General features: G+C 39.7%; 1 protein-coding gene, 1 long non-coding RNA gene and 1 pseudogene across 2 annotated transcripts; 1 reads left to right on the plus strand and 2 right to left on the minus strand.

Moving 5' to 3' along the window:
* Positions 1–2666: 2666 nt before the first annotated feature.
* LOC141495981 (uncharacterized) lies at positions 2667–5012 on the minus strand. The gene is made up of 3 exons (XR_012470919.1): positions 4838–5012; positions 3969–4056; positions 2667–3271 (listed from the first exon to the last, which is right to left on the minus strand). It is a non-coding gene; the product is annotated as an uncharacterized LOC141495981 (long non-coding RNA).
* Positions 5013–18953: 13941 nt separating this feature from the next.
* On the minus strand, positions 18954–40091 carry LOC141495916 (uncharacterized). The gene is made up of 2 exons (XM_074197822.1): positions 37007–40091; positions 18954–19169 (listed from the first exon to the last, which is right to left on the minus strand). Exons 1-2 carry the CDS (start codon positions 39821–39823, stop codon positions 19152–19154), a joined length of 2835 nt encoding a protein of 944 aa, XP_074053923.1. The 5' UTR covers positions 39824–40091; the 3' UTR covers positions 18954–19151.
* A 5222-nt stretch (positions 40092–45313) lies between these two features.
* On the plus strand, positions 45314–48003 carry LOC141504686 (heterogeneous nuclear ribonucleoprotein H-like; annotated as a pseudogene).
* The last annotated feature ends 24086 nt before the right edge of the window (positions 48004–72089 follow it).

A 72089-nucleotide genomic window follows, 5' to 3' on the forward strand; every position in this document is an offset into this window, starting at 1 on the left:
CTGGCCAATATGACCAGAAAGGATAATGAGCAATGTTGGAAGGGATGTGGGAAATCTCAGATACTAATGCATTGCTGGTGGAACTGTGAACTCATCCAAACTTTCTGGAGAGCGTTTTGAAATTATGTCCCAAGGGCAACAAAAATGTGCATACCCTTTGATCCAGCAACACTGGGTCTATATCCTGAAGAGATGATGAAAAAGGGTAAAAACTACACATGTACAAAAATATTCATAGCAGCCCTGTTTGTGGTGGCAAAGAATTGGAAATTGAGTGAATGTCCATCAATTGGGGAATGGGTTAATAAACTGTGGTATATGTATGTGATGGAACACTATTGTTCTATTAGAAACCAGGAGGGATGGGAATTCAGAGAAGCCTGGAAGGATTTGCATGAACTGATGCTGAGAGAGATGAGCAGAACTAGAAGAACACTGTACACCCTAACAGCAACATGGGGGTGATGATCAACATTAATGGACTTGCTCATTCTTTCAGTGCAACGATCAGTAGCATTTTGGGATATCTGTGATGGAGAATACCATCTGTATCCAGAGAAAGAATTGTGGAGTTTGAACAAAGACCAAAGACTATTACCTTTAATTTTAAAATAAAAACCTGGTATCTTATTATGTAATCTTGTTATCTCATACTTTTTTTTCCCTTAAGGTTATGATTTCTCTCTCATCACATTCAACTTAGATCAATGTATACCATGGAAACAATGTAAAGACTAGCAGACTGCCTTCTGTGGGGGGTGGGGGAGGGACGTGAGATTAGAGGAAAAACCATAAACTTCATAATAAATAAATAAAATTAATAAAAAAAGAAAGAAAATCCTCCTATAAGCAAATCACTGGATATTCAAACAGCAGATCCTTTAGTACCCAGATCTCTGTGTCCCTTATCCTTCCCAGTTTCCTTTTATACTTTTCAATTTGGCACTTGCCTTTCATCTCTTTTACACACATCCTGGTTCCTTCAACTCTTTCCAGCTCTACTACATTTCTTATTTCTCCCCTTCTGCCTTTCTTCTAAGGCTGACCCATCTCTGTCTGTTCTCTCAGAGAAAGCACAGCAATTTGTCTATTTCTGCTTTCTCAAAACTCACTTTTGGGCCTCAGCACAGCTCCCAGCTCAATACTGATGAACAAAAATGGTAGAATGGTGGGCATCACAGGCTAGTCAATGGGAAAAGCATAATTTCCATATTTCATTGTAGCAAATTAAAAGTAGCAGAGGCCAAGTTTATGGGTTTGGGAGAATAAAGAATCAGAACTGTTCAAAGCTTCTGAAATATTAAATAGGGTTCAAATGGGAGAGCATGTTTACTGCTCAGATAACAAAAGACCTCAAAAATCCCATCCTGTTGTTTGAGAAGGTTGGCTATCTAAGACACCAAGATGTTCTAGAATGTTAGAATTCAGAGACCTCAGTGTTCCTCTATCCCAACCAATAACTGAAAATTTAGTCCTTCTCTATTATAAAAAACAAAATTGGCTTAAAATTTTCTAGTGCAGAAGAATCAACTATATATCCTGAAACAGTTCATCTAACTATAGGAAAGGAAAAATTATTGAGTTTTTCTTTTTATTTTAATTCATAACCTTGACTCTTGTAGGCTGCCCTTTTTTACTGTCCCTGTTTTGTCCATTGGGTCCAAATGCTTTTAAACCTTTTCCACATTCCATCCTTTCAAACCACATAAAAATGGTTATCATTTGTGCTCCTGGTTAATCCATTCTAAACATAGGCTCTTTCAACTGACCCTAAAATGGTACATCCTCTTGGACCTCTTTTGCTCTTTCAGTTTCCCTCCACCAGTCAATATTCAGGCTTTCAGTCTCCTTCACATATATTCTTCTAAAACTATATAGAATGGGCACAAAAAAGAGGGAACAAAGGAAGATGTTAAGGAATATGCATATAGATAAGCTCCTGTATGACAGCTGATTATTCTAAAAATTATGCTCCTTAATGCAGTCCTCATAGATACCATTAACTTTTGAAACTGCCACATCTCAACTCATACTGAGCTTGTAGACGCCTAAACCATTGACATCTTCATTAGAATGAGGGCTATCCACTCTGGATAGGCTTCTAGGATGAACTAGCCCTGAACTAGCTTCTTGAGTTTCTTCCCCACTCAGAGAGAGGTAGACCCCTGTTTCCAGCCCAGTTTATCACTTTCTTGCTATGTTGGATGATACCAGGATGATACCTCTCCTGCTGAGATAAAGGTACCTGAGTTGTTTTAAAGTTACCCATAAAAGCTAGCTCAAACTCGATATCATTCCTGATCTTCAGTGGTTAGCCAACACATTACTGTCTTTTTGCAAAATTTTAAATAAACTTTTAATTCCCCTTGTCCTGTGTTTTTACCTCATTAATTATAATAAAAGCTGAAATGAAAATTTTTTCTTTGAATACAGAGGATCCCTTAACCTATTTTTGGAAAAATTGGCCTGAGGCTACAAAGGGTATTTAGGGAAAGAGAGTCAGGCTTGAACTTTGGTTGGCCAATTAATTGCCAGCTTTATTAATTAATCTTATGATTTTGATCAGATCATTAATCTTCTATGACTTGGCAAAATGATTTTTTAAAAATCCATGGAGAATCAAGAGATCTCTGAGTTGCAAGGACATTGAAAATATCTAACCTTCTTCAAACTTAGGACTGAACTCATTGGATTTACATATGGATGTGAAGAATTAAAATACGGAAATTCCTTGTTATCAAAAGGCAGCAGATCAGCAGAAAGTATAGTCATTTTTCCTCTTCCAGTCAGGAGGGGCTTAATTGAGATTCATGATCTTGTCACTGATGTCACTGTCCCTCTCAAAAGTCTCCACCAGTTTCCCATTGATTTTATGATAAAACACCAAAACCTCAACTACACCATGGCCCCTCTGATCTTCCCAGGCTGATGGCACAGTAACTAGTTCTGGGTTGTCTCTGGTGCAGTAGAGCCAGTATGCTAGCTCTTCCTGCACACAGCCTTCCAGCATTGACTACCCTGCCTTTGTCCAAGAGGTTTCTTTAGAGGTCAGGTCCCTCCTCCCCAAGAAGAATCTCCAGCTTCCTTGAAAGCACAATTCAAGTTTCATTTCATCCTCTGTTCCTCCTCCCATATATGTCTTCTTTCACTATGGAAATGATTTTCACAAATCTTTCATGCCCATACTCCAGCTTCCTGAATCTGCTGGCCACTCCTCATCTGACTGCTTTCTTGGACTGAAGATTTTGTCTTTGAATTCTGAAGCTAGAGTCTTCCCAAGGGTATATGAGCAGAAGTAAAATAAGTTAGAAGTTAGAAGTACTTTGAAGCCCCTCCAATCAGGTCACTGTGCTCATCAGTGGTTGTGATAATTTGGACACTCTTTCAAGGTCCCATACTGGGAATCTGAGGCAATCCCTGGGTACAGGGTCTCCCAGAACTTGCCGAAGTCATTGCCACTCATGATGGAATTCCTCAAATTCAGTTAAATTTGGTCAATTTGATAAAATGTGCTTTCAAGATACCTACTCTAATTCCCAGTTCATAACAACTGTTCAGTAAAGATTTTTGAATTGAATTAATTTGAATCATGCCTCAATCATCTCCCTTTCAATGGATTATCTAGTAAAATAACATAATGTCTAACTTTCTGCCATCATCACCCTTATTCCAAGCATACCAAAGCTCCACTGCAACAAAAGACAGTGAACTTTTCATGGAGCTTTGACTTATAGGATTCCCATTTAGGTAAGGCAGTACAAGGAGGCCTCTGTGGGTTCACTGAGTCTATCCATCCACCAGAGGCTACAGGTAGTCCAGCTAAGGTTCCAAGGAGCTGACTCGTGACTGACTAAGAAAAGAGCAACGGTGCCATCTACTGGTCAGAGGGAGGTGGGACTGGACACATCCTTTTTCCAAGGTCCAGGAACAGAGATTGTAAGATTTAGAATAGGGACTTGAAAAATTACCTGGGAAGGATTATCCTCATGGTGGATAGTTTTATTAGGAGCTGGATATCAGAACTGTCTCAACTTCCTTCCAAGTCTCACGGACATCCTAAGGCAGAAAGATAGAAAATGTATCCAGAAAGAGTTCAATGTCATTTGTATTGGACAACAAACTGGCAATTTTGGTTAAACATAAAATTACTTTTGCTGTTATTTAGTTATTTGCAGCTATGCCCATGAACCCATGTATAGTTTTCTTGATAAAGACACTGGAGTGAAGTGTCTTTTACAGATGAAAAAACTGGGTTAAGTGACCTGCCTAAAGTCACACAGCTAGGCAGTGTCCGAGGCCACATTTGAACTCAGGAACATGAGTCTTTCTGATTCTGGGTCCAGCACTCTATCACCCTGCCACTTAGATGCTCCATAAAATTTCTAAATGGAGAATAAACGGTAACGTCTTGTAGGATAAGATGGGACCAAAAGATATAAGATATGAAATGCTAAACTGAGCAGTTTGTATTTTATCCTGAAAATGAGACGAAAACACGAGCTTGAATAGAAGTAGAGTGATGTGGTTATGACTGTGATCCATGAATCTCACTGTAATAGCTGTATTGATAACAGAAGAAGAACAAGATGGAAGTAGAGATGCCAACATAAGTTTGGAAAGGGGTTGTAACAGTCCAGGAATGGGCTGATGAAGCCAGAAATAGGGAATTGTTTTGTAAACTCCCTGGTTTTGCTTCTATGAGACAAGATCACGCTCAGCAGCAAATCCAACAAAGTGGGCACAAGGATTTACCCAAACCCAGAAATGGAACCATACTCTTGATTTCTAGGGATATTTTCTTGTTAATTTGATATTCAGAAGTTTGTCACTAATTTACCTGGCTCTCCACTGGAAGTGATAGTAGGTCAGGTTCATTCTCAGAGTCAGATGCAGGAGCATGGAAATTCTCCATCTTCTTGTCTTCTCTGCAGCATCCCAGAGCTGCTTCTGATTGTGGCAAAAGGTCTAGTCCTACCCAGGAGGCAGAGAGAAGCCATTCCTGCTTATTTGCAGTCAGTTGCAGATTTTCTGTATCAGACAGAAAACATAGATTTCTCTGAGCTCATGAAGATCATAACTTTAAACATGTGATCAATGAATCATGCAAGAAACACATACCAATCACTTATGTCTCTGATGTCTTAAACTAGATTGAAAATACAAGGGGCCCTTTGCACATTGAGAGACAAGGGACTTTTTAGAAGCCTACTAAAGAAATAAAAATATCATCCTTCCAATCTATCTAATTCAGGGCTCAGAGTCCTGTGTCTACTGGTCTTCAAGGGCCAGGATGTTCTCTCTATTGAAGCTCATCTTGTTATTGAAGCTCTGGCCTCAAAAGAAGCAACAGAAAGTTGGATGGGCTCAGTGTTAAGGGTTAAATTCCTATGATTTCATCCATTCAGTAAAGGGGAAAAGCTTAGGCACAGACACAGGCTGGCAGATATTGGTATGCCATGGCTATTGAACTGGACAAGGTTGTGCTGGATTAAGTAAATCTGTGAAATCTGTGTGAAAAATGAATGCTGTTCCCTCTTACCAGCAAATATAAATGGATGACACTTCTTTGGGATTACACTGGCCTCCCAAAATGTGATTTGTTCAGGTTTTTACATGACCTAGTTCTGTCTTCTTTTGATGCTGTTTATTTCATAGATTATGAGGTAGCCATTGAACTGATCAAATCTCCAGCCTCCTTGTCCAAATCTTCAAGATCCAGAGAAAGACAGCGAGAGAGAAAGAGAGGTAGAAAGATAGAGGCTGACACAGAGAGAGACAGGGGGAAAAGAGAGGCAGAAAGACAGAGGGAGTCACCATTAAGGCCTCTTATGCTGACAGCAGAAACCAAATCTAGCCCCCAAGTATCTGATATACTGGACTTCCACATTGTAGTTTGGAGTCTCTGCCCAGTTTAGTTGCCATAGGTCTAGAACTGATTACACTCTTACAATCAGGAGCATGGAACTGGATGATGAGAGATTTTCACTGTCTATTAAGACACTGCTGGCCTCCCTTGATATTCCATCTTCTTACAAAAGTTTCCCCAGAAACTTTAACTGCTTCAGTTCAAGGGAGAAGCTACTTACTCAAGAATCCCCAAATAAGATCAGTCTCTACTTTTTGGTCAGGCACAAGTCTCTAAGAGATTCTTCTATCCTATGGGTCCCACTTTTTTTTTTATCAAAGTCCACCTTACCATGATATTCATAAACCTCAATCCCGAAGGCAAGGCAGAATCAAGGTAGTATAGACACTGGGAAAATATGGGAAAAGCAATAACAGAATCTGTTGATATGCTTAGTCCAATTCTGAGCTTAAGTTTCTTTAGGGGAAGCTCTTCTCAAGTTCTGCATAATGATGACAAAGATCAAGTTTCTTTCCATCCAGCCCTGGTAGAGTCCACAAATCGATGTTTGCCCATAAGTGATTTTCCTATTAACCAAGATTTCATCTTTCCTTGGAACCCAAGAAAATGAAGTCCTCATCAGACTGTGGGTGTTGGTTTGTCTATATGCACCTCTCACCAGCCCTATGAGATGGTCTTTGTTCAAAAAGTGTCAGGGTCCTTCTCATATATGGGATATTTTTCCCTTGTGACTTTGACACTGTCCTCTACTCCAGGTAGTCTTTTTTCTGTATAGCGTCACAGGGGCTGTGAGGAAAATGTGGGTGTTTGGGTTCCACAAGAATGTGACTTGATGATTGTAAGTTTACATTACAAAGACTGGGCTCTGCCTATTGTTGCCTTAAGGGCAGGTGACCTCAAATCTGATCAAAAACTGATGGGATTGTCCCACCTGCTTTTAACTTAATCTAGTCTTGACCTTCTCCTTTGAGCATGTTCAAGGAGATCTGGCTGTTCTTGCTCATTAGTATAATAAGCAGGGTGGGCAAATGAATAGGGACCAATATACCAATTAGATTTGTGACCCCAGCCTATAGTTGGCATGAAGGGGCAGGAACAAAGCCTTTCAAACTGCATAAAAGAGCTTGTATTTGGGGGTTTACCCACCCCTTTCTCCCACCACGAGAGAGGGGTGCCATTTTGTTAAGATATATTAATAAAAGACATTTTAATCACTCTGGACTAAGTATTCCTGTGCCATTTATAACAGTGGCCTATCTCTCTCAATGAGGAGCAAAAGTGTAGATGTTTTCACTTCTATACTCAGAGCCCTGAGGGCAACCTTTATCATTGGAAAAGAGAGTAGACTCAATACCTAAGCTTAGTCATTGGCTTCCTTGGCTCTTTGAGATGTTAGTCATAGTTCTAAACAATGATTCATCCTAAAGAGAAAATTGGCTTGACTGGGAGGTTCTGTACCATTGAATGTATTGTATTATGGAGTAAGTAATATGTATTACAAAGAGGGGCTTTTGATGGAGAGGGACTTTTCATATAGTGTAGGGGCAGCCAATAAGTCTGGACACACACACACACACACACACACACACACACACACACAAACAGAGGAAAATCCACTGGGATCCTGAATGGAATTATGTGACCAACACAGGAAAAGTGGGATTGATTTTTAGATATTTATTATCAGAGTCAAACAGAGCCACGTCTTTGGAGGCCAGGAACAGAAAGCGCAGATCTGGGTTTAAGACAATATTCAGAAAGGGGGAAGAGTGGAGAAAAACTGACTGCTAATTAATATTCACATTTCCTACCTAAGTTGTTAATGCTGGTGTTATTATTCAGTCAGGACTTTTTAGATTCCTTTAATCTCCTAAACATCTTGTGTATTCCTTCTCTGAGTCCTTTGAAATCTGTTCTTCCCATATCTAGACAGCAGATCAAATTATAGTTGGTTTACTCCCCTTTTCTAGCACAAGTTTTAAGATAGAATGATCACTTCATCAAGCTGCTTGGTTATTGGGGACAATCAAGTCTAAAATTGCAGTTACCTAGTTGGGTCCTCCCCTGTTTAAAGAATGGGAATTATAATATGGAAATCCATGATATGTCTACTTTTGGAAGGGTGAGATGACTGCATTACTTGACTATTGAAAGATCCCATTCATTCTATTGTCAAGCTTCCACATCTTCTTTCTAGAACTACTCATCTATTTTCTCCTATTTTTGATGAACTTCAATTCCATGACAAGGGTTTATTTTACCCTTCTTGGATATTTACTCAAATTCTATGTACCAGCAGGCTTCTCTCTCCAATTCCTGATATTTCTCTTATATTTTTGTCTTAATATATTGCTACCACACACACAAAATGCAACTTATTTTGAATAAATTATTGAAGAATCATTCTTGAACGAGATAAGTAATACACATGACATAAAATTTGCATCCTCGCCTAAGATATCTAGTTTACCTCATTGTTATTCAAGCTTTATGCATTCATAGGAGGGCATCTGAAGTCAGTATTTTAATTGCAGGATCCTTTCCTAGAATGGGTGACATGTGAATTGCTGAGTCTCTACTCTTCTAATTAAAATGCTGTAACCATGGTTATTCACAGTATCCTGTACTTCAGAGAGGTCAAGGTCAAGGAGGACAGAAAAAGGGCTGAGGTCATTGGTGACTTTGGAGATATTTCATTAATGCAGAAGAAAACAGAAGATAGAGGTATATTGAACATTCATAAAAAGTGACTGTTGGAGTAAAGTCGTGGAGATACCCAGAAAACCCAGAAAATTCATGTAAATGAAGGGCATTATCCCTATTTTACATTTGAAGAAACTGAGGCTAAGTGACTTGCCCAGGGTCTCATTGCTAGTAAAGGTCATAGGTGAGATTTGAATTCAGGACTTCATGATTCCAAATTCAGCACCTATCCACTCTATCAACTAATTACCTAGCAATAGGAGGAACTAGAATAAAGAGACTGAGACTTAAAGAGACTAAGTCTCATCAGTCTCAATACAGAATAAAATCCCTCTTAACTTTCTTCACCTGTGCTTTTCACATCCGTGACCTTCCAGGGGAAACCACAGAAAGTCGTTCCTCTTATTCTTTAACTTTCTGAGGGCTAAATCTCTAGGAACTGAACTGCCCCTCTAGTAATTCTCATCTCTGTTTCTAATCATTCTTGCCCCTCATTATGTATTTTACAAACTTTTCATCTTTAAATCATTTCTGGTAGCTTGTAACAGTTTCCAAAGATTTTGATTCTCTTTTCACTGCCTGAATCAACTTAAGCAATAAATAAGTTAAAAGTGCCACCTAAAGGCATGAGTGGAAATCTGAGACACCTAGCTTGCAGAACAAGATGGAAATTAGCAAAGCTGAATGGAGACTTGGGACAGTTGTTCACAGTGCCCCAGTAATGTTGGTTCAACTTTCCAAACCCCTTTTTCAGGCAGCCCAGGATTCTTTTTCTGCTTCCCCAGGTGATTGTATCTTCCCTTATCTACTCTGAACCTTTTCCATCAACTATCTTTAAATTCTATCTTTTGTCTCTTCTGGAACTAAATCTTAGTTCAGCTCATTTCTCTTTTCTAATGACCTTTTATTTGTTACCTCCAACCATGCATCTGTCACTCCAAAACCAACAGTGATCTAGACTCCCCAAATAAGAGAAGCTTCTCTTGTTTATAAGCACAAAGACCAACTTATTACAGACTTACCAAGGGGACTTTCCAGGGAGTCTTGGTAGAGATGAATAGACCTCAGACCACAAATAGACAATTTAGCTAGTCTGTTCCACCTGTAATATTCAGCACTGTCTTTTGGAGGAGGGACCTCCCACCTTGAATGATTTTGCAAATCATTGTCTGAGATATAAATAAATCCCCTCACCATCTGTCTCATTTTGTACTCAGAGGTGTCAAGCTTGAAGATCTACAAGGGAAACCATGATCTCCCCATCCCTGTTCCTCTGGCTCCTGATGCTCTGGGCCCAAGGTAAGATCAGTCTTGAGTGTTTCCAAGTTAACAAATGTTACCTTGAAGAGTTGTACCAGATTTCAAAACTTGGAAACTGAAGATGGATTGGAGCAGGGGAAGCTGATGAGGAGTTGGTTCCCATAGCCAAAGGGGAAGACACGTCAGGTCAGTCACTTGATTTCAATCTATTTTAAACTATTACTTCTCACTTTTTCCCCCCCTAAGGGTCCTGTGCAGCCATTGTGATGACCCAGGCTCCAGTTTCTCTGTCACTCCTGGAGAAAGAGTCACCATCAGCTGCAAAGCCAGTCAGAGTACTTACAGTAATTTAGTCTGGTACCAACAATCTCCAGGACAGTCTTTCAAGCTATTGATCTATGGTGCTTCCAACCTGCTCGGTTCAGTGGCAGTGTGTCTGGGACAGATTTCACTCTCACAATCAGCAATGTGGAGGCTGAAGATGTTGGACATTAATACTGTCAACGGCATTCTCAGTTTCCTCTTCCCACAGTGGTTCAGGCCCAAACAAAAACCTCCCTCAGCTGATGAGCTCTTTACTGAAGAGAGCAGTTTCTTCCTCCAGAGGGTCTGGGTTTGAACCACCATAGAGCCCAGAGGAGGGATGGGCCTGACAGTTCAGGTGTAGTAGTGACATCTTAGTAAGGGGTAGGGAGTGAAAAGAAAGAAGAGGAGGGAGAACTTTCTCCCCTTTCCTCTCAAGTTATTCTCCTGACCCTCTCCTGGACATTGCAGTGAATCTGGTCCCCTTCTTTACTCCCTTCTTGCCTTCCCCCTGCCCCCTGACTATGAAGGTTGCTCCGACAAAGATTATCCGGATCCATTTAGGGGGAAAGATTCCTGGGAAGGGTTCCTGAGAAAGGGCAGGCCTGACACATCAGACACTCTTCTACCCTTTTCTGACAGGCAACACAGGACAGTGCTTTGAAGATGACTTTAAGCCTCTCTCTTTGTCCTCTTCCCAACATTGGTTGTGTTTGAGGCTATGTGATCCCCATGCTGGTTATTTGTATCCTGAAAGGTTTCCCCACAAGTGGCTCAGTGGATGATGTGAATAGATATCTCTAGAATCTCTTCCCTCCGCCCTTTTCCAAGGGAGGTTTTCATTCCTACCAGGAGGGGAACCCAAGACTTAGATATTGAGGATGACCGCTTGCTTCCAGGCTAGAATTTGATCTCTCTTGTTAGTCTAGAGGGAATAATATTTGTATATCTTCATTTTATATAATAATATCTGTACTATGGCATTACAATGGAATGTAAATTCTTCTTAAACATCAAAATTCCGCAAGTGTACAAAGTAATACTCTGTCATCATTTATCTAAGGAGAAAGCTCAGACTTTAACCTGCTCATAATGTGATAGACCATCAGCTCAAAAGGAGAATCATTTTTTTTTTCAGTTGGACATGACTCCTTATAGAAACAGTACAATTACTGTAAAAGCTTTAAAAGTTCTCTGTCTTTGCAGATGAATGAGCACTTCAAAAATATATTAGCAGATGGCATTTAAAAACAATTTTAATAGAGTTGCAGTAAAAATGTAACTCTTAAGTCATGTCAGCTGAATCTTTTACTAACTGTATAAGAAATACAACTATAAAGTAGACTGAATAACAACTGCTCAAGCCTCATCTTCAATACAAACAAATTGTTTAGGGAGAAGATAGGGAGGAAAAGTCTTGCTACAATATTATGTTTTAGGGTTTTCTAACAGATGATCTTTTGGCCCTAGTCAAAGCCAGGCAGCCCCTAGACACAGCAGTTTCCATCATGCTCCAAGATTTGTTTAAATACAGTCTTAGCTCCTGATTTCAATCCCTTATCCAGGATGTAGATCCTGAATTATCTATCCAAGGCTTGTTTTCCTCATCACAAAATTCCAGTTAGACAAATAATCTGCTACTCTGTTATGGTACCAATTATCTTTCCACTGTTTATCCAGTAGCCCAGAGGTGTCAAACACCAGATTTACTATTTGAATCAAATGAAAATATAAGAGAAATATTGAATAAAATATATACCAATAAAGTTATAACCAAACTACTGATAATTTTTAGTTTTCCAAGTCAGTAACAGCAGAGATCCTTATGAGTGACTTGGTGGTCCTTTTTCTAGTTGAGTTTATAAGCCTTGCACCTTTCTATGACTTTTACCTAGGGAAATTCCAATTCATTCTCAAAAAAAAGGGGGGGAACTACTCCATAACAAATTTTGATCATTCTTTTCTAACCATGGGAAATTAATCAGTGGTGCCAGTGATACAAAAACAGAAACTGAGGTAAGAACCTAGAGACAAGAATCTATGAAGTCCATTCTCTTCTCAAGGACAGAGATTTATTGATCAGACTTCTCTTTTCTAAGCTACCTAATTTCCAATCCTTCACACTCCTTGCCAGGGGCCCAGAGTCCAAAAAGGCTACCAGATAGGACCCAGGGCTCTAGAGAACACTATATTAGGATGAGAGCAGGGGCCATTGTCCTGGGGATCTTCAATAAGAGAATGTATTTGCAAGGAAAAGGGATGGGAGTGGGAGAAGTCAAACAGGGAAAGGTCATAAGCCCTAGGCCATATATTATTGATTTTAGGGATTAGCATGTAGAGTATTTCAAGGCATGAGTCTGCAGCTTAGGGGCTGAAACTCAAAATCAAGGTGGGGAAAAGGAACTGGAGAAATTATTGCACACCTTGCAAATAAAACACCAAAGAATTGTAGAGAATATGAAACCAAAGAGTTCACAGAAATAGTACCCCAACTGTTAACTCTGAAAAATAAAATAAAATAAAACCAAGAGGTTACAGTGGTTATAAGCAGAAAATGTTCTTTAATGTATGCTTAAACTCTTCTAAGAGAGGATTCTAGGCAGTTTGGCAAAACTCATGTACATATATACACATATAGGGATGACTGCAAAGAGAGCAAGTTCAACAGAAAGCTTGCTTAATGGGCCTTAGCCCTAAAAAACAAGGGATCTCCTAAAAGCAAAAAGAGAGGAGAGAAAAGAGGAGCTGGTCAAGGCATTGGCATACTGATGGACACACACTTTCTCAGATTACTAGAAGAAACCTTGTTGAGGTCAAATTCTCCAAGCCCCTTGCTCTTAAGCATCTACTCAATGAGTCAACCAGAATGTCACTTCTAGATCTCACTCTTACTGTAGAGAGTTGTTCTCTTTAACCTAAAGAACTGCCAAATTCATCTACTTGTCTGTCTCTTCTACTCATAGATTCACCAGTCAATCCTTCACTTCTTTGGATGTTTCACTTGTCCAACTACAGCAGAATTCACAGAAACACAGCAAGGATTCACTCTTGTGACCAATCAAACAGGATGCCCCTTCTGCTTTTCCTTTTTCATTTCTACATGGCAGAAGAAAGTAGGAGCCCATGTAAAAAAAATTCTCCTTTCTCCAACTTTAAATGCTTCTTAAAAGCAATAGCTGCAATGGGATTCTGGATCATTGAAATAGCTTCTTTCCAGGTAGTCTGGGAGAAGCAAAGTGGTGCAGTGGCTAGAGCTCCAGGTTTGGAGTCAGGAAGATTTATCTTCTTGAGATCAAATTTGGCCTCAGAAACTTACTATGTGACCTTAAGCAAATCACTTAACCCTATTTGACTCAATTCCTCATTTGTAAAAGAAGCAGGAGTGGTAAATGACAAACCATTCTAGTCTTTTTTCCCCCCTTTAATTTCTTTATTTTTACAACGACATGTAATGGTAGTTTTGAATAATCATTTTTTTTACATTTTTCTCTCTTACCCCTCCCATCTCTCCTCCCCCTGACAGAAAGCTATGTAATACAGACTTTATATCTATAACCAAGCTAAACATAGATCCACACCTATTATATTGTGAAAGAAGAATCACATCCAAATGAAAGAAAAAGGTGAGAAAAAAATGACAAAATTCATGACAATTTTTTTAAAAATTGAAATAGTAAATATTGGTTTCCATTTAAACTCCCCAGTTTCTTCCTGAACATGAATGGTATTTTACATCACAAGTCTACTGGAAATTTCTTTGATCACTGTACTACAGAAATAAGCAAGTCCATCATAATAGATCATCACCCCATGTTGCTGTTAGTGCATGCAATGTTCTGCTTTCTGCTCACTTCACTCAGTATGAGTTTGGGCAAGTCTTTCCAGGCTATTCTGAAATCCCATCCCTCATGGTTTTTAATAGAACAATAGTATTCCATCACATTAATATACACCACAATTTTGTTTCTATAACTTCTAGATGATTTTCTATGGTTCTCTAGGTATACCACCATATCATTTGCAAAAAGTGAGAATTTTCTCATTACCTATTCTAATTCCTTCAATTTCTTTTTCTTCTCTTATTGTTAAGGCTAACATTTGTAATACAATATTGAATAATAATGGTGAAAATTGGTATCCTGGGTATCCTTGTTTCACCCTGATCATATTGGGAATGCTTCTAGCTTATATCCCCATTACATAGCTAGATATTGCTTATTGTTTTAAGGAACACTGCATTTATTCCTATGCTCTCTAGTGTTTTTAATAGGAATAGGTGGTGTATTTTATGAAAAGCATTTTCACCATCTATTGAAATAATCATATGATTTTTGCTAGGTTTGTTACTGATATTGCCCTGCTAATATTTTATCTAAAATTTTTGCATCTATATCCCATAGGGAAACTGGTTTAAAATTTTCTTTCTCTGTTTTCACTTTTCCTGGTTTAGGTATCAGCACCATATTTGTGTCCTAGAAGGAATTTGGTAGAATTCTGTCTTCATCTATTTTTTCAAATATTTTATATAGAATGAGAACTAATTGTTCCTTAAATATCTGGTAAAATTCACCTGTAAATTCATCTGGTCCTGATGCTTTTTTCTTAGGGAGTTTATTGAGGAATTGTTCATTTAAAAAACAGATGATTTAAGTATTTAATATCTTCTTTTTTAACAGACAGTTTATATTTTTGTCAATATTCATTCATTTCACTTAGATTGTCACATTTATTGGCATACAATTGTTCAAAATAACTCCAAATTATTACTTTAATTTTCTCATCATTTGTGGTGAATTCACCTTTTGGTTTATCTATCTTGGTTTATCTATTTTGTTATTTTTTTTATAAAACAAACTCTTAGTTTCATTTATTCCTGCAATTGTTTTCTTACTTTCTATTTTATTAATTTTCATCTTTAATTGTCAGAATTTTTAATTTGGTATTTCTTTGAGGATTTTTCATTTGTTCTTTCTCTAAATTTTCAGTCGCATGCTCAGTTCCTTGATGTCCTCTATTTTATTCATGTAAGCATATAATGATATAATATTTTCCTTAATTATTGTTTTGATTGTATTCCATAAGTTTTGATATGTTGTTTCCTTGTTATCATTGACTTAAAGTTATTATTTCTATAATTGTTGCTTGATCCATTATCATTTAAAATAAGGCTATTTAGTTTCCAATTAATTTTAGATCTATCTTTTCATGGCCTTTTATTGCATGTGATTTTTATTGCATCTTGATCTGATAAGAATGACTGATATTTTTACTGTTCTGCATATAATTCTGAGGGTTTTATGCCCTAATATATGGTCTTTTTTTGTATTGAAGAATAAAAGGTATATTCCTTTCTATCCACATTCAATTTTCTCCAGAGGTCTATCATACCTAACTTTTCTAAAATTCTATTCACCTCCTTAACTTGCCTTTTGTTTATTTGATAGTTAGATTTATCTAATTCTGAGACAGGGAGGTTGAGGTCCCCCAATACCACACTTTTAAATAAAATATTAGCAAATTGATCTCAGCAAGTTATCAATAGTATAACACACTATGACCAAGTAGGATTTATTCCAGGAATGCAGAGTTGGTAGCCCTATAGATAAGGAACCTGGGTACTTGGCCAGGCTTCTTCTGGTACCAATTACAGCAGTTATTAGAACCAATTGTGAGACTCTCACTGACCTTGCAGCTGATAATGACTTCCTGTCCTGGAGATGTGGACAAGGAGACTGGAGACTAGGTCAGCACAATGAATCCATGGGAAATCAGAAATGTGTGAATGTCCAATTTAAAGAATTTGAATGAGACAATTTTGTGAAGACCACTGAAATCTCAAATGACTGACAAGTTGTTGTATTTGCTGTCAATGAGGGATTAAAAAACAAAAAAAAAGTCTTTCCCACAGACCTCAGAAGGTTTGCGATTTGGGGTCTGGGCATGTTTGTCAGCCCTCAATTGTCTATGTTCATCCCTAAGCTTGATTACCACCTGGTTTGAAGGGTCACTTCATCCCTGAAAACCTGTGATGTTCTAATATCATTCACTACTTTCCTTTGACTTTCCCTGAGCCTAGAGCAAGAGGAGCAAGAGGAGCCACATGGGGGAGATTATTCTGTCCTTCAGAGACCTCTACAGGGAATACTCAGAGCCCTGAGAGGCCAGGAAGAAAGAAGGAAGCTTTTATATCTTGAGAGGACTCACTGTGAGCCTCTTGGGTCTCCAGAGGCAAAAGAGCCCCAGGTCTGGTGGGAGCTGAACTAGGGTCCATTTTAGCTACACTAGGTCATATTGACTGTGACTAACTCTGGTGGGATGAGTCTTCTCAAGAGCAAAGGCAAGATCATATTTAGTGTCTGATATAGGAATGATTATAGCTGGTTGTGGCTAAATGAGGGGAGACTTCTCTCTGTGTCCCAGGACTAGATTCCCCATAACCATGAGAGAGTTCCAAGTCCTGAGGAAGTGACAGTTTGAAGAATCTGGAGGTGCCTCACCTCTCTCTGCTCAGGTTTCTACCCTACTGTCTCCCTCTGATGGAGAAAGTGAATTCAAGGAGACAGTGAGGTGGGGCTGGCTCTCAATGTACATATCCTAGCATTGGGCCCCTGGAGAAAATCTAGAAGACCCTCATTCCTAGATATCAGTCACTAATGAGAGTATTCTAGTTGTTCTGAGCATCATGGAGGAAAGGATTATGTCTGTCATTGTCCCCATTTTCCCATTCCTGACATGTACTAAAGGTGAGAACCCATACTGTTATCCATCCTAAATATTGACTGACTGTTTCTAGAACAGTGAATCTGGGCAAATCTTTGCTCAGTATAACATTATGAAGGTGAGGGTGACTCAGAAACAGAGACAAGGAGATTGAGAAAGTCATTCTGTCTAATCACTTCTGATCTGAGGGTTGCAAGAGCCTTCTGTTTGACCCACCTACCTATAGTTTCTTCTCTCTCCAATCAATCAGTAGAAAATGAATACATTTAAAAGCACATATGTTTTGCCTACCTTTTAAAAAATGTTTTCCAATTACATGCAAAAGCAATGTTAACATTCTTCTTTTAAAATTTTTCATTTCAAATTTTCTTTCTCCCTCTTCTCCCCCCTCACTGAGAAAGCAAACAAAGTAATATGCATTATACCTGAGCAGTGTCCCTTTCAAAAATGATGAGCAAACTACAACAATACACAACATATATCCAGATGAATCACATTATGAAGGAGAACACAGACAAGAAAAATAAAATAAAACCTTATGCTTTAATATGAATTTAAAAACCATCAGTTGAAAAAGAACTTATGAAGCTATGGAAAAAGCAGAGTACTAAGTGCTGGGATTACAAATGGAAAAGCAGAAACAGTCCATGTTCCAAACATGTTCATTATCTAATGGAAAATACAAAATAGTAAAAATACAAAAATAATAATAATAGCATTTTTATCTTCCTTAATGTTGGTAAAGTACATTAAAATTTTATTTCATTGATTCATTAGCTATGAGTAGCTAATAGCTCTGAAATGGGCTATTGTACCATAGAGTAACAGTCAAAGTTGAAGTGATAGGGACAGGGTTTCACAGCAAGTAAAATGTCCAAGGTTGGTTTTAAAACAGGTATTCCTGAATCCATTCACTGAACCATGCAGGGTATATCATTATAGATATCAATACAGATATTGATTTCTCCAGATATGATCTGGTAAGATTAAGTCATCAATAAAAAATATCCACCCATACAACTTGGCATGTTCTCTACATATTAGAATCTAAGGAATAGTCTTTATTACTCAGAGATTTAAGAAGTTGTTCAGGAACAGTTGGCATGGGTCTGAATCAGGACTTGATCCTGGACTCCTTGTTTCTCAGGTCACCTCTCTTCAGTGATCAACCAGTCAACACATTACTATTTTGAATAACTAAAGATAAACTCTTTTGAACTCTCTTTGTCCAGGGTTTTGCCCATTAATCAGGTAAAAGCTAAAATGAAGAATTGCCCTTTCAAAAGAGAGAAAAGGGAGGGCTGAGGATCCCTTAGTCTACTTTTGGAAAGATGGACCTGACCTTCAGAAGGTTATTGGGGGACAGGGAGTCAACCCTGGAATTTGGTTTGGCTTAGTTTTAACTCTTAATTAGTCTTTTGACTTTGATCAGACCATTAAAGCTCTCTTAATTGGCAAAATGATGGGGAAAAAAATCCATACAGAATCAAGGAATCTCTGAGTTGGAAGGATTTGTTGAAAGTATCTCATCTAACCTTCTTCTAAACATATGATTGAACACACAGGATTTCCATATGGATCCGAAGAACTAATTTATGGAAAATCGGAAATTTCTATGGAAATCACCCCATAAGGCCATTGCCCTTCAGATGCAGGAAATAATGTGTCTTTAATTAGGGGTTAGGCATTCAGCTTGACTCTTGGTACATCATAAGGAACCCAGCCTTGTCAGATGGGGGCGGGGCAGGGCTGAAGTAAAAGGAATCTGGTCTGACTAATCAACATCACAATCTAGAGAAAGCTTCTGGCATCTCCTACAGGCTAACCCTCTGAAGTGGGGAAGTCCTCTAGGGATCTCAACACCAAAAAAGGTATATTCCTTTCTATCCTCATTCAATTTTCTCCATCTAGTTAATTTTTTTTCCCCAAACCAACAGTGATCTAATATGCCCAGAGAAATAAAGCTTCTTTTGTTTGTAAACCTCACTTCTCTGGGTAGACACATGTCTGGCTAGAAGTAGAAGAAAAGGTCAATAGAAAAGTCAAATGGCCTGAACTTGGCTTTAATTTCAAAAGAGAGAAAAGACAATTTAAAGGCAGCTGCAGGAACAGACTCAGAATAGATAATGGAAGATAAAACCACCTGGGTTACCTGAGGTAGAGTGGAGACTGGAGACAATTTCTTGCAGTGCCCCAGTGATCTTGGTCCACCTCCCTGAAATAATTTTTCATTTGGTCCAGGATCCTTTTTCTTCTCCCATCTTTTTACTGTCTCTCCTTTTTAAGGGAATATTATTTTTTAAATCATTCCAACAACCTTGGAAAGTAGAGAAGAGACAAGAGGAAGGAAGAGATTGAATGGGGTAAATTACATCACATACAGAGTTGCAAAAGACCTGACTCATCAGATTTGGCTCAAAGAGGGATTAACATACACAGCTGAGTTTAGAAACTTATCTTACTTTTTAAGAATTAAAAGGGGAAAGGGGGAGGGGAGAAAAAGAGAATCTGACAGAAGGAATGAAAGGAAGAAAGGGGCAAAAGGAAAGGGGAAAGAAAAGGGAAGGTGTTTGGATAGAAGGAGGTAAACACACTGAAGGAGGTGGTATTCAAAAACAAAATACTGGGGAATAGGGATAGTGTGAAAAAAAGGGGAAAATACAATGGAGAGAAGATAGTATGGAGGGCAATAAATAGTTTGTAATTAGGGGCAACTAGGTGGCACAGTGAATAGAGCACCAGCCCTGGACTCAGGAGGTCCTGAGTTCAAATCCGGCCTCAGACACTTAGTAATTTACCTAGCTGTGTGACATTAGGCAAGTCACTTAACCCCATTGACTTATGCAAAAAAAAAAACTATTAAAAATAGTTTGTAATTATAACTTTGAATTTGAATGGGATGAACTCTCCTATAAAATGCAAATGAACAGCAGAATGGATTAAAAACCACAATCCTACAATATGCTGCTTATAAGAAACTCATTTGAAAGAAGAGAGGTACATACAGAGTAAAAGACTAGAGCAGAATATACTATGCTTCAGCTGAAGTGAAAAAGGCAGGGTAAGCAATCCTTATCTCACACAAGGCAGCTGCAGAAATATATCTCATTAAAAGAGATAAGGAAGTAAATGATATCCTCCTAAAATGTACCATAGACAAAGAAGCAATTTCAATACTAAATATATATGCACCAAGTGGTCAAGCATTCAAATTCTTAGAGGAGAAGTGGAATAAGTTACAGGAAGACATAGATATCAAAATTCTACTGGGGGCAGAGCCAAGATGATGACAGAAGAGCCTCTCTTAGGAGCTCTCTATAATTTTTTAAAACTCATAAAATAACGATTCTAAATTTTTCAAGAGACAGAACCCACAAAGGGATCCAGTGAAGCAATTCTCCAGCCCAAGGTAACCTGGAAAATAGTGGAAAGGCTCCGCTTCATAGGGTTAGAGGGGCGGCCACCAGAGTGAAGGAAATTCAGCCTCCCAGAGGCAGCCTCAGGGCACCTAGGAGCAGTGGCTCATGGCATTGGGGGCAGTTTCCTGACCTGTACCTCAGGGAGCACTGAGCACAACTTGGAAGATCAGAAGGGGACCTTTGCCAGAGCAAGCTGTGAAGCCTAGCCCTCAGGGCACCCAGTGAGCAGTGGCTGTGGCAGCCCAGATCCAGGAAATGGAAACAGGTGGAGCTGGTAAGCAGGAGCTCCCAGGCAACTGAGCCTAGAGTGCTTAGCTTACCAAATGGGAGGGGAGTGGAGAGAGACTTCTGAGATTTGTTCTCTGTACCTGGAACAGGACTCTGGGGCTCTGACCACATTCAGATCCTGATTACAGTCTAGGCCCCAGGGCCCCCCCCCCCCACCTCAGTCCCTTGGCAGAAGGGTGCACTTGTGGTCATTCACAGACCAGGAGGGAAGACAGAGCTTCACACACTGAGATCCTTGCGGGGTGGGGGTGTCCCAATAATACTCAAAAGCTCAGGAAGCACCCCAAGACCAGGCACAGGCTGGGGAAATGAGTAACCAGAGAAAAAAGAGGAACCCCATAAAGAAATACATTGTCTATGATCCCAAGAAGGATCAAAATACTCAGTCTGAAGATGAGGAAGTACAAGCTCCTGCATCAAAAGACTGCAAGAAAAACAAAAATTGGGCTCAGGCTATGACAGAGCTCAAAAAAGATTTTGAAAATCAAGTGAGGGAGATAGAAGAAAAATTTGGAAAAGAAATGAGACAGATGCAGGAAAAACATGAAAAGAAGTCAGCAGTTTAGTCAAGGAGATTCAAAAAAATGCTGAAGAAAATAACACGTTAAAAACTAGCATAGGTCAAATGGATAAAACAGTTCCAAAAGTTATTGAGGAGAAGAATGCTTTAAAAATTAGAATTGATGAGATGGTAAAAGAGATAAGAAAGCATTCTGAGGAAAATAAATCCTTCAGATGTAGAATGGAGCTAAAGGAAGCTGATGACTTTATGAGAAGTCAAGATACAATAGTTCAAAACCAAATGAATGAAAACTTAGAAGAAAGTGTTGAAACATCTCATTTAAAAAGACATCTGATCTGGAAAACAGATTCAGGAAAGATAATTTTAAAATTATTGGGATACCTGAAAGTCATGACCAAGAAAAGAGCCTCAACATCATTTTTAAAGAATTCCTACAGGAAAATTGCCCAGATATCCAAGAAGCAGAGGGCAAAATAGAAATTAAGAGAATCCACCAATCTCCCCTGGAAAGAGATCCAAACAAAAACACTACCCAGGAATATTATAGCCAAGTTCCAGAACTCCCACATCAAAGAGAAAAATATTACAAGCAGCCAGAAGGACACAATTCAAATATTGTGGCACTGCAGTAAGGGTCACACAGGACTTAGCAGCAACTACATTAAAGGCTCATAGGGCTTGAAATATAATATTCCAGAAGGCAAAAGAACTCGGAATGCAACCAAGAATCAACTACCCAACAAAATTGAATGTCCTCTTCCAGGGAAAAAGATGAACTTTCAATGAACCAGGGGAATTTCAAATGTTTCTGTTGGAATGGCCAGAGCTGAACAGAAAGTTTGATCTTCAAATACAGGACTCAGGTGAAGCATAGAGAGTGGAGGTGAAGGGTAAAATATCAGGGACTTAATGAGGATGAACTACATATATTCCTGAATAGAAAAATGATATTGATAATATTCATAAGAAACTTCTCATTTAATAGAGCAGGTAGAAGGAGCTTTTACAGATGAAGCACAGGAGAGAGCTGAATTTGAAGATATAATATATTGTAAAAATGGAGTCAATGGCTAAAAGGGAAATGTAATGAGAGTAAGAGAAAGGAGAGGTAGAATAGGCTAAGATATTTCATATAATAAGACTTTTTTATTACAATGAGCTATTGCAATGATATGGAAGGGGGGAAGGCAATGAGGGAACCTTCGCTTTTATCAGAGGTGGCTTAGAGAGGAAACAACATATATACTCAATGGAGTATAGCCATCTAGAATCAGAAGGAGAGAAGAGGGACAGGGGGAAGAGGGGGATGTGAGTGATGGAGGAGAGGGTGGATCATGGGGGAGAGTGGTCAGATATAACAGATTTTCCTTTTTACTTCTTGCAAGGGGCTGGAATTGGGTGGCCTGTCTGGGACCACAGGGCCAGGTGGTTGCTGGACCTTAGGGGTGGCATGTGGGCTTGGGGCCTTGTGGCCCCAGGGCCAGTGATCAGTCTCCTGCACCACTCAGCTACCCTGCAGCACATTTAAGAGGGACAGAGTGAAAGGAGAGAGAAAATATAGTGTATGGTAGTGGGAATGTACAAATGGAGGGAGTTGTGATCAGCAATGGCAACAGTGGAAAAATATGGAAGTAGCTTTTGTGATGGACTTATCCTAAAGAATGTGATCCACTCACAACAGAGCTGGTAGTATTGGAACACAGACTGAAGCACATTTTTTCTTCTTATTATTATTATTGGGGGGGGTGGTTTGCGGGGCAAATGGGTTGGGTGGCTTGCCCAGGGCTGCACAACTGGGTTATTGTTGGGTGTCTGAGGCTGGATTTGAGCCCAGATGCTCCAGGCTCCAGGGCCAGTAATCTGTCCACTGAACCACCTAGCCTTTATTATTATTATTATTATTATTATATATTTTTTGTTTTTTGCAGGGCAATGGGGTTGGGGTGGTTTGCCCAGAGTCACACAGCTGGGTGATTGTTGGGTGTCTGGGGCTGGATTTGGGTTTGGGTGATCCTGGATCCAGGGCCGGTGCTCCATCCAGTGCACCACCTAGCTGCCCCTAATATTATTTTTTTATTTTTATTTTTATTTTTTTCTTTACTTTGTTGCTCATGAAGGTCTATATTTTTTAGGGGGAGGGGTATTATGTTTCCTCTTAAACAAGGATATTTTAGTAATGTATAAAAGACATCATTTGTACAAAAATAAAAATAAATATAATAAAAAAATTTTTAATTAAAAAAATTAGATAAATAGAATTAGATAAATATTACCAGAAAATAAAGAAGAAGGAAGTTAAGGAGTAATTGGAATGTTAGAAAACTTAGAAATGATAGACCTTTGGAGTAGTTGCAGGAACAGACGCAGAGTAGATAATGGAAGATTCAACCACATTGGAAAGCAGAAAAAGAACCCTGGACCAAATGAAAAATTATCTCAGGAAGGTAGACCAACACCACTGGGGCTCTGCATGAAAGTGTCTCCAGTGTCCACTGTATCTTGGTCAGCATGTCTCTTGTCTCTGATTTCTTTTCATGCCTAACTTTTTCACTCCATAATTTGATGCACCACATTTAAATGTTACTCAAAAGCATTGAAGCCTGTGCATGCTACCTGAAATGACTTGCAGATGAAAAGTTTGTAAAATGAATGAAGAGGGATATGGATGATCAACAGAAAGGATGATACTGGGGTCAGCTACGGGGCACAGTGGATAGAGCACCAGCCTTGAAGTCAGGCTTACCTGAATTCAAATCCAGCCTTAGACACTTAATAATTACCTAGTTGTGTGACCTTGGGCAAGCCACTTTAACCCCATTTACCTTGCAAAAAAAAAAAAAAGAAAGGATGACACTCACTAAAGGGGCAGTGCAGATTTAGCCCACAAAATGTTAAAGAATAAGAGGAAAGTTTTCAATGTGTTGGGTTGAAATGTTATGTAGGATCCCTGGAAGGTCATGGATTTGAATGGCACATGTGGGAAAAGCTTGGAGACATCTTGTTCTGTATTGAAACTGATGAGACTCAGTCTCTTTGTTTAAAATTATTCTAGTTACTCCTATTTCTAAGCAGCTAGCTGATGCTGAGCCTGGAATCATGAAAGTCCTGAATTCAAATCTCATCTCATCATTTCACTAGCTGTGACCTTGGGCAAATCACTTAACCTTAGTTTCTTCAGTTGTAAGATGAGGATAATAACACTTTCTTTGTAGGAATTGAAGGCTCCCTCAGAAAAAGCTTAGAAGAAGGCTAGAGAGATTTCTTCATGGCTGCCTGGGATGAAGAAATGAGAATAATAACACTTTCTTTGTAGGAATTGAAGGCTCCCTCAGAAAAAACTTAGAAGAAGGCTGGAGAGATTTCTTCATGTCTCCCTGGCATGAATACATTTAAAAAATAGAGGGGAAAAACCTGATTTAAAACTTTTGTCAGAGAAAATGGACAGAGGATGTGAAATTTCAACTTGTCCCCTTAACCAATTTTGCTAGGCTGCTGCCTAGTCCTAAACTCCTGCTTCTGTGACTCATTGCTTTCTATGGAATGTGGAGGTAGGAAGAAAGGAAAGAAAGAATCTCTGGCTATTGATTTCTGATGTCTTCTTTGTTTCTCACTCACTAGGAAGTCAAATGAAATATGAATGGGAGAATGTCGGGGCCACTTATAGGGTGACCCAAACTGAGTAGAGTTGATTCTTTTCTTGACTCTTTTGCTCATGATGAGGAACAAGAGTCCCAGATACCCAGCCCCAGCAGCAGCATGAAGGAGGAGAAGTAGAGAAGGCAGCTGAGCATTCCTGACCATGACCATCCCAGGCCTGGGGAGGTTTTTGTTTGGGGATGTAGCACTGTGAGGCTCTAAAGAATATTAAAAGTAGTAATAATCTGCCATATCTTCAGCTTCTGCATTGCTGACTGTGAGGGGAAATCCTTCTCAGCACCACTGCCACTGAAACAGGCAGGGACACCTGGGTACAGGTTGGAAACCTGGTAAATGAGACTCTGGGGGGAGATTGTCCAAGCTTCTGTTGGAACCAGTTTAGATAAGTGATTCCATCACTGTGTCTGACACTGTGACTGGCCCTGCAGCCAATGGTGACTCTCTCTCTCCTGGACTCATATACACTGAGGCAGAAGTTTAGGTCAGCACAACTTCCCCCCTGGAGGCTAAAAGGAGGAATTAAAGAAATAAACACATAATGAATAGAATACTCTTCCATTTTGATACATGGCCCCTAGACAACCTGGCCCTGCAGATTCCACTGACCTCACAGAAATCCACATTCCCATTTAGTGTTTCATGGCCCCAGAGACTCTAAGCTCCTTTGAATTCTCTCATCCTATGAAAAATTACACATCCACATGTTGTGTTGTCTCATGTTCTCACCTAGGAGCAAAAGCACCAGGAACCCACAGGGAAGCTGAGACAGGGTCCCCATGTTGCAGTGTCTCCTCCTCTGTGACTGCTCTACCACTAACCCTAGTTTATCTCCTGTGTCTGCAGACCCTGCCCTTGGGGATCTCATTCACTGACTGACTCCCACTGGGGGTAAGACCCTATAACACTTAGGATGTCCCTGCTTCTAAGACCCTTCTGTAATATGTACTCCTGTTAATCCCAATTCTCCTTAGTTTGGTTTTTTTACGTTTTGTTTAGTTTTGTAGTTTCTTGGGGCTGCTAAGTGATACAGTAGATAGAGTGCTGATCCTGAGGCTAGGAAGACTCATCTTCCTGAGGTCAAATCCTGCCTTAAATACTTACAAGTTGTGTGAGCCTGGGCAAGTCACTTTGTTGTCAAGAATTGTGAATGTAGAAGAAACAAAATCTGTTAAGTGAGTGGAGGTTTCTGCTCTGGAGATTCTTCCTCCCTTGGACACTGTTGATTGTATCTTGTCCCGATTTTCCCTTTCACTTAACTTTGGCCTGGACACTGACGGGCAGGAAATTGCATGTTAAAATTGGACATCAACTTGTTATTTCTTAGACTTTTCGTCTCTTCCTTAAGGATCTGATTTCTCTCTCATCACATTCAATTTGGATCAATGTACAACATGGAAACAAAGTAAAGACTGACAGATTGCTTTCTGTGGGGGGGGTGGGGGAGGGAAGTAAGATGGGGGGAAAATTGTAAAACTCAAATATCTTTAATAAAGATAAATTTTAAAAAAATGGACATCAAGTCCCTTGAGACAGGAAGGACCAGTGTGTGGTTTGCTATTAGGAGTTACTTGGCTTCAAGGTGTAAGACCACTTCCCAAGCACCACCCACTGTCCAACCTACAATGAGGGGGATTTAACATAAGCACTGCCCCCTGGACTCTCTTGTTTCTTCCAGCTTCCCATCCAGAAGGATGGGGCTTTTGCTGGCTCTTCCAAGTTGAGTACCATGGGCCTAATCATGTGGCCTGATTAAGCCAAGCCTCATGGGTGACTGCCCTTTTCTCACGCTCTTCTCTCTCTCTCTCTCTCTCTCTCTCTCAACTATTCAACTATTTTAAGGAATTTTAACTATTGATTATTTCAAAATCTTAATGAATATATATATATATATATATATATATATGAGGTTTCTCAAAAAATTCCAATTCTAAAAAATATATTTTTGACTGATCTTAATTGGTTCATTCAAAACTTATATAAATATATGTGTGAATATGTATATATGTGTGTATTTAAACATCAATTGGATGTTTTCACTTCTCTCCACTGGCCTAGAGAAGTGGAAAAATGTTTCTATAATATGAGATTTTGGTGCTGGTCAAGGAGACCAAAACTCACACTTTGGTAAAATTGAAATCTTTATACAAAAGAGTTGTCTCTGTGTTTGTGTCTATGTCTAAACTCCTGTGTGTGTGTGGGGGTGCAGGAGTAATTCAGATCTGAAAGTTACCCAAGTTAAATGTTACTCCTTTTAGTTTGGGTTTCGAATTTAATTGCTTTAAAAGGTCTAATTTAAAAGTAAGTAATTATTATAGGAGTTGGGATCTGAGCCTACCCTTACTAAGGAATCTTAATACCATTCCTACATTTGAAAGCGAAAGTTGCAAAGGTTGTGAAATGTTCTCACCTGTGAACTTTTTGTTAACCTAATAGTGATTGACAACTGTATTCAACTTATGTTAATTGAGACTAAGGGTTAGGAAATGTAGACTTTTCTGCCCTCAAGGGGCTTTGAAAAGAAGGCAGGAAGGCCTTTGATAGGAAAAAAGTCCGGACCTTGTGTTTAAAAAAGAAAAACTATCTAAATTAGAGAGTAATTTAGTCGCCTTTGACTCCAAAGTATTTGAAAGTTCTGTAACAAATCTGGGAATTTATGTCTTATTAATAAGGAAGATATAATTGGGATCAATTGTATGTCAAGGAATTTGGGAATATTGAAACATATATAATTATGTTATCAGGGATACTTACTCATTTCTTTTAGGAAAGAGAAATAAATACCATACTAAATTTTGTAATATGATTTGTTTTGATGTTAAATTGATATTGATAATATATTGTTAACAGTCTCACAAAGTATTTTGTTGGTAAAGGAAGAAAGTTTGTAATAATTTTTGTCTCATCACATGTTTTTGGAAGGGAACATATATATATATGGATATGTATAAATATATATATATGGATATGTATAAATATATATAATATGGATATATATATATATTGACTAAAAGTAAAATGTACTTAACATGTTATTCAAAAATAAGAAAATGTATTAACATTGCCTAACATTTATAGCATAAATAAGAATTACATTAGGGTTTTAAATGTATCATATGTATGAGGATTCTTGGAGGATCTGGGTAAAGAGCTCTGGAAGACAAAAGTGAAAAGATAGTGGTATATTCATTTTGTTCTTGTTCTAAGGGGAAGGAGATGTTTAAATAAGCATCTTATATTCAATTTAAATTAATAATGTATGTTTAATTTTAAAGAAGTCAAGAATTCAGACTCTCTCATGGTAATTTCAGACAGCTGATTTGAGGGAGCTCTGACAGATGACTAGCAAATAGCAATTGTGTGTTCCCTCTGTAAGATAATTGATGAAAAAGATGTGTTTATCAGTTATGTGATATTCTTTTGTAATTGCATAGAAATTTTATTTACAATATTTGGTTATCTCTTGTGAACATATAAGCTATTTGAATACTGTAATGTTAGGAATTAATGTGATTGCTTTGAAGGGGTAATAAGGGAAATATTACAAATTATGACCCTTTATGGGATAAATCTGTGTATTCATGCATAATGTAATGATGGAAATATTATTTGTAAAATTTAATAACTCACATGTTAATTGACTTAAATGACATGATTGTTTTTACTATTCTTTTATTGCATTGGAATCAATAGCACAGGTTGGAAATTTAAGGTCATCTAAGATGTTCTAATGGTTTTAGAGAATTCTGAACGTAATAATTTGTATTTTGAAGATAGCTAATAGTTAAATAAATTTATGTATAGAATTGTGTGTGTGTGTGTGTGTGTGTGTGTGTGTGTGTGTATGTGTGTGTGTGTGTAAACTGGGACTAAACTGTGAACCTTGAGGGAGAAACACCTATGTAGCATGAGGAAGATAAAATAATGATGATAATTTGAGATTTCTCTGTGGTAAACTCTAGCTAATTGTTATGTGAGAAGTCTGCAGGTGATGGGCAATCTCCTAACCTAAAAAGAGATGTTTAGTTATTTTAAACATAGTTAATAAAATGTTCTAAATGTAAATTAATTAGGGTTATTACATTTTTACATCTCAAAATCTGTTTATTCCATTTCATTTATAGCACTGTCCTTAGGTACATGAGCAACAATTGAATTATCATTTTGCCCTGGATCTCTTCTACTAAATTACAGCCTGACATACTCTTGATTCTCCTTAGTACTCAAGTCATCTGAAGCTCTGGTTATAGTAATTACTATAATACAATGTATTGATAATTGATCTGTCTGACATCAGGTATGTTAAAATAGAAAGACAACAATATGCCAATGAAACCATTAGCCCTATGGAGTTTGATGTTAATATTGCAGATTGAGTGAGTGACTTTTGAAAGAATAACCCAAGCCTCAACTGGGGTAGGATTCTCTAAAAGGAATCCCTCACCTGGCAGATTGCTCATTGAAAAGGATTGTCTGTATGACTTCTGCCTATAAAGGACATTTAATTAATAAGGGAATATGTCCTAGTGTCCCTCTCTGCTCTATAATAGCAAATTGCCATGATCATTCCAGATGCATCATGATTAAGTATAAGAGTGAGCTACTGGAACTCTATCTCTTAGCATCAGATCCCGTAAGTCATTCCATGCTTCTCTAGAGTCTGACCACTTTTGTTGTCTTATAGAACAATAATATTCCATAGTATTCATGTACCATAACTTATATACCATTCCCCAATAGATGGGCAGTCCCTCAATTTCCAATTCTTTGCCACTTCAAAAAGAGCTGCTATGAATATTTTGGAACATGTAGGACTTTTCCCATTTTTTATAATTTCTTCTGGATATAGTCTTAGAATTCGAATTACTGGGTCAAAGAGTGTAAACAGTTTTATCGCTCTTTGGGCATAATTCCACATCACTCTCCAGAAAGGTTGTATCCATTCACACCTCCAACAGTAATGCATCAATGTCCTAATCCTCCCAAGACCTCTCCAACATTGATCATCTTCCCTTTTTCTCATCTGGGCTAATCTGATAGGTGTGAGATGATACCTCATTGTTGTTTTAATTTGCATTTCTCTAATCAATAGTGATTTGGACCATTTTTTCATATGATTATATATAGCTTCAATTTCTTCATTTGAAAACTGTCTGTTCATATCCTTTGACAATTTATCAATTGAGGAATGATTTGTGATCTTATAAATTTGATGCAATTCTCTCTATATATATTTTAGAAATGAGACCTTTATCAGAACTCCTAGTTGAGAAGATTGTTTTCTAGCTTTCTAATATTGGCAGCATTGATTTTATTAGTACAAACCTTTTTAATTTAATATAGTCAAAATCATTCATTTTGCAGTTTATAAATGCTCTAATTCTTATTTGATCATAAATTTATCCCTATTCCATAGATCAGATAGAGTATTTTTGGCCTATTAATTTATCTATGGTATTGCTCTTTATTACTAAATCCTGTACCCAGTTTGACTTTATTTTGGTATAGGGTGTGAGACGTGGATCTTTGCCTAGTTTTTGCCATACTATTTTCCAGTTTTCCCAACAATTTTTGTCCAATGGTGAGTTCTTATGCCAGACGCTGATGTCATTGGGTTTGTCAAATAGTAGATTGCTGTAGTCATTTACTGCAGTTTCTTTTGAACCTGTCTTAATTCACTGAGCCATTACTCTGTTTCTTAACCAGTACTAGGCAGTTTTGATGACTGATGTTTTCTAGTACAGTTTTTAGATCTGGTAGAGCTAGGCCACCTTCCTTTACATTTTTTTTCATCAGTTCCCTTGCTATTCTTGCCCTTTTTTTGCTCCAGATGAACAAAGTTATTTGGCATTTTGATTAGTATGGAATTGAATAAGTAATTGGGTAGAATTGTCATTTTTATTATATTAGCTCAACATAACCATGAGCATTTGATATTTTTCCAATTATTTGGATCTGACTTTATTTGGGTGAGACATCATACCAAAATTTAGGGATTCAACCAAGGCAGTTTTGAGGGGAAATTTTTTATCTCTAAATGCCTATATGAATAAAATAGAGATAGAAGAGATCACTGAATTGGTTATGCTACTAAAAAAAGCTAGGAAAAGAACAAATTATAAATTATAAATTGGATGACTTGAGTGAAATGAATGAGCATTTACAAAAATACAAACTGCTCAGATTAACAGAAGAGGAAATAAATTACTTAAATAATCCCATCTCAAAAAAAGAAATTGAAGAAATCATCAATAAACTCCCTAAGAAAAAGTCTCTAGGTATAATTAATTCCTATTCTACATATACTATTTTTAAAAATAGGAGAGGAGTTACTTCCAACCAAGATGGTCAAGAGAAGTCAGGTCCTGTGCTAAGGTCTCCTGATCTTCCCTCATATATAATAGAAATCTTATCGGCAAAACCCAGAAAGAGAAGCCAGGAGAAGAGATAGAGAAGCTGGGCAAAGAGAGCAGAGAGCTGGCAGGGGAGGGGTAAGAGCCGGATTATAACCTAAAATCATCCGGAGGTGGTCCCTGTGGGAGGCGTGATCTGAGAACCACCTGGAGAGTGGAGGCTTGGCTGTGGGACTGAAAATTTGGGGCTTACCAAAAGGGCTGGAGGGTGATTTCCAGCTTCTAGCTACTCCTACTGCCTGGGTAAATATATTAAACTCAGTGAGCAAAGCCTCTAGGGATCCCAACACCAAACCTCTGTGAACCAGCCCCTCCCCCAACACAAGATTTTAGGAAAATGAAGAAAGGTCAGCAGGAAGGGGGTCCATAGAAAAATTCCTAGAAGGAAAAGACTCCAACTCAGAGAGATGTAGAACCTCTGAGAAGAATATGAATTGGTCTACAGCCCAGAAAGACTTCCTTGAAGAAATCAGGAAGTAGTTTAAAAATCAATTAGAAAATTTGGGGAAAGAAACCCAAGAGATTAACACCTTGCAACAAGAAAACAAATTCTTGGAAAATACAAATGCAAAGAAAATAATTCTCTCAAAACACAGGATCTGGCTACATCAACATTAAAAGATCAGATGGCCTGGAATGCAATATTCCAAAAATCAAAGGGCTGGGACAGATTTTACTGTCACCATCAGCAATGTGAGGATACTGGAGATTATTATTGTTTGTAGAATGATAGGAGGCCTCCCATTTGGCTCCAGCCTTAAACAGGGCAGTTCAGATGCTTCAGCTTGGGGAAATAGATGCTCCCTCCAGAGTCAACAAATCAGAGAAGTTCTTGCCTCAGCTAGTCCCCAGTTTCGTAATTCTCCAGTCATCCCTTCCAGCCATCCAGACTGACATTTGTAGCTTGACAAACTTCTGCCCTTAGTCTTAAACAGGGCTTGAATATGTGGTCTCCAGTTTTTAGGGAAGAAAAAATCCTTCAAGGGCACTGTTGAATCCGCTAGGAGGGAACTCAGTGCCGACACCAATATGATGCATAAGCTGGTTCGTTTATTGATCACAGGATACATACTTTTATACTCTACATTTATGTAACCAATTACATAAGCGTTTTAGCAAGCATTTTTTTCACATGCATACCTTGTGTATGTCTTAGGTGATTGTTTTGAGAACCAAACAGTGTTTTGATAAGCAGAGTACAGAAGGTAATTATCTCAGAATGTGCTTTCGATCTGAGCCTGGGAATACATCTTGTTAGCTCAGACATGCAGCCATGCAGCTACTCCCTTATCTAAGCTTTGAAGTATATCTTGCTTCTTAAAGCACATAGCTATTTCTGTGTTAACCCTTCATAGCTCTTAGCCTGGAACACATATGACACCACAGGGCACAAATGGAAAAGTCCTTTTCCCATTTTAGGAAGGAAGGAACATGGTCAGATTTGGTTTTACAAAGCCTGGACACCTCCTACAAACCCCCCATCCACAGGTATCTTCCCTGTTAGCTGGACAGGACTAAAGATGAAGCGTCAATCATGTGTGATTGAACTTGTGATTAGTTAGTGCTTGGTTCCAGGAGGCAAAGTACTCTGGAGGATTCAGTCCTGTTGGGTGAACTTGTGTGTAGGGACATTTCTTAGCCCCAGAATAAGCTCTTCAGGCATAACAAAGATGGTGGTGGATATCCACTTGGGGTCATTATTTCTCTGATGAGCTTCCTCTATTACTTGTGCCATGAAGCCCCCAGGGACATGTCCTTTAGACTAAGAATCAATGATGTGCAGAAATTTTCCTTTGTTCACTGAGGGGTTTCAGGGCAGTCCTCTTCATAGGAAAGGAGAAAAAATATTGAAAGAGCCCCTTGTTTGGTCCTCTTCTAGTCTCTGGCTACTCAATCAACAATGAATAAAAATGTGAAAAATGATTATTAAAACATGTACAAAGCAGAATCCTGGCAAGAAAAATGAGAAAGCAAAAACAGTCCATCCTCTGTAGATGTTCTTATTCTCATGGAGATTGCAATCTAATAATAAAAATGATGTTGATGATGAAAGTATAGCTATCATTTCTTGAGTGTTTTGAACTTTGCAAAGTAAATTAAAATGTTATTTAATCATTTTATAATGATTGCCCTAAAATGTAGATGTTACTGGAGAATAACAATGATGGGGGATACATTGTACAGATGAAGAAACTGAGACAGAGGCAAAGTGATATGCAGAGGGTTTCACAGCTAAGTAAAGGTCTGAGGTCAGAATTGCTATCAGGTTTTTTTGACTCCAGTGCCAGGCTATTATTCATTACAACTTCTGTATATCAATATAGGTATTAATGCAGATTTCAGTTTATCCAGATCTAATTTGATGTCAAAAACTCCCAATGGGAAAAAAAGGAAAAACAAAAAATGGCTTCTCACACAACTTGGTGTTGTCTCTAGAACTCAGAATCATTGATAAGTTAATTTTTTTTTCAGTATCTTCCAATCAGGAAACTGATCTTGAACAGGGCTTCCTGACTCTCAGGTCACCGCTCCATCATTCTATGTTGCCTTAACTTTATCACATACTTTTATGTCACTAATGTCTATATTATCTATATCTATATCATCCATGTCTCTCTTTGCAAATACTGGAGAGGAAATGAATCCAGAACAAGAAGAGGGAGGATTGTGGATCACTCACCCTAATTTTGGAAAGAAGGACCTAAGTCTACCAAGGATATTTGGGGGAAAACTGCCAGTCTTGGAGGATGACCTGGCTAACTATAAGCTCTTCTACTTAGTAGTATTATTATGGTCTCCATAATATGGTCTAGTTCATTCATATTGACATGGACATTTACATGTTTCTGTCTTCCTGCAATTTTATTGGTTTCCTAGATGAACAAGAAGTTATTATGCTGATCCAGCCCTCATTCTCCTTATTGAGAAGGAGAGTCCTCATCAGTTTTCAGGACAACCTAACAGAATTATGCTGCTGCCTTCCTATATTGCTACCAGCAGAAACCTGCCAAGCCCTCATGGCCTCTGAGTTGGCAAAAAGATAAGAGAACCCCATGAGTATCAAGAAAATTCTGAATAGGAAGGATTTGTCAAAGGGATCTAATCAAATTTGTCTCTCAGATAGTTGAGCTATTTCCAATATGCTTTGGGGACAGCGTATAGGATTGACAGGGTCTGTTAGAAAGGTGGGGATCTGTGAGAAAAAAGGGGGAAGACTTGAGAGATGTGAAGCTAACCAGACAACAGTGCTTACTGGCACTATGATCAATATGTAACTGCCCAATTCCCCAAACTCTCAGAGTGTGGCATGGAGTGGGTTCTAAGAGGGGGGAGGAGGGCAGGGGGGGGCTCACTGGCAGAGGAAGTCAAGGTACAGGAACAACCCATAGACTGGGAGGGGAGATGGCCTATGTGGAAGGTTGGGTAAAGGACCACTGAAGCATGGAGATGAGGGGAATGGAGGGACACCCTTGTTCTTCCTCGAAGGGGAGAGCAGCAATAGTGCCCATCTTTCCATTGATCCTTTGAACTGGAGTATGTGTGGCAGATCCTAAAAAAGCTGCCTCAAAGGGATCTGCCAGGGGGTGTTCTGTCAGGAAAGACTCCTTTCAACAGTTCCCTGGACACCCCAGTGTTCCTCCACTCCACAGTAACTTGTAAGGAAACTGGAAGTTTGCTTGGGGCCAGGGTTCAGAAAAATACAAATGGTTACATGATGAACAAATGATGTTTAAACCTTTTGATTTTTAGTTTATTTTTAAATTCTCATTTCTATGTTTTATATATAAGCCCTTTTCAACATGTCTCTTTGAAAAGTATCCTTCCCACCCCACCCCACGAATCTCACTTCCCTCCAAAGTGCTAACCTCAGCCATACCCCAAAAAGATTGCAAGGAATGTGATGTAGGTTATATGCACAATCACATTCCATAGTTTTCCATATTAGAGCTGCTGTGAAAGAAATCTCAGAAGAAGGATGGGAAACAATCAAACAAAAACTAAAAGCCAAAATCAAACAAAGAAATGATCAAAGGTGAAAATACTTTGTTCTGCTTTCAATCCATACTTCTGTGACTGGATGTGGATGACACATCACAAGTCATTTAGTATTACCTCTTTTTAGTATTTTTAAAATCAATTTTATTGAAGTGTAATTTCACCCTGTCTTCCCCCACTCTCCTCTTCTCCCTGAGACCCTTGTAAGATAACCAGTCGTTTTGATCAATCTTATGTTAAGGAAATAAAAAAATCAATAAAAGTAAACATATCAACATATCAAATCCAAGAAGCTTCCACTTCTGCAAAGTAAGAGGGTAGGGATGGAAGCATGGGGATGATCTTTCTTGTAGAATTTTCCCACATTCAAATTTTAGTGTTTTTGTTCTGGGAGTATGGGAGTTTGGTGGGATTCTTGTCATTTCCCAGTGTTTTTCATGACCTCAAGAACTGCCTCAAGAAGGCATAGGGCAGGCAGATACCAAAGTCCTGGCTTCCCTGATGTAACAGAATGCCCCTTCACTCAGCTCCACCACAAAGGTGGAATGAAAGATGGAGTGAATCTGCAGAAAGCCCACCACAGAAATGATCCAAGTGTGGTCCCCATCATCTATGCTGCACTCTGGTAGGTTCTAGAATCTGAGGGCAGTGGTTGCCTTGGCTTTTCTAGAGACAATGGAAAGTGGCACCAAGTGTCCCCCAGCAAGTCCCACAAAGGCAATGGACAAGAAAGAAACTGCATCTGGGATACAGCTCTGGATCCACCCATGCAGTCAAGTCCAGATCCCTCCTCTTTCATATCTGACAGTCAGTTGGGAGCTTGGGACACAAGGGCAACTACCAGTCATCCAACTGTCACAAGAAAAACTGGGCTGATAGATGACAAAGGAGGCACAGATCTCACTTTAGTTCCACTGCAAACCGTGTGAAAAGGACTTGGGACATGTTCAAAAATATTTGTAGCAGCACCGTCTGTAGTGGTAAAGAATTGGAATTTGAGGGAATGCCATGAATTGGGAAATAGCTTAACAGTTTATGGTATATGAATGTTATGGAATACTATTGTTCTGTAACAAACCATGAGTGGTTGGACTTCAGGGAAATGTGGAAAGAATGACAGGAACTGAGGCTGAACTAAGGGGGAAGAACCAAGGGAACAAACACTCTGTACAACATCAGATGTTGATGAATTGATTAATGATGATGGATTAGCTTGTCTTAGCAGTTCAGAAGTCAAGGACAACCTTGGGTGACCTGTTAAGGACAATGCCCTCCACATCCAGAGGAACAACAAAAGCAATAAAAAACTGAATCAGAATGTATACTATGTCCACTTTTTAAAAAAACTTCTCTTGGGTTTTTCCTTCCTATGTCATAGTTTTCTTTTTTTTTTAAATTTTATTTATTTAAGGCAATGGGGTTAAGAGTGACTTGCCCAAGGTCACACAGCTAGGCAATTATTAAGTGTCTGAGGGCAGATTTGAACTCAGGTCCTCCTGACTCCAAGGCCGGTGCTCATGGTTTTCTTTCTTTTCCCTTAGTCCTAATTCCTTTTACCCAAAAAGACTAATATGTGAATGTGTTAAGCACAAATGTACATGTATAATTTTACCAACCTTTTCTCCCCTGACTGGAGGGGGGAGAGAAGAAAGGGTGATAGAAAAAATGTGTACCTTATAAATAGGCAAATGAATGAAATTGAAAAACTACCACAGTATGTAATTGAAAATAAAATGAAAATAAATTATCAATTAGGAAAAATAAAGAGTTGGAAACAGCTCCCTGGAATATGGAGCCTGAAAATAATGCTACTGGCTCATTTGACTGTCACCTTTCTTCACATAACTTTCCTAGATCCCACCTTCTTCTTCTTCTTCTTCTTTTTTTTCTTCCCTTCTACACCCTTTCCATTTCTTGTTACGGCTTTTCTGTGGATATGCTGAAAATTAGTTGGCGTGTCGTAAAGGTGGTAGCAACTAGTAGGTATTCTTTCTGGGAGTTTGACATATCCCTTGCTGTAGACATCACTGGCATGAGAATGAGAGTTTGGATTGTCATTATGATCCCTATTGACAAGGTCGCCTTTGCTGCCATCTGAAGCACCATCATCCATATCATCACTGCTGTGGACTCTACTGTCATCAGTCTGGTAGCCAGAAGGGAGGTCAAGACACTTAAAGGCCTCTTCCAAATCTTCCAATTGTCCAGGGTGAAAGTGGGCAGATGACAAAGAAGGCCCAGCACAAGTCCCTTTAGGTTCATTTCTCTCTGAGTCACCTGACATTGACCTGGGTTCAGCATCATGGAAAACAGAGCCTGAAAAGAGTGCCACAGGCTCTTTCCAATGACATCTTACTTCATGGTCTTTGGACACTCCAATCTTCTGCTTCCCTTCTATCATTTTTCCACATTGCTCTTCAGCATTTCCATGACCGAGTTGGAATTTATCTTGCATGTTGTGAAGGTGGCAGCAACAAATGCACCCTCTTCTTTCTTGGAAGTTGACATAGCCATTCTTGTAGACATTATATCCATGAGGGTTGAGAATTTGATTTTCTTTGCGATCAGTGATATTGTTAAGTTTCTCCTTGCTGCCATCAGAAGCCTCACCATATATGTCATAACTGCTGTAGACTTTTCTGTTTTCAGTCAGGTAATCTGGAGGAAGGTGAGGACTCCTAAGAGCATCTTCCAGATCTTCCAATTGTCCTGGACAAAAGTGAGCTGATGTCAAAGAAGGCACAGGGAAGCCTTCAGAAGTGCTCCCTTTAGGTGCACTGCTATCTGTGTCACCTGATATTGATGTAGGTTCAGCATGAAGCAAAACTGGGTCTGAAAATAGTGCTGCAGGCTCTTTACACTGACATCTTGCTTCACAGTCTTTGGGCACTCTGATCTTCTTCAGTTTCCCTTCCCTAAATTTTCCACATTGCTCTTCAGCAATTCTGTGGTTGTGCAAAATAGATTGCTTGTTTTGAAGCTGCCAGCATTGAGGGTGCCTTTGTTCTTGGAGTTTCTCACAGCCATTGCTACAGACATTGGCATGATGATGACAGCAGTGATTGTCCCTGTGATCAGTGCTGTTCTCATCAGTAGTGCCAACTGTACTGTTTTCTGTCTGGTAGGCAGATAGGAGGTTAGGTTGTCTAAGGGCATCTTTCAGGTCTCCCAATTGTCCTGGGTGAAAGTGGGCTGATGACAAAGCAGGCACAGGGAAGCTTTCAGAAGAGCTCCTTATAGGTCTACTGATCTCTGATACTGACCTGGGTTCATCATCAAGCAAAACAGATTCTGAAAAATGTGACATTGGTTCTTTCCATTGACATCTTGCTTCACAGTCTTTGGGAACTCTTATCTTCTTCTGTTTCCCCTCTCTAAATTTTCCATATTGCTCTTCAGCAGTTCTTTGACTGAGCAGAAATTTAGATTGCATGTTTGGAAGGTGCCAGCAATGAGGGTGCCTTCTTAGTTCTTGGAGTTCATCTGAGTCATTGTAGACATCTTTGGCATGATGATGGTGGTAGTGATTAGCCCTGCTCTCATTAGCAGTGTCAACTGTACTGTCTTCATTCTCGTAGATAGGTAGGAGGTTAGGCTGCCAAAGGGCATCTTTCAAGTCTTCCAATTGTCCTGGGCAAAAGTGGGCTGATGACAAAGAAGACACAGGGAAGCCTTCAGAAGAGCTCCCTTTAGGTGCACTGCTCTCTGTATCACCTGATATTGATAAGGGTTCAGCATTAAGCAAAACAGATCCTGAAAATAGTGCCACAGGCTCTTTCCATTGACTTATTGATTCACAGTCTTTGGGCACTCTGATCATCTTCAGCTTCCTTTCTCTAAATTTTGCACATTGCTCTTCAGCAATTCTGCGGCTGAGCAGAAATTTAGATGGCATGTTTTGAAGTTGCCAGCAAAGGTGCCTTTCTCGTTCTTGAAGTTTCTCACAGTCATTGCTGGAGACATCATTGCTATAAACACTGGCATTATGGCAGCAGAAGTGATTGTTCCTATGATCAGTGCTGCTCTCTTCAGAAGTGTCACTTCCACTGTCTTCAGTCTGGTAGGCAGGAGGCAGGTCAGGACACATAAGGGCCCCTTGCAAGTCTTCCCATTTTCCCTGGTCAAAGTGGACTGATGACAAAGAAGCCACAGGGAAGCCTTCAGCAGAACTCGGGATACATCTACTGCTCTCTGACTGACTTGCTAATGACAAAGGTGTAGATTCATGGAAAACAGAACCTGAAAATAATGCCACTGGCTCTTTCCATTGACATCTTGCTTCACGGTCTTTGGGCACTCCAATCTTCTGCTTCCCTTCTCTAAATTTTCCATGTTGCTCTTCAGCAATTCTATGACTGAGCAGAAATTTAGATTGCAATTTTGAAAGGTGACAGCAATGAGGGTGCCTCCTTTGTTCTTGGAGTTTATCAGAGCCATTGCTGTAGACATCATTGCCATGATGATGGTGGCAGTGATTGTCCCTGTGATCAGTGCTGTTCTCATCAGTGGTGTCACCAATGCTGTTTTGAGAAGGGTAGACAGGTAGGAGGTTAGGCTGCCTAAGGTCATCTACCAAGTCTTCCAGTTGGACACACTGGAGTGGTAAAGGAAGCATGATGCATTCTGGATGAGAATTCTGTTGGCTTCCACTACTTTGTGTTTCACTGGAATGTGACATAGTGGTGGCCAACAGGAAGCCTGATGAGGATCCTTTCTTATCTGCAGGCTACCTTCTTGCTTCCTTCTCTTGCTGTAGTCCTCCTTGCCTTTCTCCCACTCTCACAACTTTTTCAGTCCTCTCTATGATTCGTCTGAAGTGGTGGTAATCCTGAAAGTGGTGGTAAGCTGGGTACACTGCTGTTTACCAGAAGGCTCATTGTGAGGTGCTTCTCAGAAGGGGAACTGAGCTCCCGTTGGAATGGCAGTCCTGAGCAGGGATGTCTGAAAAGATGCTGATTCTGGCCTTTTATACGCATTTCTCTTCCCCCCACCCCTACCCCACCCTCTCCAGTCAGGTCCCATTGTGACTTAGGTGTGAACTCTTGCCCTCAGAATGAGTGGCAGAGGGGAAAACACTTGGCTTCCTTGGCTTGAGTTCACACCTCCCTGCTCTCATACCTTCTGCCCCAGTTCCCAGCACACCTTTCTCCTCCAGCTTTCTCCTCAGCTTCATCCAGATACTTTTAACTCTGAGACATCTGACTGGGGGGCAACCTAATCAGGTCCTCCCCAGAAACAATTGAAATGTCCATAATGGTGGTCCTGCTGAGAAGAGAGAAATCGAATAAAATTGATCAGGACACAGTGTTGTTTTTACTGTGTATGAATGAAGTGATTCAGCATCCGGACATGCCAAACTTTCCAGGTTTTTCTGAAATCTGCCTATTCATCCTTTCTTTGAGAATATTCCTAGGACATGACATTCCTCTGGCCATTGCCCATGGGTATCTCCTCAATTTCCAGTTCTTTGCCACCACAAAATGGGCTGTGATGAATATTGAGGTTCAGGTTGGTCCTTTCCCATCCAACCCTTTTTGTAGGGAGGGGTATTGCTGGAAGGAAAGGGACACGAAAGGCCAGCCTTTAGAATAGGGAATGTTTCTGGTACTGGAGAATTAGAAGCCCTTGGGGTAGGGGACTATAGATAGGCAATCTGCTGCCTGGGATCCAGAGGTAGGAGTGAGGAGGATGCAGGTGGCTAGGGTTTCTACTTAGTCTGAAGTTGTCTGACAGTGTTTCCTTCTTGCCTCAGTCTCTGGGATTATTGGGGCCAGCAAGGTCCAGGGCAGGGCTATTGGAGACAGGATGTTTTCTCTGGTGTGGAAGTCAGTCTTGGTGTCTTTAGCATACCTGACTTCAGGGGAGACTGGTTTTGGACCAAATAGGCCAGGTAGAGTGGTTTGATTTCAGAAACAAAAAGAATGGGCAGAAACCTGACAGGTCATAAGATCTTTTGGGGATCTGGGGTGTTTGGTGTGGAATGTTGTGGAGGTGTGCCTTCACCTTCCTTCTTTAGCCAAAGGGGAGGGGGGCAATCAAGCAAGGAAGTGGCAGAGCCCTGTGGATTGCTGCCTCTGGACCATTAACTGCCTCTGTTTCCTGGGCAGTGGGAACATGTTGTCAGAAAGACAACAAAGATTCATGGTTCTCAGTGGAGTCCACCTCAAAATTGTCCTAGTCTGTTGACTGCCAATGGCCAGCCCTGAAGCCACATCTACAATTAAAGACACTCTGCCCATGTGGCATGCAGTGAGTGACAAGGGAGAAGAGGATGGGGTGAGGGGTGGTGGCAGAGGTTGGAGAGCAGCAGAAGGATACTGGGAGGGGAGGTGGCCTGTGTTGCATGTTGAGTAAAGGACCTCAGAATGGAGAATGGAGGGGAGCCCTTGTTCTTTGGCAAGTTGGAGAGCAGCTGCATTGCCCATCTTTCCATCCATCATTTGAACCAGAGTGTGTGTGGTAGCTCTGAAAAGAGCTGCCTCAAGGGGATCTGTCAGGGGGTATTCCATTGAGAAAGGCCCTTTTTAACAGTGCCTTGGGGCCCCTCCACTCCCCAATGACTTGGAAGGAGGCTGAAAGCTTGTAGGATCAAACCCCCTCAAAGCTGCTGCAGCTTCCTTTCCCACACTAGGATGACAGAGCTGTCAGACAGCGGCAGCTGCACTGATTTGTGCCAGAAGTGATCGGGGCAGAGAGGAGGCAACTTGCACAGAAGAGACCCCACGGCCTTGTCCGGTCCCTGTTGTACCCAAAAAAGCAAGACAGAGACCAAGGTATTGGGACTGGAGATTTATTACCTGTGTGGAGTTATATCTCAAATCACACAGCCCCAGAGAACAAGATTTTTATAGTATTTGGTGGTGCGGGGGGGTATTGTGAGCAAGCAGTACACAGAAGCAAAGATAGTAGTTAGATATATTTCCTTGACAGACTATTACAAACATATGCAAACATATGGCCTAGTATAGATGGGAGGCTAGTAAAAGGCAAAAGCAGGTCAGGCTCTTGCTTTATGTCTTCACATGTTTCCTGTGACAAAGGGAGACCAGTGAAGTTTACTATCCCACTGTTCCAGCTGCATCTGGGGAAGGGGGAGGCAGTTTTGGGAAGAAGCAGGAATTTTACTGATAAAGCAAAAAAGGATTAGGTTAACAAGAGCATTTTGAGAGTCTCAGACAAATTTTTGGTATATTTTGTGAGCCCAGGGTCAATATTTGGGTCCTGTCACAATGTTCTCAGACCCAAAGGCACCTAGCCAAATTTGTATTTCTAAGGAGTTTCTCAGGGCCCATAAAAGTGTCAAGGGCCCCTTTTATACAGGGATTACACAAATATTAATATTGTACTCCACCCCTGGATCTGGAACTGCTAGGTGGAGGTGAGGGACATGGCCCTGTTTTTGTTGTGAAGCAGAGGAGTCCAGAAAAATACAAGTGCTCATACGGTGAACAACTGATGTTGAAATGTTTGGGTTTTTAGTTGAGTTTTGAATTCTTATTAATAGATACTTTTCTATTTATGTGTAAACATAGTTTTCAATATGCTTTTTTTGAAAACTGTCTCCAGGCCACCCTTCTCTCCTACCCCCAAAATTGTTCAACTTGGCACCTCCCCCAAATGACAATTAATGTGATGTAAGTTATATATGTACAGTCATACCACGCTGGTTTCCATATTAGGTATGCTATGAAAGAAGTCTCAGTAAAAGGATGAAATATAATAAGAAACAAAGCAAACAAAAACTAAAACCAATTACCAAAAGTGAAAATACTGTGTTTTCTGCATTGACAGTTCATCCTTCAGTTTCTACATGAAAATGGAATTTCTCATCATGAGTGTTTTAGTATTGTCTCTATTTTTAGTGTTTATAAAGCCAATTTTATTCAAGTGTAATGTTCCTCTACTCGTAAAATTTCACTCAGTCTTCCTCTACTCTTCTCTTCTCCCAGGGATTCTTGTCAGATTAACAGTCCTTTTGGTCAATCTCATAAAAGGAGAACACAAAAATCAGTGAAAACTGATCAACATAACAAAATATCAGTACCAAGAAGCTTCCACTTCTGCAAAGTGAGAGGGTAGGGATGTCTTCTCATTTCTTCCTTGGAGATGTATTTTTGTATAGAATTTGGCCACATTCAAATTTTGGTGATTTTGTTTAAGATGTGGCTGGGCTCTTGTCATTTCCCAGTGTTTTTCATGACCTCAAAAACTGCCTTAAGAAGGCATAGTTCAGGCCTTGGTCCTGCCTTCCCTAGTGGAACAGACTCCCCTTCCACTCAGTTCACAACTAGGGAACAAAAGAAAAGGTGGAGTGAGAGAATGAATCTTGAGAAAGCCCTCCATGGAAATGTCCCAAGTGAGCTCCCCATCAATTCTGCTAGTCATTGATGGTCCCTAGTATCTAAGTGTACAATGGCTTCCTTGGCTTTCCTACAGGCAGTAGATAGTGGCCCCGAGTGGCCCCCAGCAAGGCCCATAAAGTCAAGGGACAAGAAAGGAATTGCATGTGGGGCATTGCTCTGGCTCCACTCATAAAGTCATGTCTGAATTCCTCATCTTTCATATCTGGCAGTCATGTGGGAGCTTGGGACACATAAAGGCATCTTCCAAGTCACCCAAATGAAATGAGAAAAACTGAGCAGATGATAAAGGAGACCCAGGGAAGCCTTCATCAGATCTCAATTTAGTTCCATTGCATACTAATAAAAAGGACTTGGGAACAGCTACCTGAAAAATGGAACCTGAAATTCTTCTATCTTGCTACACAAGTCTTTCTGAACATCTACCTTCTTTTTGTTCTGTCCTACAACTTTTCTAACCTCCTGGTACACCTTTTCAGCGTAGCTTTTCACTGACTTTTTCAGTGACTGAGCTGAAAATTAGCTTCCATGTTGTGAAGAGAGTAGCAAAGAGTGTGTTTTTCTTTCTTGGAGTTTGACATAGTCTTTGCTGTAGACAAAACTGGCATGATGATGGGGACTTTGTTACTGTGTTCTAGGCTGCCCCCATACTTTTCTTTGCTGCCATCAGAAGTACTATAAAGGACATAAAGGATGACTTTGGATTCATGCCATCCTGGATTCAAATCCATTTTCAGAAAAATACTGTGTGTGACCCTAAGAAAATCATTGAACCTCTCAGAGATCCAGGAAAATATCAGACTATAAACTGCATGGAATTTGATCATCTTTCATTGATAGATGGGGTTTCTTTATCAAGAATTCACTATATTAATAAAATTGCAAGTTACCTCATGCTGTCCTCCCAAAGGGAAAAAATACGTAGGGAGTAATCGAGAGTGGTTCTTGATGAGTATGATCAAATTCCAATTTCTTAAATATGAGATTAACGGAGTGCCAGAATAAAGGTTATCAGCAAGTAATATATGATTAATTTTTTAAAAAAATCAGTTGAGGATATGGTGAAAGCAAATAGGGATGACTCATTTATAACCCTTTGATTCTCCTGGTTTTGACATGATCTTTAGGAAAAGAAAAATAAAGGAGGGTGGATGGAACCTGAAAGAAAAAAGCAGAAACAAAGACAAAAACAAAGAATAAAAATATATGAGAAACACATGTTGGAAAGAAACAGAAATAATGGGAAATACATTGGATAAGGACTTGAGAGATCTGTTACCTAAAGATTCCTAGATCTCTCATTCAATAACAATTTGGTTTTGCTCACCTCATTTCAAATAATGAGCTCTAAACATCCTTTATTTTGAAAATTAAAAATAAATAGGTGTTTGGAAGTTCCCTTTAAGGTGGGGGGGCAATAGAATAATTTTAGAAATACCTCTATTTTGACCAATGATGAAAAGAACCAAAAGTAATGGAACAGATACTGCTTAAGTGTTTCTCTCCTTTTTGTTACTGTTTTCATGCTTCATTTGGACTCAGGCTCCCTTTCTTTCAAAATGAATTCACGTACTCTGACTTTTTTCGCAAATGTGATATGAAGAATAGCAAATTCTTTAAGTTGCTTAGAAAATTTAAGGTGTGATTATGTCTTTGTAGACATGCCAAAGTCAAGTATCCAGTTACATCCACTAACTGAATAAGATCATGTTGAGCACTAAAGGTGGAGAGTCTTCATGGTTAAAGGGCTTGCCCTTCTTCTCGGCTATTGAAGTCCAATGATTCTTCTCAGAATAAAAAAATTCAAAATGGGGCCCTATACTTGAGAAGGCAGATCCAATGAAGAAACATTTATGGAACTTGAATCAGAAGATGAAGTCAAATTGAACTTGAGAAAAGAAAAGAGAAACTGTGGGATATAGATCTGTTGAATCATTAAAGTCAAATAACTTTGAAATGATTTGGGTGTAGAAGTATTCTGGGACAAACAGGACTGATACTTTCAGTGGTGGCTTTGTGGGCCTTAGATGACTCCCATTTGGCTGTAGCAAGGTAGAGGTTTTTCAGCTTTTTTTTCAGGGTTAGAAATTGTGTCAAATGGAATAACATTGCTGATGGACTTCCAGAGCACACAGTGGAAGCCTTCAGGTAACTAGTTTCACAGGAAGTAGATGAAAATTCTAAAGAAACATAAGGAAAGAATAAGAAGTAGGTGTATTGAAATCTTCAAGGGCAGGTGGGAAAGTCCATACCCATTGTGGTCCTCCTCAAAAGCTAATAGCTATACAGTGGCCAGGTCCTTGTGACAGACTTGGAATTGGCAGAGTCTTTAAAAGCATTGGTAGAGGAATTGGGTTTGAAAGAATGATGTGATCAATTGGGGAATGGTTGAACAAATTGTGCAATATGAATATTATTGCTATAAGAAATCATGAGTTGACCTTGGCTTCTTTTTGTTTGATTTCAGAATAATCTGGAAAGATTTACATGAACTGTTGCTGTGTACTCTGAGCAGAACCAGGAGAACCTTATACACAGTAACAGCAACACTGTATAATGATCAACTGCAGTAGCCTTACCTCTTCTTAACAATGTGATGATTAAAGACAATTCTAAAAGACATGTGATGGAAAAGGCACATCGAGAAAAATAACTTTGGAATCTGAATATAAATCAAAACATCCTTTTTCCACTTTTTAAAATGTCTTTTTGTTTTTCTTTCTCATGGTTTTTCCCTTTTGTTCTGATTCTTCTTTCATAGCATGACTTATATAGAAAGAGGTGCAACATGATTGTGCATGCACATCATTCTTTCAAACCCAGTTCCTCTACCAATGCTGTTATAGACTCTTGTCAGCTCCAAGTCTGTCCTAAGAACCTGACCACTGTATAGCCATTAGCTTTTGAGGAGGATCACAATGAGTATGGACTTCTCCCACTTGTCCTTGAAGATTTTAACATACCGATTCCCTATTCTTTCCTTATGTTTAGAATTTTCATCTGTTTCCTGTGAAGCAAACTACCTGAAGGCTTCCACTGTTCTCTTCTGGAAGTCCATCAGCAATGCTATTCCATTTGATACAATTTCTAACCCTGAAAAAATGGAAAAACCTCTACCTTGCTACAGTCAAATGGGAGTCATCTAAGGCCCACAAATTCATCATTGCAAGTATAGATCAAAGCATCCTTTTTTCACTTTTTAAAATATATTTTTTGTTTTTTCTTTATCATGGTTTTTCCCTTTTGTTCTGATTCTTCTTTCATATCATGATTAATATAGAAAGAGGTGTAACGTGATTGTAGCATGATTTGCTAGCAGGGCCAAGGAAGGGAGAAACTCTACAGAAATTAATTTTGATTACTATCTTTACATAAATTGGGAAAAAAGTTCATTAGTTAATAAAAAAAAGAAAGAATGAGGTGAGAACCTTAAGGTGGAAGGTATGTAGTCTGTGATGATTACAATGGATATAATGATATGACTTTGGATCAGAAGTGAATCAGATAGATTTGGGGGGAATATTTGCTCACAGATATAGAGATAGTGGGTCCACTTTTCAGAGTACAACAGGCTATTGTGTGGCCCTGCGAGGACTACCTTATAGAGCTAATGAAAATGATATTTCCAATTTTTTCTCACCACTCAATCACATTTGAGTCCACATTGAATTTGTACCTAACAGCAGAGTGACAGGAGAAGCAAATGTTGAATTTCTACTCATGAAGAGGTTGTGGAAGCTATGGCAAAAGACAAAACAAATATACATCCCGGATATGTAGAACTATTCTTAAATTCCACAGCAGGAGTAAGCAGCAGTGCTTATTGTAGCCAAATGAATTGAGGCATAGGCTTGTCAAAGCAAGTCCATTTACAGTGGTTCAGTTATCCAGAAGCTAAGTAGGGGTTATGGAAAAAGCTGGAGCAGCTGGGTGGCACAGTAGGGAGAGCACTGGAGGCAGGAGGACAGGAGTTTGAATCTGGTCTCAGACACTTGAAGCTAACTAGCTACGTGATCTTGAGCAAGTCATTTCACCCTAATTGCCTGGCATTCAGGGCCCTCTCCAGTTGTCCTGATTCCTATCTGGCCACTGAACCCAGATGGTTCTGGAAGAGAAAATGAGGCTGGTGACTTGACCTAGCCCTCCCCCAACTCAAATCCAATATATGTGCTTGTCATGGCATCATCTCCCTGATGTCATGATATTCTTTTTTTTTTTTAGGTTTTTGCAAGGCAATGGGGTTAAGTGGTTTGCTAAGGCCACATGGCTAGGTAATTATTAAGTGTCTGAGACTGGATTTGACCCCAAGTACTCCTGACTCCAGGGCCAGTGCTCTAACCACTGCCCCACCTAGCTGCCCCTATGATATTCTTCAAGAATGAAGGATAAACAACATTATCGATCTCATGGAGAAGGCATCAGTGATCAAGGAAGTATAAGTGGATCTGACAAAGTTTTACAGGAAAGCTCCTATGATTTTCAACCAAACATTGCATAAGGAGCCAAGGAATGATGAAGAGTGGCTCCAACAGTAGCAGGAGTCATGTATCTATGGGAGTAACTATAATGGGAGGGATGCCAAGAATATCATATTCCATACTCTCTGATTGTCCTTTAATGATGAAGCTGATAGGTACAGCATAACCCTGACTTTGGCTTCCTGATAATGAAGTTGCTTCTTTTTGAATGTTTGCAGTATTTTCTCCTTTAATTGAGAATTCTGAAATTTGACTATAATATTCCTTGGAGTTTTTATTTGGGGATATCTTTCTGGGGATGATCCATGGATTCTTTAAAGGACTATTTTATTTTCTTTCTAGAATAGCTGTGATGAAGATTCTAGTTTAATGGGTAAAATACAGAAAGACAACTATGAACAACCAAAATCTATGAGGGTAGATGGAGATTAGCAACAGAATGAAAAGAGAGTGAGGGATCCAGGTTGACTCCTAGATAGTGAACCTGAGGGACTGGGAGGATGGTGGTGTTCTTCTAGTAATAGGGAAAGTAGGAGAAGAGAACATTTAGAGGGAAGGAGATTGGCACTGTTTAAGACATGATAAGTGTAAGATGGACATTGGACATTCAGTTGCAGATGTCCCCCCTCTGGGGGTGCCGGAGAGCCATATTTCATTGGTGGAAAGAATGGGGACAACGTGAAAGGAGTGGCAAAAGCTTGGTGTCTGAGTGTATTCTGCAAGATCAAGGAATACATCAGTGGTGTTTTACTGGTATTGTATATGAGTACCATGCCTACATATAGGTGAGGGTTTGGGACCAAGGTCAAGCACATAGCTATGATTAAGTCCAAAGTGGTTTAGGATTCACAAGGACATGGGAACACATAGCAGGTCTCTCTGGACAGAAATGGGAGTTGAGAAAAACTAACACAGAAAGGAAAAAAACACTTTTATAGTATAGGAAAAAAATTACAAAATTTATTTCCAATATGAAAAGATTATAACATTTATCTCTTCCCAAAGGTTCCCTGCTTCAATTGTAAATGTTTGAGAGTTTGTGACTATATGAATTTAATGGAAGGGAAAGATGGCAGCAGGGAGAATGAGAAGAATTTGACAATAGTTGAAATGTAAGGTAGATACCTTGATGATAAGAGATTGATTAGTCCTTACATTACTATAACAGATATTGGGCACACTCAGTTTTCCTTTCTTAGGAGCTAATACAGATACTCCCCATGACATGAAATTTCCTGTGTTTATTTCTGTCCATGTATGACTGAGGGCTTATATTGTCTGAGTGATGAGGAGATCCAATTGTCTGCTTAACTGAAAGGACTAAAGACAGAGAGACCACTAGGGCAGAACTTGATGCACATACAAAGGTCCACTACGAATTTGGTAGAGTATCTTTTAGTTGTCTCAGGAAAGTAAACTAGGAGAAAGTGGGCTGTCTTCTTTATTTCCCTTTTGACCATGACAGCTAGGATTAGATGACTGCCTCTTTCTCTTTTTGTTGATTCTATTCTCATCTTAGAACAAAAAATTCACCCAAGATGGTAGAGTATTGAGAGGTTTAGAGGTCTGTGCTTTTGTACATTTAGAAACATCATTTGGCATCAAGCTGAAGGCAGAGGAATTGTCTGTCCACTATTGTAGCAGAGAGATATCCTAATGACAGATTGAGAGAAGCATCTAGAAAGAGAGGTATAATGGAGACGTGTGTATAGGGGCAACCAAAGGGAGAAAGGATTTCTGCTGTCAATATCATCATATAAATTCTCTATCTAGGGCCTCACTTCTACTGTATTCACTTTTGAGTCCAACTTTTTTGCTGTGCTGTATGTGGGAGCTCCAGGCTTTTGCTGGGAATGTTTTGTAGTAACTCTTCTTATTTTTCTGCTTGAATGAAGGCTTTTAGTAAATTGAGGCTGTTTGTAAGGAGTATGAGCCCTCAAAATCACTCTTACAAATTAATATTCACTCTTCTGGGCACCTATAGCCGAGATTTTCAAGTAGTAACATGGCCTAAGAAGAGTTGTTTTATTGATGAATTGGTGTTGGGGGGGCATAATTGTGTGTGTCTAAATAGCCATCAATTATTAATGTATTAATAATGCAATTGTTTCTAAACTTAATGTTTTTCAATTATGAATTTTTCATACTTATAATTGTTCATTTTTTTCTTTACTGTCACCTCTCAATGACCCACCCAAATCCCTTCTTTCCACAAGAAATTACAGTTAAGCTGAACAAGCCACTATATTGTCCATGTCTGACAATATATTCCCTCACATCCCATTTGGAGTCCAATAAATCTATTTTTTTAGTTTAATTAGCATTTGATTTCCCCACAGACACATGTAAAATAATTTTAACATAAATTTTTATAACTTTGAGTTCCAAATTCTTCCCCTAGCTTCCCCTACTCCTGCCTTACTAGATAACAGATGTACAATTTACAAGTGCAAGGGCAGCTTAGGTGGTGCAGTGGATAGAGCACTGGACTTAGAGTCAGAAGGATGGGAGTTTGAAACTAGCCTAAGACACTTGACAATTTTTGTCCATGTTGGTTTCTCCCCATTTTTATGATCTCTTTAGGAAACAGCCCTAGTATTGTATTACTGGATCAAAAGGTATACACTTGAGGGGGTGGAGCCAAGATGGCGACATGAAGGGATCGAGTCTTAGGAGCTCTCTGATAAAACGTGAAACTAAAGACTCTAACTAAACTTTCGAGAGACAGAACCCACAAAGGGACCCATTGAGGCAGTTCTCCTACTCAAGGTAACCTGGAAAAGAGCAGAAAGGTCGGAGGGGCGGCAGCCAGAGTGAAAGAACTTCAGCCTCCCGGAGGCAGCCCCAGGGCACTGGGAGTCTCAGCTTACAGCAGCAGGGGAGTCTCCTGAGCTGCACCCCGGGGAGCACCCGGCACAAAGTGGGGGAACAGCAGGGGACCTCTGCCAGAGTGAGCACATGGAGCCCAGCCCTCAGGGCACACAGCGAGCAGCTTGGTCTTTTGGCAGCCCAGACCTGGAAACAGAAGCAGGTGGAGCCCCTAAGCAGGAGCCTCCAGGTCATGAGCCCATTGAGCTGAGGGAGGGGAGTGAAGAGAGAGAGACTGCTGAGCTCTGTCCTCTGCCCCTGGAACAGGACTCTGGGGCTCTGAACACATTCAGATCCTGATCGCAGTCTAGGCCCCCCCCATAGAACAACAGGCCCCCCCCCACCTCGGCCCCATGGCAGAGGGGGGCCCTTATGGTCATTCACAGACCAGGAGGGAGGACAGAGCCTCACACACTGAGACCCTTGTGGGAGTGTCCCAAAAGCTCAGGAAGCACCCCCCAACACCAGGCCCAGGCTGGGAAAATGAGCAAGCAGAGAAATAAGAGGAAGACTATTGAGAAATATTTTGCAAATGAGCCCAAGAAGTATCAAAACAGTCAGTCTGAAGATGAGGAAGCACAAGATCCTGCATCTAAAAACTCCAAGAAAAACAGAAATTGGGCTCAGGCTATGACAAAGCTCAAAAAAGACTTTGAAAATCAAATGAGGGAGTTGGAAGAAAAACTGGGAAAAGAAAGGAGAGAGATGCAGGAAAAACATGAAAATGAAGTCAGCAGCTTAGTCAAGGAAATCCAAAAAAAATGCTGAAGAAAATAGCATGCTAAAAACCAGCTTAGGTCAAATGGATAAAACAGTTCAAAAAGTTATTGAGGAGAAGAATGTTTTAAAAAGCAAAATTGGCCAGATGGAAAAAGAGATAAGAAAACTCTGAGGAGAACAAATCCTTCAGACAAAGAATAGAATTCAGGGAGATTGTTGAATTTACCAGAAATCAGGAATCAATACTTCAAAACCAAAAAAATGAAAAATTAGAAGAAAATGTGAAACATCTCATTGAAAAAACAACTGATATGGAAAACAGACTTAGGAAAGATAATTTAAAAATTTTTGGAATACCTGAAAGTCATGATCAGGAAAAGAGCCTTGACATCATTTTCAAAGAATTACTACAGGAAAATTGCCCTGATATTCTAGAAGCAGAGGGCAAAATAGAAATGGAGAGAACCCACTGATCCCCCCTGAGAAAGAGATCCCAAAAAACCAACCCCTAGGAATACTATAGCCAAGTTCCAGAGCTCCCAAGTCAAAGAGAAAATATTACAAGCAGCCAGAAGGACACAGTTCAAATATCGTGGAGCTGCAGTCAGGATCACACAGGACTTAGCAGCAACTACATTAAAAGCTCGTAGGACTTGGCATAGAATATACCAGAAGGCAAAAGAGCTTAGAATGCAGCCAAGAATGAACTACCCAGCAAAGCTGAATGTCCTCTTCCAGGGAAAAAGATGGACTTTCAATGAACCAGGGGAATTTCAAATGTTCCTTTTGGAATAGCCAGATCTGAACAGAAGGTTTGATCTTCAGATACAGGACTCAGGTGAAGCATAGAGAGTGGAGGAGAGGGGGGAAAGATGAGGGACTTAATGATGATGAACTGCATGTATTCCTGTATAGAAAAATGACACTGATAATACTCATATGAACCTTCTCAGTTAATAGAGCAGGTAGAGGGAGCTTTTATAGTTGAAGCACAGGAGAAAGCTAAATTCGAAGATAAAATATGGTGTAAAAATGGAGTCAATAGAAAAAAAGGGAAATGGAATGGGAGAAAGAAAAAAGGAGAGGGGGAATAGTCCAAGATATTTCACATAATAAGATTTTTTATTACAATGAGCTACTGCAATGATATAGAAGGGGGAGGCAAGGGGGAATGAGGGAAGCTTTGCTCTCATCAGAGATGGCTAGGAGAGGAAACAGCATATATACTCAATGGGGTATAGACATCTGGAGTAAGAAGGAGGGGGGAGCAGGGGGAAGGGGTGGGGATGTGAATAAAGGAGGAGAGGATGGACCATGGGGGGAGACTGGTCAGACATAACACATTTTCTTTTTTACTTCTTGCAAGGGGCTGGGATTGGAAGGCCTGCCCAGGACTATAGGGCCAGGTGGATTCTGGGCCTAAGGGGTGGTATGGGGCCTCAGGGCTTCTTGGCCCCAGGACCAGGGATCTGTCTGCTGCGCCACTCAGCGACCCTACAGCAGAGTTGGAGTGAAAAGAGAGAGAAAATATAGTACATGGTAGTGGAGAAATAAGAAAGGGAGTTGCGATCAGCAATGGCAACATTGGAAAAATATGGAAGTAACTTTTGTGATGGACTTACCATAAAGAATGTGATCCACCCATGACAGAGTTGTTGGTGTTGGAACAAAGACTGAAGCACATTTTTTGTTATTATTATTTGGGGGAGGGTGCAGGGCAAGTGGGGCTGGGTGGCCTGCCTGGGGCCACATAGCAGGGTGATCTTTGGGTGTCTGGGGCCGGATTTGGACCCAGGTGCTCCTGGCTCAAGGGCCAAAGCTCTGTCTGCCACCCAGCCACCCCTATTATTATTACTATTTTATTTTATTTTGGGTCTTTTTTTTTCCTTCTTTTTGGTTTTTGCAGGGCAGTGGGGATCGGGTGGCTTGCATGTCACATGGCTGGGTGATTATTGGGTTTACAAGGCTGGATATGGACTCGGGTGCTTGTGGCTCCAGGGCTGGTGCTTCGTCCATTGTGCCACCTGGCCATCCCTACAATTATTACTATTATTTTTTTTTAATTTTAATTTTTTTCTATCCCCTTTACTTTTTTCGCCCAAGCAAGTCTATCTATATTCATGGGGGAGGAGGGGTATTTTGTTTACTTGTAAACAAGAATATTTTATTAATGTAAAAAAACAGTTGTACAAAATGAGAATAAAAAATAAATTTAATTAATTTAAAAAAAAGGTATACACTCTTAATGCCATTTTGGTGTAGTTCCAAAGTCCACTTCAGAATGATTGAATCAGTTCACAACTCTACCAGCAATATTTTAGTTTTCCAGTTTTCCCACAACTCTTCAATATGGATCATTTTCTTTTATCATATGCCTCTTTACTTTTCTCTCTCCTTTCCTTTTATCCCTCCTCACCAAAGTTTTGCTACTAACTGCTGCCTTTCTCAATCTGCCTTCCCATCTGTCATCCCTTTTACCCTTTTCTTCTCCCTTTCCCCTTTAACTTTACAGTTTTTAAACTTTTGCTTTAACTTTACATTGCCCTTTTGGCAATCTTTCCTTCTCTTTATTTTCCCTACCCCTAGTCACTTCATAGAATAAATTTCTACAACCAATTGAGAATTTATGCTATTTCTCCTTAAGCCACATCTATTTAGATTAAAATTTACTCAGTTCACACCCTCCCTTCTTTCACTTTACTATAAATAGGTCCTTTATGTCTTTTCATGTGGTGTCATTCATTCTCTAATGCCTCATCCTTCTTAGTATAATCCATTTTATTAAGTCTTAATTGTTTTATACCTGTCTTCTACACATGTACTCTTGTCACTTGATAGATTTATAAGCTTTATCACATCCAAATCACTTCAGATGTATACCCTCTGTCCAAGTACCCTTTTCTCAACTGTCACATTGGAAATACAATTCTCAAATACAATAATCATCATCAAATTATAATCAATTTTTTACCCACTTCCTTTTTCCAAGTACATTCCCTCCAACTATGCCAATAGAAATACAAACCTTGGGGGCAGCTAGGTGGCACAGTGGATAGAGCACCAGCCCTGGAATCAGAAGAACCTGAGTTTAAATCTGGTCTCAGACACTTAATAACTGCCTAGTTGTATGACTTGGGGCAAATCACTTAATCCCCTTGCCTTAAATAAATAAAAATAGTTTTTTTAAAAGAAACACAAACCTCAAGAGTTAAAGTATCATCACATTATAATTGATTTAGACACTTACTCTCTAAGCATGCTCCTTTCAAATCTCCTAAGAGAAACACAATTCTCAAGAGTTACAAGTATTGTTTTGCCATGTAGTTTAATATTATTATTGAGTAATATTTTTTCCTTTTTTTGTTTATCTTTTTATATATTTCTTGAGTCTTGTATTTGAAGATCAAATTTTCTGTTCAGTTCTTATCAGTTAAGTTTGAAAAGCCTCTATTTCATTGAAAATCTGTTTCCCCCTGGAAAAAATTTTGCAGGATAATTGACTCTTGGTTATAATCCAAGCTCCATTAGCCTTCAGAATATAATATTCCATACTCTCTGATCGTCCTTTAATGATGAAGCTGATAGATACAGCATAATCCTGACTTTGGCTTCCTGATAATGAAGTTGCTTCTTTTTGAATGTTTGCAGTGTTTTCTCCTTTAATTGAGAATTCTGAAATTTGACTATAATATTCCTTGGAGTTTTTATTTGGGAATATCTTTCTGGGGATGATCCATGGATTCTTTAAAGGACTATTTTATTTTCTTTCTAGAATAGCTTTCCATGATAACTTCCTGAATAATGTGGTCCATGCTCTTTTTCTGATTGTAGCTTTCCATAGCTCAATATTTCTTAAATTATCTGGGCTCCAGAACTGTTCACATTCACATTTGAGGCTTCACAGGAAGGCCTTTCACTATTCTCCTTTTATATCTTAGTGTTTTGATCTTGGGGTTGTTGGGGTTTTTCTGGCTTTTAGCATGCCCATTTTTGCATTAAAATTTCCAGTGATATTTCTAATTTTCTTGAAGAAATCTCTTGTCTTTTACATTCTATTTTTCTATTTTACATTACTTATTTAAAAACAACATCTTTTCTCTTCTTGCTGGTTTCTGGGATTCTACATATATATACATACATACATATATATTATATATATTATATATATATAAACATATATACACACACACACACTATATATATACATATATATTATATATATATATATTATATATATATATATATATATATATGCTTCATCAGAAAAAGACAAGTGGACATCTCTAATTTTTGCATTAAAATTTCCAGTGATATCTCTAATTTTCTTGAAGAAATCTCTTGTCATTTTCTTGAATTGTTCTTATTTTTCTTTATAAGTTTTCATTAATCTTTCTTATTTGATAATTAAAGGCTTCTTTGAGTTCTTCTATGAATTCTTTTGGGGCAATGCTCTTTAGGAGAGGGATATTTTTGCTTTTTTTTGAAGATAAACTCTGGTCTCCTCTATTCTTCTCTTTTCCCCATATTCTATTCCCATAGCTACTGCCTATGCTTGAGTTCTTTTTCCTTTGCCTGTTCATTTAAAAATTATTAATTTGTAATACCTTTTAGTTCTGAGGTGTGGGGGATGGTGCCTCTGGCCTCAGGTCCTTCTTATTTTTTTTGAACCTTGTCCTGGGATCAACCTCTGCAGTCCTTCCCCCCCTCCAAGCCACAGCTAGGGTTCTTACATAGCCCCATAGGCTATTATTACCTTTAGATCTCTTCTGGTCTGGAATTGAGAACAAAATTTCTCCTGCAAGTGTCCACTGCCATATTGGCCCCATGCCTCACCAGGTGTGTGCTAGTTCCATCTCACCTAGGACTATATCTTGGCAGCACAACTGGGCTTGGCTTACCTTACTGGCAGAGGTTCCCTCTCTCTCCCCACTCAGAGTCCCTACTCTCCACACTGTCCAGAAGATGGCAACTCCTGACTGAGGCAGAGGCTACCTCCCAACCTAGCTGCCCTGGGAACTCAGCTCTTGCTTTTTAAAAGGAGCTTGTCTGGAGGTGCTTATACTTCATTAGGGCTTAACTTCCATCCTATCATCCCACCTTCTCCACTTGTCTCAGGAGAACCACTGCCCCATTCTTGTTTATTTTTGTGATTCCACATTCAGCCCAATGCACATTTTTATCTTGTTTATTGAATAAATCTGGAGAGCTTGGAATCCCAGAATCTTCTTTCCTTTGCTACCTTGATTCCAAGTATTGTTGAGAGCACCAAAACTCTACTGCAATTAAAGGCTGTGAGTTGTCCTTGTAGTTTTTGCTTATAGGATTCACTCTCAGGTCAGGCTGTACAAGGAGGACTCTGGCTTTGGTCTCAGAGCATCCATCCACCCACTAAAGACTGCAGGGAATCCAGCTATGGGACTAGGGAGCTGACTGTGAGTGATCAGGAGAAAGGAAATGGTACACTCAGGAACAAGAGACATTCTTCATGTTTCTTATTTTTTTCCAAGGTCCAGCAACAGGGATTGTTAGAGTTACAAGAGGGACCTGAGAAACTACCCAGGAGGGGTTTAAAGTCCAGATGTTCCTTGTCATGGGGACATGAGCTATCTAGCTGGGGTGAGCAAAATAGTAGAGCAAGAATTCACATAATTACAGTAATGTATAATTGGCAAACCACTCAACATTAGGTCTTTCAACCTTCAGAAGCATGGGGGTGCACCCATTAGCTCCATGTTATCAATAAGAGTAATCTGCTAGAGTGAGAGAAGAATTGAACTTTTTATTCACAGATCTTACAAGACATGGGTACTCCTTAAGGTAAGGCATACCGAGGTACAGTAATGTCTGGTATTACAGTTTTGGAAATTCTTTCCCCTCCCACTTGAATTTTCATAGGCTCTCATCATTTGAGTAACAATCTAAGAAATCGCCCATCCCATGACATATTTCTAATATGATCCCCCACCTTGATCATATGACACATGTTATATGCATTAACCCCAATTGACATAGGGGACATGTGGGGTACTATGCATTAACCTAATTGCACAAACTCAGTTGTATTAGGTCAGAACCTCTAGGTCAACCTTGGCTGGTTGGGGACCAGTTCCTCCTAATCTTGGGCCTGTCATCTTTGGATGAGATTAGAAGTTCTCTCCTACTTTTGTGATTGGCTGGAGCTATTCCCCTTTGTAATGTATTTCTTAGATAGCTTCCACCCTGTGCAGACCAACACCACACATTACTCACACCCCAGTTGATGATGGAGGAAATGAGGGTTCAAAAGCTTAGGTGGTCATTAAGATTCAGCAGAGAGGATGAGTCAAGTACAATTGTTCATGAAGGCATATTATTTTATTGGTGTCTTAGCTGATAAATGTTAGAACTGATTCTGGAAAGGAGTATTCCTGTGCCACACAGTTTCTCCAGATCCTAGCACAGTTGGCTCATAATCATAGGAGTAAAGTCTATTAAGACATCTACGTTAGTATTCTCTCTGATCCTTGCCTGGGAGTAAGAGGACAACATTCCAGGGACATACACAAAGTTTTACCTTCCTTCTCTGTGTCTAGGCACAGGTTGTCCCACGTTTCTTGTAATGTTCCACTTCCTATTCCCCCACCTCTCAGTATCATGAACTTTCTTTAACACTCAGCTCAAGCAGGGCTTCCTCTCTTAGATCCTTTTCTCAGAGTAGCAAAATCCTTCATCTAAGAGGAGAGATCTTTTGGAATTCGATAGCTATGTGTGCTAATCAACTCACTTTCGTTGATCACCAAGGAATATCTTTGAGGACAGAGAGCAAGGATATAGAGTAACTATACTAACAGGACTATTGAAGAGGCAATCTTCAGCCATCTCTGAGTAAACTATGGAATGTCTGCATAATCTTGAGTATCCTTGCCAAACAATGACTCCTGCTATTGGAACCAAGAAGCCTGAATGGGTTTTAGTCCTCTTTAGAACAAAGGACTACTTCCAGTTCTTGTCACAGATTCAGTCCAATGAGAGCTTGGACCATCAATAGAAGAGATAGGTTTTTTTCTTTAACCTCTGGTTTTTAGACACTCACCCAGTTCCCAGGAAAATCCACTTAAAACTTCAATTGAACTCATGCCTGGGGTCTTCCCAACAGGGAATGTAGAAAGTTGAAGATCACAGACTGTATTCCTTTACCTAAAAGACAGACTTAACATGAAAGTTTCCCAGATGTCCACTGACAAGAGTCTTAAAAAAGGAACGCCAGTAACACATCCAATATTATATTCTCCCAAAGGAATGCTTCAGAAGGTGAAGCAATTTTTCAGGAAGAGGAATTGGGCATTTCATCTCAGCTCTACACTATGCAAGTAATTCCCTCAAGGTCTCTGCTTTTGAGATAGCATTTGAGGAAGAGAATAGAGTCACAGACATCTAGCAGAGAAGGCCAGCAAATGTGTGTGACCTGCTACTTACTCTCTTAGGAACTCCTCCTATGCCAGCTGGGAGATATAGCTGACCCATAGGGTGCTCACATGCATCTGAGTCAGCCAATATGGCAATTGTTCTCCAGATTCAGGAAAGGATGAGTCTCTAATTTGGGGGAGAGGGGATGCTGGTTGCAATGGGGCATTCATCTTGACTTTGGGGAAGGCCACAAAACCCTGTGACAGTGTGGCCAGAACTGGAGAAAAGGGAATCTAGTCTATATGATGGCAGCCGGGTGGTGCAATGGATGGAGCACTGAGTCTAGAATCCAAAATTCTCTTGCACCTGAATTCAAATCTGACCTTAGATATCTAATAGCTATGTAACTTTAATATTTGCCTCAGTTTCCTCATCTGTAAAATAAGCTGGAGAAAAAAACGACAAACCACTGTAGAACATTTGCCAAGAAAACCTTGAAAGTTCACAAGACTAAACAATGATAACCAACAAGTTTCTATCATTTGCTACAGAGAAATAGAGCAAAACCTCTCTCACATGAACTTGGACTCCCAATAAACATAACACTTTGTTTCTTTTTTTCTTTTTTCTCTATTTTTGCTTCTTTGCAAGGCAATAATCACACAGCAAAGTAAGTATTAAGTGTCTGAGGTCAGATTTGAACTCAGGTCCTCCAGACTCCAGAGTTGATCCACTGTAGCACCCACAAAGCACTTTATTTTGAGGCAAAGAAATCAAGAGGACTTGAAATGTCCGTATTTCCCCATTTAGATTTTCATCTTTGTTTCCATGAGGCTGTGTTTCTTCTAGTCTGATTTGACTGTGGAGACAAGGATGGTGATTAACAAGACTTTGTAGAAAGAAGGGGACTTGTGAGACCAGTAAGGGGAAACACTGGGAGATGTGTGAGCCTGTCCAATGAGCAGTGGCTGCTCTGCCCTGGGGACCCCAGAGGGAACAGCTTCTGCTCTGAGCTGGTTCCAGCCTGAGAGGTTTTTGTTCAATCCTGAAGCACTGGAGAGGCCAATTATAAGTCTGCATATAGTAATAATCTCCAGCATCCTCAGGCTTCAAGCTGCTGATGGTGAGAATGATATTTGTTCCACACTCACTGCCAATGAACTGGGCAGACACTCTAGAGTCCAACCTGGTAGCTTTGGAGATGAGTCTAGGGGTTTAGTTAGGTTTCTGCTGATAGCATTGTAAGTGGCTATCACTATCACTAGGAGACTGGAGATCAGGTCAGCCCAATGGCTCCTCAGGAATCTGGGGAACCAGCAAAATCAGAGAAAGACAGAAATGTGGGAATATCCTGTTTTAAAAATAGGAATAAGATCATTTTTGGAGACCATTGAAGTCTCAAATGATTGACAAGTAGGTGTAATTACTGTCACTCTAAGACAAAAACCATTTTTCTCACAGATATCACAAGGTTTGTAATCTGGGGCCTGGGCATGCTTGTCAGCTCCGATCTATCCATGTTTGTACAGAAGTTTACTCACTGTGATGTTCTAAACTGCTTCACTACTCTGTTGTGTCTTACTTTTAACCCAGAGCATCAGGAGCCAGAGGAGCCACATGGAGAGATCATCCTGTCCTTTAGAGACCTGGACAGAGATCACTCAGAGCCCTGAAAGGCCAGAAAGGAAGGAGGAAGCTTTTATATCTTGAGCAAAGCTCATTGTGAGTCTCTTGAGCCTCTACATGCAAAAGAACCCCAGGTCTGATGGGAACCTCCTCTTGCCATGTCAGCTACACTAGGTCACACTGGCCAAGACTGGTTCTAGGGGAAGAGTCTTATCCTTTTCTGTCTACAAATATGTGACCTCAAGAGCAAAGACAGGATCGTGTTTAGTATCTGATAGGGGAATGGTTGCAACTGGTTGTGGATAAATAGAGGGAGGCTTCTCTCTGTGCCACAGGACTGGATTTCCCATAACCAAGAGAGCCCCCAAGCCCTGGGGAGGTGGCAAAGATGGCAGGAGCTTGTAGCATCTGGAGGTGCCTCACCTGCCTCTGCTCAGGCACTTGGCCCATTACCTCCCTCTGCTGGAGAAGGTATAAATTCAAGGAGGCAGTGAGGAGGGGCTGGCTCCCACTGGCCAAATCCTGGCCTAATTGAGGTTTTCCCAGTAGAGGTCAGTCCTTGGATGCAATTTTGAGCATCGTGGAGGAAAAGGTTATGTCTTCCCTTGTGAGAACCCATATTGTAATCCATTCCATATACTATCTGGGTGAGGTGGTCATGAGTTAATGTCTGTATTAAACTAGAGAACAGCATCTTTCCCTTTAACCCTTAAAATCCTAGATCTTAACTGACTCCCTGTGGTTCTATTATTGGATGGAGAAAGGGAGATTTCTTTTGGGTTTTTGCAAGACAATGGGGCCAAGTGACTTACCCAAGGTCACACAACTAGGTGATTATTAAGTGTCTGAGGTCAGATTTGTCCGAGTTCCTCTTGACTCCAGGGCCTGTGCTCTAACTACTACACAACCTAGCTGCCAGAAGGGAAGATTTCTGATTGGAAGCAGTTTAGCAAACCTGGAAGGCCTATGACCCAGAATTTGAATGTAAGACCCAAAATATTCCATTTCTTTTGATTTTATAATTCATTCTATCTGTTGCCTAAGAAAAGTGATACAATAGACTCCCAGTAGTTGAGTAGTACACAGCAGTAACAAACAACAATTGTTTGAGCCTATGGCCTGGAATTGGGGGAAAGAAAACACCTTTTCCCCAGAGCTGAGCAGTTAAAATGCTTACAATAGCTTTGATTTTGGGCATGCAGTGTTGTAGGAGACAGACTTAATTATATTTCCTAGAATAGTAATTGGTAATAAACTTGGGTGGGATAATTTCTGGTTAAGTCCTCTCAGAGTTAAAGAAGTGTTAAAGTCAAGAAAAACATTGCATTCCAAGAGACCCTGCTTTTGCAAGAAGACTTTGCTAACTGAGGCACAACAACCTGACCAGGAAACATTTCTATGACTGTTTCTCTTCCTAGTCAGAATAGTTATGTCACTAGTACCTGGTGACCCTGCCATCTGGTGGGGAAAAATATTTTGAAAATATTATTCCTTTCTTTGCATCTGTTGCTGAATAGACTGTACCCCCTGAAACCCAGGAAATGAGCTAAAGGGGAAGAGGGTTAGGAAGAAGTGGGGGCAACTGCAGTTAGAATCTATATGACCCAAATTTTCAGCGTGGCTCTCTGACTTGAGTACACCCTCTGGAGAGAGAGTAAATAAAGACTTTCTTTTATTCAGACCCAGTCTCTGAGAATTTCTTTTAGGATAACTTTATCACACTTTAATTCAACATCCACAGCACTTTGACAGAAAGTGAAATCTGTTCCAGAAACATTGCCACTAAATTGGACCAGGGATCTTAGAAAATAATTAAGAAGTTTCATATATTGGAAGTATGGGTAAGACTGCCCTGGTTCCTATTGGTACCAAGTTATCCACTTAACAAAGTTGGGTCTAGCCCTATGCTGATGGTGACTCTCTGGAGTCACTGCCAGGGAGGCTGGAAAGTTATTGCCTGCCTAGGATTCTTGATTTGGGGTGGGGGGGAATGACCAGAAAAAGCAATGAAATAAAATTACATGAAGAGTCACAGGTACGGAGAAAGCAAGAATTACCATTCTCCTGATGGTGGGTGTTGTGACTGTATCTGAGATGTCAATTCCAGTGGATATTAGAGCCCTCAGATTTCTGGGGAAGGAAGCTTCTAGATTCTGCAAAGTCAAATCAGTCACTGGGGTGTATCGGTCTAGATGATGGGGTACTGGGACCAGGAAGTGGATGATCAACTGATAAAAAGCAGTTTTGTTACTAGAGCCCTAACTCTATACTCCCATTTCAGCCTTTTGATGGGATAGTAATATTAGAGCTAAGATTGTGGCTTAGCTTCTTTAGCTCTTCCTTATTAGAAAATTTAGAAAACACCTTCATTTTACTGAATTGATAAATGACAGGGCAGTCGTCCTCCAAGCCCTGACCTCAGAAAGTATCTGTTTCCAATAATATATAGAGTCAAGCCTGAAGGTCTATGGTCTGTTAACTGGAACAAAGGTCTGTTCATAGATCTCCCCTGCACATGGAAGGTATTTTAAAACTGTTTCCTGACAGACTGACTGAATAAACTTGGTTTCTTTTTATCTTTAGTATAAAACACAAACTACTCAATCATCTAAAACATTTACTATCTAGCAAAGCACCGCTTTACGGTTTAATTACACAGTATACTCCTTTATTTATTTATTTATTTATTTATTCTACAATCCAAATTATTCAACTGTCTTCTTCACAAATGATATTTCATCTCCAGTCTCCAGGCCTTTACCCAGGCTGTGCCCCATCCCAGAAATGTAGTAAACACATGCCTAGCTCTGATAATCCCTAGCATTCTTCAAAACTGAATTCAAGCAGTTAGTTTTAGAGGATATAGGATTTCACTGGCTATCCCTGTTCATTTTCATGTCAACTGAAATTACCTTTGTATAGACTTGATTATGCCTATTTTACTATCTTTATTCATGAAAGAAAATTCTGACATGTAAGAAAATTTCTGTAAAGAAATTCAATGTAAGTAACTGCTTATACTTTACGCAAATAGACTCATTGGGCAAAGTACATTGTGAGGACAGACCCCCAAGACACCACTGAGTTGGATCTAGGAACCGAAACAATTCCTTGTCTTATCAATGAAAAATGCTGACTAGCAAGCCCTTGAGGAGTTGTGAAAACATTTGTGTGCTCTTACTCCTAAAGAGAATGTATGGGAGCCTTGGGCCTTCATACCATCAAGAGATCCTAGAGTTAGAGAAGAGAGACAGAGGCAGCAAGCAGAGATGGTCAGTGAACTAGTAATTCCCCCTATGTTTCCTGGGAGGTTCACTCCAACTCAACTAGGAGCTCACATTAGCCTAGTCAGCCCCTAAGTCCATTGTCTTCCAGATTCAGGAAATCCTGAGTGTCTAACTGGGGAATGGCTTGGTTAGTTGGGCAATCACCTTGACTTTGCCCAGTCCCAGGTCATAAGGAAGCAACCCTGTGAGGCCAGTCTGACCAAGGCAGGAGAAAAAAAATCTAATCTGTCTCATGGAAGATACATGGCACAGCGGGTGGAGATCTGAACTGGTATCTATAAATCTCATTTGATTTCAAATCTGACCTCAGACACTTGCTATGTGGCCCTGGGCAAATCACTTAATTCTACTTGCCTCACTTTCCTCAGCTGTGAAATTATCTGGAGAAGGAAATGGCAACCCCGTCTTGTACCATTGCCAAGAAAACCCCCCGGGGGGGGGGGGTCACAGAGAGCCGGACGTGACTGAAGAGCAGCAACCAACAAGTTTCTATTATTTGCTACAGAGAATGAGAGGAAAGCCTCCTCAGCATGAACTTGGACTCCCGATAAGAAAAACAACTTAGGCAAAGACATCAAGCAGACTGGAAAGGTCAGCATTTCCCAATTTGGACTTTCTTCTCTGTGTCCCAGGGGGCTGCACTCCCTCCACTCTGCCTGGGCTGCGCACACAGGCTTGGTGATAGACAAGGCTTTCCTGGAAAGGAGGAGGCCTGTGGGACCAGAAAGGAGAAGCCCTGGGAGAGGTGAGCCTGCTCAGAGAGCAGGGGATGGTTCTGTCCTGGGGACAGGAGAGGAGGCAGCTGCTGTTCTGAGGTGAATCCCCTGCCTAGCCTGGGGAGATTTTTGTTGGGGGCTGAAAGACTATGGCAGGCCAGTGATTAGTCTGCATATAGTAATAATCTCCAGCATCCTCAGGCTCCTTGCTACTAATGGTGAGAGTGAAATCCATCCCACTGAACTGGACAGGCACTCCAGATGCCAGATTGGTAGCCCAGTAGACGAGGAGCCTGGAGGCTTGACCAAGTTTCTGTTAAAATCAAAGCAAGTGGTTATAACAATTATAGTATAAATTCTCACTGGCCTGCCAAGTGATGGTGACAGTGTCTCTAGAGATCTTGACAAGGAACCTGGAGACTGAGTCAACACTACTGATGGTGGGAATGTAGGAAATGAATAAAATCAGAAGACAGAAATATGAGAATGTTCAGTTTGAAGAATAGGAATGAGACAATTTTGTAGAGACCATTAAAATCTCAAACAAGTTGCTGTGAACCTGAGATAAAACTACCTTTCCTACAGACCTCACAAGGTTTCTAATTTGGAATCTATGCATGCTTTTCAGTCCCTACCTGTCCTATGGTGTGACTAAGTTTCTTCATCCACTGCATCAAAGCATCATCAGGAATTTAATCCTTGAAAACCGGGTTCTTCTAACCCTCTTCATTATTCTGCTATGTCAGCCTGAGCCCAGAGCACCAGGAGCCAGAGGAGTCACATGGACACTAGGCTGTCATTCAGAAACCTTTTATATCTTGAGCAGGGCTCACTGTGAGGTTCTTGGGTCTCCATAAGCAAAAGAGTCCCAGGTCTGGTGGGAGCCTCACCTTAAGGACCCTGTCAGAGACACTAGGCCACACTGACTGAGACTGGCTCTAGGAGAGGAGCCCTCTTATGTTCTCAAATGTGTGACCTCAAGGGCAAAGGCAAGTTCATGTTGAGTGTCTGATATAGAAATGGTGGCAGTTGGATGTGGATTAATGAAGGGAGTCTTCTTTCCATGGCCCAGGACTAGATCCCCCATAACAAAGTTGAGAATACCTAGTGCTTTGGAGGTGGCAGAGTTGACAGGACCTCACAGATTTTAGATCTGAAGGTTATCTCACCAATCTCTGTCCATGTTCCTGCCCCACAACCTCCCTCTGCTAAAGATGGGGTGAATTTAGTAAGGCAGTGAGGAGAGGCTGGCCAAAGAGGACAGGTCCTAGCTGTGGTCCAGGGGAAACCTTGTAGACACTCATTCCTAAGAGAGTGGGTTTTGCTAGTCAACTAGATGAGATTATTGTAGCTATTCTGAACATCACGAAGGAAAAGGTTCTGTCTGCCATTGTCTCCATTTTATCATTCCAGACACTAAAGGTGACTCACATCATAATCCATCCCCTAGCTTCGCTGTGATTATTTCTAAAAATGTGCATCTGGGTAAATAGGTGCTCAGTGTGAACCTATATAGGTTCCAGCTCAGAAACAGAAACTAGGAGCCTGGAGAGAGTCATTAACCTTTGGATAATCACTTCTGTGGTGTTTGGTCCACCTACCTCCAATCTCTCCTCTCTCTAATCTATCAACTGTGAATGAATATGTGAAAATGCTAATTAAACTATGTACAAAACAGAATCCTAAATCCTGGAACATAAAGGAAAAAGCAAAAATAATCCCTTCATATTCTAATGGAGACTGCAATCAAATAACAAAAATGATGTTCACGATGATGATAATGATAAGGTATTTCTGGAGTGCTTTAAACTTTGCAAAGTACATTAAATTGTTATCTAATTATATCATTATGATTGTGCTAGAAGATAGGCAATGTTAGCAGTGATGGGTGGTACTATACCAATTTTATAGGTGAGGAAACAGACATCAGAGGTAAAGTGACATGATCAGGGTTTCCCCAGCTAGTAAAGGTCAGAGGCAGGATTTGAAATCAAGTTTTCAGCTGCAGACCTCTATCCACTGCAGCACCTGGTAATATATCAATATAGATATTAATACAGATATCAATTTATCCAGTTGTAATTTGATTGCTAAACTCACAATATAAAAAGTCTCCCCATGCAATCTGACATCTTTTTTAGAATTCAGGGCATTGGGAACTTGTCAATATCACTGAGTAGAAAATACTTTATTCAATATAATTCAGGCAGAGGAGTCAGAAACAGCCCATGCCTCTGAGTCCTCTGATTCTCAAGTCATGGTTCCATTCCATGTTGCCTCTTTATCACATACATATTTGTCACTGATGTCTTGAGCATCTGAACACAACTTTTTTTTATCATTTATATCATCCATTTTTCTTTCTGCCAATTCTAGGAGAGGGAATGAGTACAGAGTAGGAAGAGGGAGGATTGTGGATCATTTGCCATATGTTTGAAATGGCCTCCCTAAACCTACCAAGAATATTTGTAGAAAGGCTATCAGCCATGGATTTGATCTAAGTATCAGTTTTATGAATTAATTGGCCTTAAATCTTTGATCAAATCATTTAACTTCCCTGAGCTGGCAAAATAATGAAAAAAAAATCCACATAGAATTGAAGAATCTGAGTTGGAAGGACTTAGAGAAGATGTCAAACCTAACCTTCACCCTAATGTAAGATTGAATCCACAGGATTTTTGTTGATCAGAAGAACTAAAATATAGGAAAAGCTTTATTATCTTAGGGCACCAAATCAACAGAAATTATGATAATTTTCCTCTGTCTACATGTTAACCAAATTGAGATTCACTAAATCTGATTTTATCAATCTCTTTCTCAAAAATCTCTACCAGCTTCCTGTTGACTCTTGTTTTTGTTTTGCTTTTGCAAGGCAATAGGGTTAAGTGACTTGCCCAAGGTCACACAGGTAGGTAATCATTAAGTGTCTGAGGCCTGATTTGAACTCAGGTACTCCTGACTCCAGGACCAGTGCTCTATCTACTGCACCACCTAGCCACCCCTTCCTGTTGACTTTTGAATGAAACATAAAATCATCATTATTTCAAGAATCCCTGAGCACAAAGACACTTCTTTTTTTTATCTTCATTAGTATTTTTTTTTATTTCTATCAAGAAAATCTTTTGAAAGGGAGATAATTGCAGCAAGATTCAAATCAGTTCAATTCAGTTCAAAAGCATTTACTGAACAGTTGCTATGTCTGAGGAACTAGGGTAGCTATCCTGAAACTACTTTAACAATTCAACTAAACTGGACAAAACTTGAGGAATTTCATCATTAATTGCAATGATTTGGACAGATTCTGGGAGACCCCATATCCAGGGATGGCCTGAGAGTCTCAGCAATGGCCCTGAAAGAACCCACAAAATTATCACAATCAGTGATGGGCTCAGAGCCCTGATTGAGATGAAGTTCTAGCTGCTTGGGAAGACTTTCTTTAGAGCAAACTTAATTTGTATTTGTTTTTTAAAATTGTATTCCAAATATGTGAAAGGAGAACCTGTGGACAAAACTTTCAGATGAACCAGCTTCAGAGAAGGCAAACGTCAAGAACGATTTGTGTTCAGACACCAGATTCCTTAATGTCTAACATTCATCCCTTTCCACTCTTATTTCAAGAATCCCTGAGCACGGCAAAACTTCATAGCAACTAAAGGCAATAAACTGTCCATGGAACTTTGGCTTGTTGGATTCACTCTTACATTGTGCAGCACAAAGATGCTTCTGACAATGGCAAGGGAATTCCATCCATACACCAAAGGTTGCAGGGAATCCAGCTATGGGATCAGGGAGCTGGCTATTGTATGACTAGGAGGAGAACAATAATGCCTCTACTGGTCAAAGGGAAGAGGGACAGGAGCCATTCTTCATGTTTTTAAATCTTTTTTTTTTGCTTTATCTTTTATTTCCTTTTTTACCAATTGCATGGAAAATAGTTTTCAATATAAATCCATATGTGAGATTGTGGGGTCCACATTTTTCTACCACCTTCCTTCCACCCATCTAGTAAAAGTTGTATTAGTTTGACACCGACCAAGTTGGTGGAGAGAAGAAAGGCACTGTGTTAAGGTCTCCTGATCTTCCCTCATATATAATATGAAACACACCTCTTAACAAAAATTTGATCGACAAAAAACCAGAAAAAGAAGCTAGGGAAAAGAACATCTATCTCAAGGTTTGTCTTTGGGGATTGTGGGTGAGCCATGTGCAGAGAGCTTGATGGGAGGAGTGAGAGCTAGACTAACCTAGGATCAGATGCGGAGGCCTTGACTGTGGAACTGAAGGTCTGGGGGTACTGTAGCAGGGCTGGAGGGCTAGTTCCGGTGCAGAGAGTTGCAGACATTGATCAGCTGGGCTCCTCTGATCTGGAGGACCTCAGACTCCATACCTTCATTTCAGCTGAACCCTCTTCCCAGAACAAGCATAGTAACAGCCCACCCCCACCCCCACCCCCAGGCTCAGGCATGAGCAACATCCCTCAGCTGTGAATAAGGAGACTTAATTACCTTGCCCCAGGGCATAGCCCACATTGTTCAAGGATAAAAATAATCTAGCATCCACCCACACCCTCCAGGCCAAGGAAAAGGCCTCAAATCAAGGTCATAGACACTTGAGAGAAAACAATCAGCATACCCCTACTGACCAGCCTATTTGGAATTACTAATTCCAGTGAGCAAAGCCTTTAACACCCCCACTGACTGGCCCACTTGGAGCTACCAAGCCAAGTGAGCAAAGCCTCTAGAAATCCCCCAACCATACCTCTGTGAACCAGCCCCTCCCTCAGCACAAGATCTTAGGAAAATGAAGAAAGGCCAGAGAAAAGGGGGGTTCCTTAGAAAAATACCTAGAAAGTAAAGACCCTAACTCAGAGAGATCTAGAATCTCTGAGGAGAATATGATTTGGTCTCCAGCCTAGAAAGACTTCCTCAAAGAAATCAGGAAAGAGTTTAAAAATCAATTAGAAAATTTGGAAGAGAAAATCAAGACCTTACAACAAGAAACAAATCCTTGAAAAATACAATTAAACAAATGCAAAAAGAAAATAACTCTCAAAATCTCAATTGTCAAATGGAAAACTCTTTCAAAAATAGAATTGATCAATTGGAAAAGGAGTTGCAAAAGGTGAATGAAGAAAATTCTTCTCTAAAAAAAAGAATGGAGTTTGTGGAAACTAATGACTGCACGAGACAACAAGAATCTGTTAAAACCAAAAAAATAAAAAAAATAGAGGAAAATTTAAAAATACCTCATCAGCAAAACTACTGGCTGAGAAAATAGAACTAGGAGAAACAATCTAAGAATCATTGATCTCACTGAAAATATTGAAGAGAAAAATAATCCTGGACTTAATATCATGGGATTTAGTGATGGAAAATTTCCCTGATATCATGGAACTAGAAGGCAAAATAGTTATAGAAAGAATATATCAATCCCTCTGGAAATGGATCCCAAAATGAAAAAGCCAAGGAACATTGTGGCCAAATTCCAGAACAATCAGATAAAAGAGAAAATCTTGCAAGCAGCCAGAAAGAAACAATTTAGATGTCAAGGAGTCACAATAAGGATTACACAGGACCTGGCTACATAAACATTAAGGGACTGAAGGGCCTGGAATGTGATATTCTGAAAAACAAAGGAGTTTGGAATGTAGGCAAAGATTCATTATCTGGCAAAATTGAGCCTTCTCTTCCAGGGGAAAAGATGGACATTTAATGAAATGGGAGACTTCCAACTTTTTCTTATGAAAAGACAAAGCTTAATAGAAAATTTGGACTTCAAACAGGAGACTCAAGAGAAACATGAAAAGGTAAAAAAAGGGAGGGGGGGGATAAAGAAAAAAACACTGCTATACAATAAGATGAAACTATATCCTACCAGGGAGAAAGACTCTAATAACTCTTGAGAACTGTAACTCTTTTAGAGGAAATGTACTTAGCCAGAAGTGATGGACACTCATGACTTTTCTGTGACTCAGATAGAATGATTTAAAAACAATTCCTCCTTAAAAAGGGGGACAGTAAAGAGACAGGAGGATGCAAGAGATTGAATGGGGGCAAATCTCATTACAGATACAAAGAGATACAAAGGATCTATTGCAATAGAGAAGAAGAAGAGAGGAGGTGGGAACTACCTGAGTCTTACTATCATCAAATTTGGCTTAAAGCAACATACATACACTCAGTTAAGATAAGAAACTTATCTAACTTTTCAAGTATTAAAAGAGGAAAAGGGGAGGGAGGAGGAAAAGGGGAACTAACAGGAGGAAGGGAAGGAAGAACAAAGAAAAGGGAAAGGGGAAAGGGTATATGGATAAGGGAGGGAAGGGGAAACTACAAACAGAGGGAAGATAGCATGGAGGGCAAAAAAGACTTAGTAATTATAAATTTGAATGTGAATGGGATGAACACTCCATAAAACCTAATGGGATAGCTTAGTGGATTAAAAGCAGAATCCTACAATATGTTGCTTACAAGAAACTCACTTGAAGCAGAGAGATACATATAGAGTAAAGGTAAAAGGTTGGAGCAAAATATATTTTGCTTCAGCTGAAGTGAAAAAAAAGCAGGGATAGCAATCCTTAGACAAAGCAGCTGAAAAAATAGATAACATTAAAAGAGATAAGGAAGGAAACTGTATCTTCTTAAAAGATACCAAAGACAATAAAGTAATTTAAATACTAAATATGTAAGCACCAAATAGTAGAGCATCCAAATTCTTAGAGGAGAAGTTGAAGGAGTTACAGAAAGACATAGACAGAAAAACTATACTGGTGGGACACCTCAACCTCCCACTATTAGATTTAGATAAATCTAACCATTAAATAAGCAAGAAGGAAGTTAAGGAGCAAAATAGATTATTAGAAATGTTAGACGTGATAGACCTATGGAGGAAATTGAATGGGGATAGAAAGGAATTTACTTTTTTTTCTGCAGTACATGGCACTTATACAAAAAATGACCATGTACTAGGGAATAAAAACCTAATAATCAACTGCAGAAAGGTAGAACTAGTGAATACATCTTTCTCAGATGATAATGCAATAAAAATCACATGCAATATTGGGCCAGGAAGATATAGATGAAAAACTAATAGGAAACTAAATAACCTCATTTCAAAGGATGACTGGATCAAGCAACAAATTATAGAAAGAATTAATTATTTCATCCTAGATAATGACAATAATGAAACAACATACCAAAAGTTATGGCATGCAGCCAAGGCAGCTGTCAGGGGATATAGTATATCTTTAAATGTTTACATGAATAAATTAGAGAAAGAGGAAATCAATGAACTAAACATGCAAATAAAAAATTAGAGAAATATCAAATTAAGAACCCCCCCAATTCAATACCAAATTAGAAATTCTAAAAATCAAAGGATAAATTAATAAAAATCAAAAAACAAGAAAACTATTGAACTAATAAATAAAACCAAGATTTGCTTTATGAAAAAACTGATAAAATTGATAAACTTCTGGTTATTTTGATTAAAAAAAAAGAAAGA

Source organism: Macrotis lagotis, chromosome 1 (genome assembly GCF_037893015.1).
Source record: "Macrotis lagotis isolate mMagLag1 chromosome 1, bilby.v1.9.chrom.fasta, whole genome shotgun sequence".
In the NCBI taxonomy this organism is placed as follows: Eukaryota; Metazoa; Chordata; class Mammalia; order Peramelemorphia; family Peramelidae; genus Macrotis; species Macrotis lagotis.

Excerpts from the sequence above, each read along its gene's own strand:
- LOC141495916 (XM_074197822.1), bottom strand. The coding sequence starts at position 39,823 with ATGTCACATTCCAGTGAAACACAAAGTAGTGGAAGCCAACAGAATTCT.